The following is a 72,089-nucleotide window of genomic DNA, read 5'->3' as shown; positions in this document are numbered from 1 at the left end:
CTTGAGTAATACCTCTGCGCATGAGTAAGTGGTGTTGATCAACTCTGCGTCTGTGTCAGAAGTGATATCACATTGGAAGTGATGTTGCGGTGCCCATATAAGTGACACCTCTGCATGCTGACATCAGTCACCGCTGATCCAGTGAACTATCTCAGTCATTGGTTGACCACCTTTTTCGCCCTTTTTGTCAACTATTCTTTTTAGCTATTGCTCCCAGTGTGCTATGGACATGTGCCCTGCAAAACCTACAGGGTTTAAACCTTGCGGGAAATGTCCCAGACAGATGTTTGTGTCTGATCCCTACTTGGTCTGACTGGTGTGGGCTCAAAGCACAGCTCCAGGGATTGTGACCAGTGCAAGTTGATGCACCGAACAATTAACGTGAAGGCATTGAAGATATAGGTGGCATGGCAGAAGAGGACTTAATGTTCCCGGGATAGATCTCGGGATTCTCCCAGAGCCTTTCCTGCAGATGATTATCCTTACATTCCAAGACCTCTTCCTCCAACTCAAGGCCAAGAAGAAGTTGAATCATGCTTCGACTTCACTATCCAAACGCCGTACTTGTAGGCCCCGCACGCCGCAGGCAAAGCCAGCATCCAGGCATGCTCCGCGTAACCCCAAGTTTTCTGGAGCCAGAACCTGGTTGTTCATTCTTCAACAGCCAAGGTCAACCCAAATGTGTTCACTTCCACTGTTCCGGTTAGGGAATTAAATAGGCTGGACATGTTTGGAAAGCACATTTTTTCTTTAGCCAGCATAGTCTGGTGGTCTGTGAACACAACATGTCTCTTGGGCCAATATCCCCATGTATTGCGGGACGGGGCTGCGCAGCTGCTTCCCATGCTTCCTGAGGCTTTGAGCTGTCCTCAACCAAGCCTTAGTGTATGGTTGGGATGCAGTGAAGTTTGCCATTAGGTGAGAGTTGGATACCACGACTCCTTAGGCAGAGCTATGACTTCTAAGGTGGCGTTGCGAACCACTCTGCTCTTGAGGGGGGTGGGGGGGGGGGGGGGGAGTTGTGCAAGTGTCCCTGATTGGCATGCCCGTCAATGGCTCCAGCATATTCTCACAAAGCTGACACAGTGCTAGACCACAAGTCACTTCCAGATCACGCAGGCTTTCCCTGTCTGCCTGGTCCCATAAACAATCCTTTCACCCCGACCACAGTAGTGGTTGAGGCATGTATTCACGTCTGCAATGCCAGCCATACCTGGTAGTCATGCAGCCTGTCCAATCCTTTCATTGATGACGTTGCAGATCCCAAAGAGAACACAGGACCCAGACCCAGTGTGGATTCCAGTCCTTCACCCATCACACTGCCATAGCCTCCAAGTCTCTATGTGCTCCCTCCATCCAGCACAGATATCTCATTGGCAGCAGGATCAGACGCCACCTGCCCCAATGGCCTGCTATTGCCTCAGACAATTGGGTGCTTCAAAATGGGCAGAAGGGGTATGCCCTTCTATTCATGGGAACCCCTCTGTCCTTGTCACCATTCCAAAAATGGCTGATGGAGGACCACCTCTCCTTGCTCTGTCAGGAAGTGCCTGGACAAAAGAGCCAGCAAGACACTGCCCACACGAGTAGTTGGACATGATTGCTATTCCTGCTATGTTTTGTTGCTGAAAACGAAACCTGGACAGAGTACTTCATCCTATTCTAAATTTCGGCCATCTCAGCACCTTTATTTCAGAAACAGAAATTCAGGATGTGAGCTTAATTCAGATCTTGTCTGCTCAGGAACCTGGAAACTAGAGTTGGACTTGCAGGCACTTATTTTCACATCCCTGCACTGCAAGCCCACAGGCTGCAGTTTACAGCAGGCCACAAGCACTTTCAGTTTGTAGTGCTCCCCTTTGGCCTTACCACTGCCCATTGGGTGTTCACGAAAATGATGACGGTGCTTAAAGCTCATTTTCGTAGGTCAAGGTTTCCAGTCTTCCCCTACTTCTATGGCTGGCAACTGAACGCAGGCTCCAAACTACAGTGATCCTTTTGCACTCACTGGGGTTTAGTATCAACATGCACTCACTGGGGTTTACTATCAACATGCCAAATTCTCACCTGACTCCTTCTCAGTCGTTTCCCTTCATCACAGCCATTATGGATACAGTGCTTTTCTGAATCTAGCCGCCGGAGTGTCCAGAATATCAGGCTATGATTCTGATGTTTCTGCCTAAGTCTTGGATTTCGGTGAGACTGACTCTAAGGCTACTGGGTCTGATGGCCTGCATCCCGCTGGTGAAGGACATCAAATGGCATAAACAGGCTGTACAGTGGGATCTTGAGTCCCAGTGGGCACAGCACTAGGAGAATCTCTCCTACCTTGTCCAGATTTCAAAGGAGAATGCAAAAGATCTCCAGTGGTGGCTGCTTGACCGCATCAAAGTTCTTAGCAGACCCCTCTCTCTTCCCTACTTCAAGCTGACAGTGGTTAATAATGCATCACTTTTCAGATCACTTTTGAGCTGATAGCAATCTGCTTGCTTGGCATCGAAAACCTTTTTTCCGGTCATTAAGGGCCAGCTGGTTTAGGTGTTCTCAGACAAAACCACCACCATGTGGTATTACAACAAACAAGGTGAGGTGGGGTTGTGGACCCTGTGCCAGGAAGCTCTGCACCTCTCGACCTGGCTTGAACATCGGGACATTTTCCTGGTCATGCAGCACCTGGCAGGCTCATTAAATGCCAGGGTGGACTAACTCTGCAGTCGAAGCCTTGCTGATCACGAATGGTGATTACATCTGGAGAGGGCACATGGTTTCTTCCAAGAAAGGAGAGAACCTTGGCTCAATCTTCTTACCCTCGCTAAGAACACTAAATATCAGCACTTCTGTGCGTTGGAGTTTCCAAAGCGGTTCTCGTTAGGAGATGCATTCTGCTTCGAGTGGAATTAAAAACTCTGGTAGCCTTTCTGCCGATAAAACTCCTTCCCTGAGTTCTCATGAAGATCAGGACTGACTGGGCCCAAGTCACCCTTGTGGCTCCAAATTGGGCACAGAGAGTATGGTATCCTGAGCTCCTGAATGGAAGCATGGGTGTTTTGATCAGGCTGCACCTTCGGGAAGATCTCTTGTTGCAGCAACAGGGCAGGTTCCTGCACCCAAACCTGTGCACTCTCCAACTTCATGCAAGGGAATTTAGTGCAGACAATTTAGGGTTTTCTATATTCCTACCGAGGTCATCTTTGCGGCTATGTGGCCCTCCACTAAAACTGTATACACCTGACGTTAGAATACATTTGTGGCTTGGTGTTTCTCTCGGCGTTAGACCCACTTTCTGCACCGTTGTCGGAGGTGTTGCTGTTTGTTCTCTTTAGCCCAGCAAGGCCTTTCAATGGGAATGTTAGAAAGTTACCCATCAACTATTTTGGCATACCTGCACTTGCCGGAACAACCACCCTGTTCAAGTATCCAGTTGTGACTAATTTTTTATTAAAGGTTTTAAACACTTCATACCTCCTACCCCTTTTGTGATGCCACAATGGGACCTAAATCTGGTCCTCAAGTTTCTCATGCGTTCCCTCTTCAAGCCCCTACCCAACTGTACTATGTGGCTCTTGACTGTTGAAATGGTCTTTTGTCCATTACATCGGCCACAAGGGTCAGTGAGCATTAAGCTCTCTCAGTTCACTGTCCGAATACCAGCTTTTGTTTTTCCTGACAAATGGGTTCTTCAGACGCATGCCACTATCCTGTCAAAAGTTTTCACCCTATTTCATGTTGATAAGAGCATCACTGCCTACTTTTTTTTTTTACTCCACATTATCTTCCAAAGATTAGGAGAGAATCCATCACTTGGACCCGAAGAGGGCTCTCTTTCTGTATCCAAAGACCATTGGGAGGGCGATCAGCTCTTCATCAGGTTTACTGGTGCGAAAAAGGGCAATGCTGTGCAGAAGTGGGACATTTCTCGATGGATTGTACTCTGAATTAAGATGTGCTACACTTTAGCTAAGAAGCAGCCTCCTGAGGGCTTGAGGGCCCATTCCACCACGCCGAAGGCCACTGCTACTGTATTGGCACGCAGGCTACCTGTCCTAGGCATCTGCCAAGTCACTATGTGGGTATCGCTGCACATTTTCACAAAGCACTACTGCTTTGACAGTTGGGTTCGAGGAGATGAGCATTTCAGTGTCACAATCCTCCAGGAATTTTTGGTTTGAGCCAGTTTGCAGACCCTCCTTCAGTGAAGTATTTCTTTGATATCTATGCTAAGGTAAGGAATCTGCTGTTAAAAATCTCTATCAGAAGAACAAGTTAATTACCTTTGGTAATGCCTTTTCTGGTAGAGACTCCGACCGCAGATTCCTCACTGCCCCTCTGATCTGCCCCACTCTGCAAATTTGGCTCCTGACCTTAAAGGTCCCAATAGGTTGTACACATTGTTTTTTACGTGGCTCCACATTTTTGGTATGGAAACATTCACAAAAGAAACATGTCAGCTCTCTGGTATGGCAGCTATATGGGCAGTGCAACATCACTTCTGACGCCAATGAAGCTAATGAAGTGCCACCTACCAGCGTGCAGAGGTTCTGTTCAAGATTTTCCAGATTAAGTCTGATGCCTGGGGAATATTCTAAGGTGAGGAATCTGCAGTAAGAGGTGTTACTGAAGGTAAGTAACTTGTTCATTAGAAGTATAGCTTACCCTACTGTTCTTGCAGCACAAACAGTTCTTATCTTCTGCCATTCCTTTGTATATGGAACATCTCATTAAATCCAAAAGCTCTTCATAGGGTGTGTGCATCTCATTTTACCTCTTCAGTAGTGCATTATACTGAAAATAAATCCCCAAGCCACCCCCAAAGTGCCTATCTTTGTTCATGCATCCTGTAAATCTATTAGAGGTAGGGTACAAGTATAGAAAACATGAATATATGGGGGGTAATAGGTGCTGTATGCAAGCCAACTTTTGAAATAAAGGAATTGGGTATGTGGGCAAAAAGGGGGTGGGAGCTGGGAGAGAGAGGAAAAAATGTCTTCTGCACTGCACTGCACTTTCTAATTTAACAGTGGAAAATGCATCTCATCCAATCAGAACACAGTGAAGCGGAAATGCTACTGGGGTGTGACAAACACAATAATATGGAGGAAAGTCATTGAATCCAGGGCAGTAAATGGAGATAGACAAGAATCATGAGGAAGGGGTGCACCCACAGCAAAATGTAAGTCTTTATTGAATACACCCGGTGTGTACCAACAGTGAACCTCCAAAGCTTTTTTTTTTTTTAGATACAGAAAATTAAGTTTGAGTCCTTTATTTGTACCTACTTTATTTACCTTTATTTGTACCATTTTACTGATGAATGATCGATTGCCTGATGTCACAAACAATGAAACCTCCGTTAAGTGAACAATAGTTTTATGAGGAAGCAGTGGGAAAGATGGCTCTACAGATAAAAACATTGGTAGACAGGTGTTATGACTGACGAGGAGGGGTGTTAAGGAAGAAGGGGATCTGAACGAAGTCCTGAAATTGCTAGATCACACCAATCTACTGTTAATATTTGATTCATTTATACTGTTATAGTTCATTATTTCTATCTTACATATGGCAGATGAGTGAGCACTAATTGGCCCCCACTTTTGAAATTATGTCGTCTTTTATGAGGCTGTCAGAGAGAGCCACTATAAACAAAGCCAGATTGGTAACTCAATTTTTTTTTCACTGCTCTTTCACAAGGCGCTACAAGGCAAAGACGCGACAATTTTAAATTAAATCACCACGAAAATACTAAGTTTGCTTTTCTGTCTTCCTCCCAACACTTCGTCGGCCCAGATAAAGCTTGTGTTTGGACTAATAAGCCAATCAATTGCGAGAAAAGGGACATACATCAAAGTATAGAAAAGAATAAAGTCCTTGTCAGCCCAAAAACTGTGCCAAGCCCTCTGTTATGCAGTACAAGCAAAAATGTGCCTTCTCGTTGGTATCTAAATTAGCCCATTGACGACTTAGGCTGTCTATCACTATGAGAAAGGGCCCTGCCTCTACAGTAATTTCAAAAGCCAATAAATGGCATGATGAAAAAAAATCTCTGCGGTTAAAGACAAAGAGGTACTACCAACTAGGTCTCACGTGGATGGTCCTAAATGACGACAAAACCTTACTTAGAGGCCAGTTATTCCAGGCATCTAAAAGAACACTTTAATCAGATATCGCTTTGGTCTCCTTCTAGGTCATGCTCATACTCTGGCTTGGCTCTGGGAAACTAAAATGGCTTACTGCAGACTGTAAAACTGGGGAGGAATAATTCATTCACATATCTGTAATAAAAGGAGGGTGTTGTTAAAAGCACTTTACAACCAACGTGGTATTCGTGTGTGTGTGCAGGCAGGCCGTGATTGCATGCTTTAACTGCTTGGGTTCCATGGACGTAATGGTTACGTTTGGTGGCACGGCGCTCGTGTGCCACAGACATAACCATTACGTCCTGCACCAGGCCCACGGGCGGAGGGCTAGCGCTCCCCCTGTGGGCCACCCACCCCCTTCCCCTGGGCAGGGATGGCAGGGGAAGCTTCCCCTGCCACCACGTCCCCCCCTCGCCCCCCACCCCTCCAGTATGTCTGATGACATAAACGTGCGATCGCACACTGACCTTTTCAGAGGTCGCCCCCATCTCCAGCGCAATCCGAGGAGAAACTGATTAGTTTCTCCTCTGGACTGAAGAAGGGGAGGTCGGAGAGGCATGAAAAGGAAAGCAAAGGCTTTTCTTTCCCTTTTCATGTCTCTGAGTATTCCTGCAGCACGGTCGCATAGCAATCGTGCTGCAGGAATGCCCACTAGACACCAGGAAATGTGTTTACTTTAGGTAAACAAAGAAGAGGAGCCGTCACTTGGGCAAGGGTCTCTCCACAAGAGGGGCATTTTTTTAGGCCATTTCTGCACCCCGTGGGGGCAGACCGGCCTATTTTAATTAGGCTGATCTGCCCCAAGGGGGCAGAAAGCACTAGATACCAGGGATAATTTATTTTTTTGTTTTTTACTCAGGGGGTGGGGGGTTAGCCCCTTCAGCAAGGGGGCCAAATTTATGTTAGGCCGTTTCTGTCCCCCTTGGGGGCAGATCAACCTATTTTTATTAGGCCAATCTGCCCCCAAGGAGGGCAGAAACCACTAGACACCAGGGATTTTTTTATTTTACATATGGGGAGCGACCCCTTAGACAAGGGTCGCTCCCCACGGGGGACATATTATATTAGGCCATTTCTGCCCCCCTTGGGGACAGATTGGCTTATTTCTATTAAGCTACTTGGGCACCAGGGATTGTTGTATGTGTGTGTATGTTTTGTTTGAGGGGAGGCAGCCCCTTGGGCAAGGGTCGCTCCCCATGGGGACACAATACTGTTGGCCATTTCTGGGCCCTGGAGCTGTCTATTTTTATTAGACAAAGCCCACTAGACACCAAGGAAGATTTTTTTTTAAAGGATGGTGGGGCTATAGCTATACCTCCACCCCAAATAAATGGGGACAAAGTTGTTCTGCCCACCAGTGGCCAGATGTGGAAATTACCCCTGATCCACTCCCTGGGGGGCAAAAAGCCAACTAGATGTCAGGAAATTTTTAAATAAATGGAGGGGTGGGAGCTGCCAACCAGTATGGGCATGGTTATAACAGTCTTTCAGCCCCCCTTGCAAATTAAAGGATCTTATTCCATGGGCAAGCAAGAGGACATTTGATTATTTTGGGTTTTGATTTTACATTTGGGCCAAGAGAGCATGGTTAACTCTCAATATCGTCCCACATGGAATGGTGAACAGCTGTACTTTTTGGACTTTCGGACGCTGCAACCTAGAAAAATTTACCAGATCTACACACATGTGAAAACTAAACACCTGGGTGAGTCCAGGGTGCTGTACTTCACATGCACCCCACAACATTTTCATTCCCACAATGCACTGCAAACCTCCAACTTTGCTCTAAATCACACGTTTTTCCTGCATTTTTGTGATAGACCCTTCCGAAATCTGCAGGAATCCACAAAATTCCTACTACCCAGCATAGTTGCATCTATACCGATCAAATTTCTGCCCCACTTGTCTATCTAAAAACTTTTTTTTTTTCAAACTGCCCTTTTGGACCCACTTTGGTTCCCTCTCAATTTCAACATGTTTTTGGCTCTTCCCTGTCACAGGCACTTAGCCTACCTACAAAGGTGAGATATCATTTTTATGACTGAGGGGTAATGTTGGGTGCTTGGAAATGTGTGCCAGTGCGGTGTCCCATACAGAAATGTGAGGAAAACATGGGGTTTTTTTTAAGCTAAATTTGAGGTTGGCTGAGGATTCTGGTTAGGAATACACTGAAGGATCAATTACACCTCTCTGGACTCCCGCAGGTGTCTAGTTTTCAGAAATGTCTGGGTTTGGTATGTTTCCCTAGATGGCTGCTGAGCCCAGGACCAAAAACACAAGTGCCCCCTTGCAAAAACAGGTAGTTTTGTAATATATAATTTTGATGTATCCATGTTGTGTTTTGGGGCATTTACTGTCGCTGGCACTAGGCCTACCCACACAAGATAGGTACCTTTTTTTATCAGGAGACTTCGGGGAATGCTGGGTGAAAGGAAATTTGTGGCTCCTCTCAGATTCCCGAACTTTTCATCACCAAAATATGAAGAAAGTTTTTGTTTTTGCCAAATTTTGAGGTTTGCAAATGATTCTGGGTAACAGAACCTGATGAGAGTGCCACAAGTTATCCCATCCTGGGTTCCCCTAGTTGTCTGTTTTTCAAAAATGCACAGGTTTGGTAGGTTTCCTAGGTGCCAGCTGTGCTAGAGGCCAAAATCCACAGCAAGCCACTTTCCAAAAAAACATGTCAGTTTTCAGTGTAAAACGTTGATGTGTCCATGTTGCGTTTTGGGGTGTTTCCTGTTGCGGGCACTAGGCCTACCAACACAAGTGAGGTACAATTTTTTTCAGGAGACTTGGGGGAAGGACGTTTGTGTCTCCCCTCAGATTCCAGACCTTTGCGGCACCTAAATGTGAGTAAAACGTTTTTTAGACATATTGTGAGGTTTGCAAAGGATTCTAGGGGCCAGAATCTGGTGCAAGCCCCATACATCACCCCATTCTAAATTCCCCTAGGTGTCTAGTTTTCAAAGTCTCCTGAAAAAAATTGTACCTCACTTGTGTTGGTAGGCCTAGTGCCCGCAACAGGAAACACCCCAAAACGCAACATGGACACATCAACATTTTACACTGAAAACTGACATGTTTTTTTGGAAAGTGGGTTGCTGTGGATTTTGGCCTCTAGCACAGCTGGCACCTAGGTTTGCTAGGTTTCCCTAGGTGCCAGCTTAGCTAGAGGCCAAAATCCACAGTTATGCAGTCTGCAAAAAACAGGTCAGTTTTCTTTGGGAAAGTGTGATGTGTCCACGTTGTGTTATGGAGCATTTCCTTCCGTGGGCACCAGTCCTATCCACACAAGTGAAGTTCCATTTTTATCATCAGACTTGGGGAATGCTGGGTGAAAGTAAGTTTGTGGCTCCCCTCAGATTTCAGAACTTTCCATCACCGAAATGTGAGGAAAACGTGTTTGTTTTTTGTTTTTTTTTGTGCCAGATTTTGAGGTTTGCAAAGGATTCTGGGTAACAGAACCAGGTGACAGCCCCCAAGGCACCCCATCCTGGATTCCCTTAGGTGTCTAGTTTTCGAAAATGCAGAAGTTTTCTAGGTTTCCCTAGATGCCTGCTGAGCTACAGGCTAAAATCCATAGCTAGGCACTTTCCAAACACGTCAGATTTCAATGTAAAAATGTGATGTGTCCATATTGCGTGCACTAGGCCTACCCACACAAGTGAGGTACCATTTTTATTGGGAGACTTGGAGGAGCACAGAATAGAAGAACAAGTGCTATTGGCCCTTGTCTTTCTCTACATTTTTTCCTTCCAAATGTAAGACCGTCTGTAAAAAAGAAGTCTATTTGAGCAATGCCCTGGAATTCACATGCTAGTATGGGGACCCCGGAATTCAGAGATGTGCAAATAACCACTGCTTCTCAACACCTTATCTTGTGCCTATTTTGGAAATACAAAGGTTTCCTTGATACCTATTTTTCATTCTTTATATTTCACCAAATGAATTGGTGTATACCCATTATACAATGAAAACCCATTGCAAGGTGCAGCTCATTTATTGGCTCTGGGTATCTAGGGTACTTGATGAACCTACAAGCCCTATAGATCCCCATCACCAGAAGAGTCCAGCAGGTGTAACATTATATTGCTTTAAAAAATCTGCCATAGCTGGAAAAAGTTATAGAAGAAAATGTGGGCAGAACTGGCTCTTTTTTCACCTCAATTTCAGTATTTGTTTATTTTAGCCTTTACTTTCTGTAGGTAAACCTTTGAAGGATCTACACAAATGACCCCTTGCTGAATTTAGAATTGTATCTTCTTTTCAGAAATGTTTAGCTGTCTGAGATCCACCATTGGTTTCACACCCATTTCTGTCACTAACTGGAAGGAGGCTGAAAGCACAAAAATAGTAAAAATGGGGTATGTCCCAGTAAAATGCCAACATTGTGTTGAAAAATGTGTTTTTCTGATTCAAGTCTGCCTGTTCCTGAAAGCTGGGAAGATGGTGATTTTAGCACCACAACCCATTTGTTGATGCCATTTTCAGGGAAAAAACACATGCTTTCTTCTGCAGGACTTTTTTCCAATTTTTCCCCAAAAAATGAAATTTTAGCTGCATTTTGACTAATTCCTTTTCTCCTCCAGGGGAACCCACAAACTCTGTATACCTTTAGAATCCCTAGGATGGTGGAAAAAGAAAAGACACAAATTTGGCTTGGGTGGCTTATGTGGGCAAAACATTATGAAGGCCCAAGCGTGAACTACCCCAAATAGCCAAAAAAAGGGTGCACTACCACAAATAGCCAAAAAAAGGCTTGCACAGGAGGTGGGGGGAGGAGGAGGGGAAGGTCTGGCAGTGAAGGGGTTAAAGCAAAGGGTATCACTTTGAACTGTTATTTCCCAAAATTGTTAACACTGTACCCAAAAACTGGAAAATTGTGAGTTTGTGTTTTAAGCTCATAAATATGTTACTGCATTCCCTTTTAATCTAAGCTACAGACAATTGCTATAATTGTAACATTTTTAATTTTACTATTTGTGTTTTGGAATGTTTTTGGGAATTCTTCTGTAGCGGTTTTAAAATGGGTTAATGTATGCTACCGTTTTTAATAACTATGCATAATATTTTAATATTACCTTCCACTGCTTTTTCACGAGATAAGTGAAAAACATGTTTTGTTTTCCACTGTCCCTTTGTTATGGAAGTGAAGGAAAACAAAAACAAAAAAAGAGTACCGAAGTGGTGCCACTGCAGATGATACTCTGCCGCCCCCCCCGGCTCGAGGGTTACCTGAAGTAGGCAATGGAATGGCATATGGGGTTCCTTTCCTGCATGCGCCCCTCATGCGTCTCTCGGGTCCCTGCATGGAGAGGCAGGCGAACGCGAGCATGCCCAGAGCATGGCAGAACACCAGGTATTTTATATTTTTAAAAGATACCTGTCGGAAAGCTTAGTGTGAGAAATACTTACCGCTGACTTTGTGTGAGCTGTACATGGATTTCATGAGTTGGAGTGCCGGTAAAGCCGATTGCATCCTTCCACCCTCCTTACAAGATTAAATTAAAATGAGATAAAAGTAGCACCCTGTTAATTACAGCTCTTGGAGAAGGCTTTTATTTTTTTTAAATTGAGAAGGGAAGGCCAGGCGGAAGTTGGAGAGGGAGGCAGGCGGTGATTGTTTTTCTCCTTCAAATGTATGTTCAGGAGAAGGGAGGTGGGGGAGGTGAACTGTAATTTGTGGGTACTTTCCCCATGATGAGCTCTTCGCAGCACAGCTGGACTCTCCCATCAGTTTCCAGGGTGGAGTGTTCATGTGGGGTCTGTGCACATCACACATTTTTAGCTCGGATAGCTATTGATTACCCGAAGTTGTCCACCTCTTGGTTTCTTTGCTTCAGTTTTCTGCCTTCCCGTAATGGAAAACAATCCTGTTATTAATAGCTACGCAGCTATAATTCTGTTTGAATTTGTTGACCAAGTACATTACCCGAAGGGGATCCATGCTGCATCCTGAGTTCTCTTAGCATCTATTTTGTCCGACAATTTGATTCCAAGAAGACGCCTCATCACTATTATTCCTTATTGCAAGGAGTATAGCAGAACATTAGTTTTTTCAGTTTTTCGTTGAATTGCTATGCTCTCTCTAGTAGTGAACCACCCCACAAGAAAGTCCACAGTGCTCTAACTGCCCAGGACAGTTGTTTCTATTAATTTATGTTTTTTTGTAGCACTTACGAAGCCCCAGGACTTGAAGGTTCTTAATGCCCTACATGCAAAGAACAAACCATAGAATATCTGTCATCTAATGGTCCTGCAAATGCCTCATAAAACATGTGGGTTAGATAATGGATGGAAGGGGGGATGAATTAAAGAGACAGGGCTGGAAATCAATATATATACATGGTTACATGTGTTGGAAAAGTAATTTTGTTAGCTTTTTGCAAAGTTGAGTAAGCACTGTTTTCCGTGATGGTTGTTGGAGAAGGAAGGATCCATAGTCCTGATGGTTAAGAGGGTACAAGTGTATTTTTCTCTAGATAAGGCTTTGACCTGTTATAATCACCTTGTTCAGGGCAGGACCTAAATCTGACTGGAATAGCGCCCTGGGCACAAAGAAAATTTGGTGTTTGGTGTCGGGCGGGAGGGGGAGGTTGTTGCGATGTGATGGCAGAAGGTGTGAGGAAGATGGGAGGAGGGCATGAGGGTTAATGGGGTGCTAAGAGTTATGCTGAGGTACATTAAGGGCTGATTACAAAGTCTTTAACGGGACCAGATTGAAACAAGTTGCTGTTTGTATGACACTGTCAATCAGTTCCATGCTGTGCCCCCTTAATATAGTGGCCACTTGGGCCCAGCTCGCCTATGCCCAAGGTAGGCCCTGACCTTGTTTCACCCCTAGTTCAGAGGTTGGTAGTGGCACCTTTATAAATTTGATAAAAGCCCTATACAGTCTGTCCAGTCTTGTTAAGCTTTGACTTTATGGCTCTATTTGGTCTTCCATTCATCAGAGCTTGGAATTTGAGAGGTTGTCTTTGTTTTATGAATTAGCAAGATTACTGTTATAACAAGCATATGCTCATGAAGCTTTCAAGCTTTATGGAATTTGCTCCAATAGCACCGATCAAGTTCCTGCTGTATAAAACTTGAAAGCGCCATGAGCGCGACTGAAAAACAAAACAAACAATGACAAGTAACTGCCAGATTGCTTAATGTAAATTGCTTCAATACTGGTGATCGAGTCCACGCTGTATAAAACTTGAAAGCACCATGAGCACGACTGAAAACCGAAAACAAACAATGACTAGTAACTGCATAAAGCGACCTCTTGATCGGCAGTATTGGAGAAATTTGCATAAAGTGCTTCATTACAGCCGATCGAGTTCCTGCTTTATAAAACGTGAAAGCACCATGAGCGCGACTGAAAAACAAAACAAACAATGACGAGTAACTGCATAAAGCGTTCCAATAGGTCGACCTTCTATTGATTGGCAGAATTGGAGCAATTTGCATAAAGCTCTCCAATACTGCCGATCAAGTTCTCTCTTTATAAAACGTGAAAGCGCCATGAGCGCAACTGAAAAACAAAACAAATGACAAATAACTACTAGTTACTTGCTAATGACAAATAACTACCAGTTACATGTCATTGTTTGTTTTGTTTTTCAGTCGCTTCAAAATTAAGGCAGCCGCAATCTCATTTTCCAAGGCCTGCAAGTGAGCCAGGAAATAGCTATTATTCCATCAACACTGTCGACGTTCGCTTGTTTCACTTATTTCCTTCACTGAGTACGAGAATGTACATGAATGACCATTGAGTGCCAGGTACTGGTGTGTACAGGCAAAAGGTCTGACTGGCTATAACTTTATATGTCTCCAGCTACACATCTCAATCTCGGCAGAAGTGACAACAGTGTATTAAATTGATCAATAGATCTCTAGATTAAGGTCTGTGGCAGATGCATGAACTTTGTCTCTATTACAACAGTAAAAGTGGTAACATTTTAACTACTGAAGTGCATCGGCTTGTGTAAGTTGTTCGTTCACCTTTGAAACATCACACCAGAGTCTTTGTTTCGTCCTGCTTTTGAAGATCGAAACACGACTTTATGAAAACGGAGAAAATAGTATTCTTCGTCTGTGTTTAATCATTCAGTCCTATTGGTATGGCACAAATTGTGTGCTTTTAAATTAAGTACAATCTGCTTGTAACTCTGTTTCACAAGGTAATTTGTTGACGCTGTCTATGAGATGTATTCACACACAGCAGTGGGCATTTGTTGCCTGAGTGACAACAGTGAATAAGAGCTGCACACTTGATGGGTGGAAATGATGTGGATCCGTGTAAAAGGATTACAGAAGCTGTCATTGCCATAATAATATTTGGCTGTAGGGCAAGGTGCTGTTTTTACCAAACTGGTGGTCAACAAGTTGCTGATGCTGTCTCATTCATTTTCAGGTCGAGCACAGCAGCGGGCAAGCACTGTTTTTTGACCTGTTGTAATCGATTCTGTGGGCTTTAACCACATCCACCTCATGCCCATCACTTACATTCGTTCCTGGGCTTGCCTTTCAAAAATCCCTTCATGCCATTGGAAAATGCTTTACGTTTGTCCTACCTTGAGGCTGTTTTGTTACACCTTGCAGACTGACCCTGTTACATGGATTATTGCACGATTGCCGATCTCCTCTAAAGGCCGGCTCATCCCTATCTACGAATGCCCCCCCTTTCACCGAAACCAACTGAGCCGCCCAATAGTATGCTTGTATGATAGGTATCGCTAGGCCCCCTTCAAATACCCCTTTCTGCAATTTACTTTGTGCTATTCGAGGACTGCCTCCATCCCACAGCAACGTGCGCAACTCTTTATTGACTTGGGCAAAGAAGGTCGGCGGTATTTTATAGGGCGTGTTCTAGAGCACGTATAGTAACCGTGGGAGGGACATCACTTTAAAAAGAGCAGCGCGACCCATCAGAGAGCGCGGTAGCCTCCGCCAGCACGACACATCTCCATGGAGACGGACAAGTTGTGGGTATAGGTTTCTTTTATAATTTTCCTCAGGGTGCCTTGTAACAAACTCCCAAGTAGGAGAATCCCTCCCTTTTCAGCGGGGCTACGCATTCCGCTGGGATGCTCAACTCTCCACCCTTTAATGGGTAAGCTTTCGACTTCTCCCAGTTCATTTGATAACCTGAATATGTTCCAAAAAGATAACAAATGTGCACCAATCTGGCTATGGACCGACGGGGTTTTGTTACATATAGAAGGACGTCATCAGCATACAGGGAGATCCTTGCTTCCCACTCCCCACCTTCTGGAATACCCCACACAAGAGGGTCCTGTCGCACCCAGGTGGCCAACGGCTCTAGTGCCAGAGCAAATAGCCACGGGGACAGTGGGCTGCCCTGTCTCGTGCCCCTGTGCAAGGCAAATGCGTGAGACATCACCCCGTTAACCCTCACTCATGCTAGTGGGTCGCTGTACAACAGTTGGATCCATGTGTATATTTGTGGGCCAAAGCCCAATCTTGCTAGGACTGCCCTAAGGTAGGCCTATTCTATGCTGTCAAAGGACATCCTCGCGTTTAGCGAAGCAATGACGCCTCCTCTGTCCCCGGGGCACCGGTCTCATGTAGGATCCCGTATAGGTGCCGCAGATTTAGTCCAGTGTTCCTGTGCTGCATAAAACCCATTTGGTCACAACTGATCAGGTGGACCCATTACTGGTCGAAGTCTATAATTTTAGCCAATACTTTAACTTCTAGGTTTAACAGCGATATAGGCCTGTATGGGCAACACTCCGCGGGTGGCTTACCCCCTCTTATTTATTGCGACAATAGTTGCTAACCTTTGATCCAGAGGTAAGGCTCCTTCTGACTTAGCTACTTGCAACATTGCCAACATATGTGGCGCTACAATATTTGCCATACCCTTGTAGAGCTCTACCGGTAGTCCATTGGGGCCCACCGCTTTCCCCGACCTAGTCTCCATGATTGCCCCTGTACCTCTTCTACCGTTATATCTTGGTCCAGTACCTCCCTATTGTCCGCTCGGAGCTCCACCAGTGGCAGGTACCCAAGGAGCTCCATGCCGTTCTCGTATGTCTGGTCTGTCTTCGCAGAATAGACGTTCTCATAATATGTGGCAAAAGCCTCGGCTATATCATCTCCTGCAGTGCATCGCTCGCCCATTTCATCTTTAATCCCCGTTACCCAACTCCTATTCCAGTCTTGCTTTTCAAGCCAAGCCAGTAGCTTATTTGCCTTGTCCCCTACATTGCTGCGTGGCCAGAGCATGTGTGCATGCCTTATTTTCCACAAAGTCCCTCAACTCCTGCTGTTTAAGTGAGAGACTATGACATTGGTGCGGCTGTATCGAGCCCCCAGCTAAAATTTCGGCCTCCAACTTAGTGACCTCGCTTTCTAGTGTCTCACATTTGAGACAACGCTCCTTCTTAAGACCCCCTAATAATGCCTGTGCTTGTCCTCTAATGACTGTCTTGAAGGCTTCCCAGAGTATTCCTTCTGAGGTCACACTTCCCAAGTTGTCCTCAAAATATCACGTAGCCCCTTTGCGTAGCTTGTCAGGGAAGTCTCCCTCCTTGAGATACCAGTGGTGTATTCTGGGCGGTAATCCTGCACCTCTAACAGTAGCAACGAGAGTGGCCACCACCGGGGAATGATCTGACACACCACATGCGAGCTGTGCCGCGTCCCTGAAGCATCCCACTCCCGTGTGTTGTGTAAACAGATAGTCGATACGTGAGAAACTTGTGTGCTACAGACAGAAATATATATTGCCTCTCATTCAGGTTGTGGGCTCTCCAGAGGTCTGTCAGGCCTAACGAGTTGGCAAAGGTCGTCAGGTTTCCAGTTTCACCCCCTGCCTTGCCCCCCCAGACAGACTATCTAGAGTTGGGTCCATAGTGTTGGTCATGTCTCCCCCCAGGATAAGGGCGCGGGGGGGCAGTTCCAGCAGTACGGCTCCCAGTGCTGGTAGGGATTCAGCATGTAATTTTGGTGGTATGTACACTGAACAGAAATTCACCGTTTGCCCATTCTAGATCCCACGAATCTCCCCAGTTTGTCAGTCTTCACTAGCCCTGGTTCTAAGGGTGTCGACCTTTTAAGTAAAGTACCCACTCCTCTGGAGCTAGAAGTGAATCCCATGTGTGCTCCCAAGTAGTAGCCCATGTGGTCTAATTCCTTGCAGTGGTTTCCTTGCAAATGCATTTCTTGTATGAGGGCCACGTCTAGTGCATGTCTACAGAGAAATTGTAGGACCAATGTCAGTTTAATTCTATTGCCCAGGCCACTGCTATTCCACGTCATGACCTTCAAGGGCTGGGGCCTGACTGTCGTCAGTATGTGCCTGGTTGAGTCTTTGGGTCTGCAACTGCACGATCCCCTGCAACCACCACCCCTTCCTCCCACCTCCTGGGGGTGGGGTCCCACGATCCATTCCTGTAATGTATGCAGTGAGCAAAATGCGTAAACATTTACATTGTGCACAGTGTGCCCTTGAACAACCCAACAATACCCCTCCCTCCCTGCTACCCTGCCCAGTAGGCCTAAAAGTGCCCACTCCCAAAACTTGCCGAGTGCCTGTTGCCCCAACTGTAACATAAATGCGATACGGGTGGACCGGCTCAACAGAGACGGCTCCTATAATGTATCGGATATTCTCATACCTTAAAGTCGGCTTTAATATGGAGAGCTTCCCACTCACCAATTGCAATACCAAAGTCTCTCATCTCTACTCCTTGAAAGAGGGGATGTGCATTTACCTAATGCATGGCCTCCTGTGCGCCCCCTTATCACTGATCTCTACACCAATGTGTATTTGCTCGATATAAGACTCATTGCTAGTAGGCAGAGAAGGTCACCTCCCCCCGATTTCAATCTGCGGTGTCACCTTAGTTCCTTCCCCTTTCCTAGCCCCAGTGTCAGAATGGGCCAATTCACTCTCTGGGGGCTTGTCTGGTTTCTGCGATTTTAGTTGTCCTCTTGGCTCTCCTCTCCTGTCTCGTAGGTCCACTGGGCACCATCCCTCCATCTAGTCCCACGCCTCATCTGGGGATCTGAAGAACCATGATCTGCCCTCTGCTAGAACACGCAGCTTCGCCGGGAAGAGCATCATATAGTTCAGTTCTTTCGTTCAGAGGGCTTTCTTTAATTTATCAAAACTGCATCTTTGTTTTTACACCTGGAGGGTAAAGTCTGGGAAAAAACGCACTGTGGCGTTATATAGGCGTACATCTCCGTACGTACGGGCAGCTTGTAGTATAGCATCACGATCTCTATGATTGAAAATTCTCACTATGATTGTTCTCGGAGGAGGGAAGCAGTTTCAGCGGAGGAATCCGCGCCCTATGCGCCCTTTCTACAGAAAATAATTTGGATAAGCACTTTGGACGAAGTGTGTTGACAATGTGTTCCTCCAGAAATAGATCCACACTAGGTCCTTCTGTCCCCTCCGGGACTCCAATGACCTTTATGTTGTTTCTTCGTGCTCACCCTTCTTGATCTTCCAGGCTGGCGGGCAGCACTCTAGTCTGGTTCGTGAGGTATTGCACTTGTTCTTCAAGCTTCTTGGACGCGGTTTGTAATACCTTAATGTCTGATTCTGCAGTTGATACTTTGTCTGACATTTTTGGGAAGTCCGCTCGCAAGAAGGAGACATCCGCTCTCACAGTATCTAGTTTAGGTTCCAGCATGCTTTTTAAGTGCGATATCGCCACCATGATGGCCTTCAGTGAGGGTTCTCCTTCCTCCGGCATGGTCGCCTCTGACCCAGTAGATGCGGGAGATTGCTTTTGCACTGCCTATTTGTCCATTTTGTTGGATTGTGTGGGGGATCTGGCCCTTTGGCTTCATCTTGATCTTAACAGGGGCGGGAAGCCCACCACACGGCACCTTTTTGTCCTCAGGGAGCCCTCTGTCTTCCGGGCAGGCTCTCAGTGGCAGATCTCCCTCCCCTATGTTCCTGTTGTAGTGGCCAGTCTCCACTAACACCACCCCGTGGCCAAGTGGCCGGGGCTCTAACCGACATCACTCCACTGGTCCGAACTACAGTCCCCGCTGGCCCTTTCTTTTCATCGGGCCCCACTGTCCAGCCCGCTCACCTCCGTATCTAGACCACAGCCGATGTCTTGCCTCCTCTTTTCCCTGTTAGTCTGCTGGTCTCCCTCCTGTGAGTCCACGCGAGCCCGTCAGTCCACAGTTTCATCAAGGGCCTGGACCTCCACCGCATTCTCAGCTTCAGCCCCGGGGAGCCCAGTCCTGGCGTGCTTACTCCTTGCCTTTCTCTCTGTTGCGGCCTCTATTGCCAGGGCCTTCACTGCACCGGCCTGACCGGAGTCACCCCTTGTCTCTGCTCTGCCACTGCAGCAGGCTGGGTACCGCAATGTGCCTTCAGTCTGTCCGTGCTTCTCCACTCTCCCAGGCCCGGCCTCTGGGGACCTCCGATCATAGCCGGCTGGCCGCACTCACCTCCTACGCCGTTCCTTGCCACACCTCCAGCCGGTCACTGCACCGGTTTATGCACGAGAGCCGTTGGCTCACTCACCGGTAGTCCTGCAGGGTCATGGCCCAGGATGCTCTTCTCCCGGATCCTGAACCAGGGCACAGGCCACGGGCCCCCGACTTGACCACAGGCTCAGATCCCGGGGTTCCTTAATATTCGATTGGGCGAGCCCTATGTCCGGCTCCCAGCCTGATCGGATTTTACACCCGGCCCACCACTGAATATGGTGGATAACCCTTCTAGGGTCCCCGGCACAATCCACTCAGGTTTCCGTGGTCCCGGTGGCTCTGCTCTCTTTTCCCCCTTGCTGGCTGTGTGGGAAGCTGCCGGATTATGCCGGAAGGCGGATTTAGGTGTTTAGGAGCTGCAGAGCTCCTTTAGATAGCGGCCATCTCTGCGCGAGCCTAGCCACGCCCCCTCCCAAAAGCAGTTTCACCAATATAATGATGTTTTTGGGCCTATTTCAATGGTAAGTTGGACTTGCTCTGAGGTAATGTCTCATGTGCTCTGGGGAAACTGCTTTTAAAAATTCAGGCACTGGTTTAGAAGAGGGAGACATGGACCATGTAGCTGAACTAAACCAGTAGTTAGAGTGAACTAAAGGGAAATCTACAGGTATACACCCTCCCCTGCAAAGTTGATAGTGCTAAGAAAGAGTCAATCACATGCTCAGCTAACTTTGGCCAGTGCTACCATCCTTTCAGAGGTACCACCTGTTCGGCAATGAGTGAAGTTTAGAGTGGACTGTGATGTTGCAGAGGGACTCACTGGGGATTGGAGGGTCATCGGCGAAACAGCATGCAAAAACCACACTCGCACATACATATTGAGGTGTAAAAGGCTGCTTTACTAAACTGCTCTGGTTATTGTACCATTAACCACGTGGGCAAAATGCCTTACAAAACTAAACCAGCCCCACTAATACATTGTAAATTCCTACAAATCCCACTCCCCCTAAAACTCTTACACTCTGAACTCACCCTTCCCACACCTACATTGTGACACAGTTCCTGGTCCCCTCTGACATGCTTGCAAGTTCCCTTTGTTACCATTGTCCCCTCCACACCTTTGGGCCTTGACCATTTGCCGGACCTCTCCGCTCCGTGCTCACACCCCTTTCTTGACCCCTCCCATCCAACAAATGTCTTCTCGCCACGCCAACCAGGAAAACCCACTGGTGTTTCCCTGCCCCACCCATCAGGAAACAGCAATCCTAAATGCCTCTAATCCCATAGTCTCTCTCCCAACAACTCTGCAATCTTCAAACAATGCTCCAATATGTAAAACTCATTATTACCCATTGTTCTACCCAAAAAGACACTTATTTTTCTGCACAGTCTCTGAATACTTCAAAATCAAAATCCCCCGAAGAGCACAAAACCCTCTCATTCCCCCATTAACGTTTTTCTGTTTCTCAATAGCTCCAGACTTCCGAGCCCCTCCCAAAATCTCCTTGGTACCAGCTCCTTCCAGAGGATGTAAGTACCCACCCATCAATGTTTATTCTTTCCAAGTCCAATTTCATGGCCTTCAGCAAAATAGTACCTGAAAGCAACACCAGGTAATTTTCTCCTAGATGAATAACTAAGAGATCTGGACAACATCTCTAAGACAGTCTGGCCGCAAGTGTACCCAAAACTTCTCCTCACTGGATACCGCTTTTTCTGCCCCACCACACCATCACTCGAGCTCCATCTAATCCTGGCTCTCTGCAAAAAAGTCAAGACTTTGCCTGTTTCGTTTCCCATTGCACCAAAGAATGTTCTACAATGTGCTACAATCCAAACAGTAGGAATGCCGGTCCTGGGCCTGCAACACAACCTACAAAAGAAAAATATTGTTAAGACTTCATGAAATATCATTTTAACTCAACCAAACCTGCCTGCACATAGCACTTATAACAAGTAGACTTCCATTTCCCCAAATTCCTTACCATATCCTTTGAGAGAGTCCTTGTTGCTATGCTTCAGTAGCTGCCCTAGTCCTAAAGGAGTGGGTGCCATAATCCTTTGGGCATCTACCTAGTTCCCCCAAAGCTAACCCTAAAACTGCCAAAACTTGGAAAGACGTCAGCCAAGAAACATCCTCCTGAACACTAAACCTTGAGCCTCCCTTAAAAAACATTCAAAACCAAGCTAGCATGCCACTGGGCAAGCTGGGGGACAACCCCTTGGTAAAATCACTTCCTGACCTAAACCCAACTGATCTGTCTTGCAACGCTGTAACCAAATCCTGGCTCCTCTGTTGACACAGTGACATCCAAATGTAAAAAACCAGGTCTACCCTTTATACCAAGCAATTCTGAAAATGCCCGTGAAAAAGCTATGCCATGAACAATGAAAACAAAGCTACCTCCCATGCTGAAGAACAAACCCTGTCTAAATGAAGTAAAATTTCACATAACTTACCATAACTTACCATGTATCGGTCTCCAGGAACTGCGGTGCACCCCACCTTCCCTAGCCCAATCCCCAGTATCCTACAAACTTCTCCCTCCATCTGATCATAGCCCCAAAAGCATTTACCTTAAAGGGAAATACCATCCATCGTACCGGATATTGTCACAGCTGAAAGACCCAAGTCAGTCTGACCCATAAAAAATGCACTGCATTGTCTCTACTCCACACTTCATCCAAATGACCTTCCTCCCTCCTATGTGCACCAGATTGCAAAAATGCCAACCAAGCTTGTTTGTAAGACCTGCTGGTTGATACTGCAACTGACTTCTCAATCATCTCCAAATTCTCATGCTTCCAGCGACCACAGATCCTTAGGTATTTTCGTCTTCACCTGGTCTGCTCCCGTTGCAATCCCACAAAACCTCTGCCACTGCAAACAAGATAGTGTAACACCTATATTAATGTATACACTTGGAACATTCTAGTTTTAAACAAGATATTGAACTTCAAGCAACCCAACATGAAAATCCTCAATAGTTTCAAAACTTTCTCATCTCAAGCATTTTGTGAAATCACCAGGTTCACTGCTGTCTGATTGTCAACATGGAAACCTACCCTCCTGTTCGCCAAAAGCTTTTCCTAAAATACCAAAGCCATCACACCTGAGAGAAAAACTCTAAGAAATCAATACTCCGTTATTTTGCCAACCAAGATACCAGCCATTTCTCAGCCACCCAATGTCCATCCAAGAAAGGACCAAAACCATGCGCTCCTGAAGGCATCAGAAAAAATGTGCACCTGCCACAGCCAATCCTCCTCCCTCGATCACATTGTGACATCATTGAAATCTTTAAGGAATTAAATCAATATCTTCAAATCTGCTATCGCACTTGTTTTCAACCGTACCCTATGGTGAGGCAGCACTGCACCTTTCCCAGAAAAAAACAAGTTGTCTACAGAATGCTCGACCTATCCTCACAGCTCGGCAAGCAAAATTGAAATGCCCCAGTAGGCACTGGAACTTCCTCAACTTCAGCCTATGACAGAGTACCACTGTAATAGAGATGAATCTTGAAGGTACAAAATGTAGGTTCTTTAATAGGAGTATCTTAGCCACATACAGATCTGGTAAAGCCAACAGTCAGCTCCAACAGCTTCCTCGGAATCCCTTCTCTCTCACACTCTACTCTGATGTCAGATATGACATCAGTTCCACATCAGTGCCAGAGAGAGATGAGATCCCTCACATTCTAATGCTGCATTCTATCATTACACTCTACCACACACCTTCCCCTTTTTTTTTAATAACAATTACAAAACCCATGAGAACAAAATAAACTGTATACAGGAAGAAAATATAATACCAAAACAACAAACTGTAAACTGGAATAAAATTGGGTTACTTTTTCTTTGAAACAACCACACGGTTGAGATTCCAGACTCTACCATCTTTAATTCTCACTGCATTCCTGAAGAGTTTGACCCCTTCAAACGGACCCATAAACTTACTTCCAGACTTGCTTAATCTGGGGTTTCTAATCAAAATCTTATCACCCACTTTCACCTCAACATTGCATGTGCTTTTCCTCCTATCATAGTTTTCCTTTCTTTTCACTAAGCACTTTTCCTCTTTCGCCCTTTCCTCGGTATTTCCGTCACACCATGTAACACACTTATTCTTACCCCAACGCACCCAACCTGGTGCCAAACGTGTGTTAGCTTTCCGTCCCCTGAAAATTTCAAACGGTACCTTCCCTGTAGTGACGTGAGGAGAAAATCTATATGCATGGAGAAAATTCTTAAGACCATCTTTCCAATTCCTGCCAGCTGCAACTTCCAACTGTATACATTCCTTTATGCACTTATTGAATCTTTCTACTGTCCCATTACCCTCAGGATGATACAAGGAACATCTTTTATGGACAATACCCCTGGATTTACAGTACTCTTCCATCTCATTTGAAACAAATTGGGGCACATTGTCCGTGAGAATGGTGTTCGGCAAACCTTCACGGCTGAAAATTTCATTAAAGAAATTAATCACTTTAGTAGTCTCCATGCTACTACCAATCGCTATTTCTGCCCACCTTGAAAATTGGTCCACTAAGACTAGAATATAGTTGCAACCACCTTTACCAAATATAGGTCCTACTACATCCACTGCCACAACATCCCACGGCTTAGAGGAACATTCACGAGTACACATCGGCGGAACTCTGGTTTTATAAACCTTATCACTGTTACAGCAATCATAACATTCCCTTACTCTCCTTTCGATCATAAGATCCATTCCTGGCCACCAATATTTAAGGCGAATTCTTGCTTTAGTTTTACGCATCCCTTGATGACCCTCATGTGCTAGTTCGATAATTTTTACTCTCAACAATACCGGGACAACCAATTTTATTCCCCGCAGCAAAATTCCATTCTCCATAGATAATTCCTCTCTCACCTTCCAAAATCCGCCTAACTCTTTATCCCCCTTGACAGATGAACTCCATCCCTCACTATGGGGGTCATTCTGACCCTGGCGGTCGGTGACCGCCAGGGTCACCGACCACGGGAGCACCGGCAACAGGCTGGCGGTTCTCCCTCGAGCATTCCGACCGCGGCGGTTCAGCCGCGGTCAGAAACGGAAAGTCGGCGGTCTCCCGCCGACTTTCCGCTGCTCGGGAGAATCCTCCATGGCGGCGGAGCGCGCTCCGCCGCTATGGGGATTCTGACACCCCCTACCGCCATCCTGTTCCTGGCGGGTCTCCTGCCAGGAACAGGATGGCGGTAGGGGGTGCCGCGGGGCCCCTGGGGGCCCCTGCAGTGCCCATGCCAATGGCATGGGCACTGCAGGGGCCCCCGTAAGAGGGCCCCACAAAGTATTTCAGTGTCTGCAAAGCAGACACTGAAATACGCGACGGGTGCAACTGCACCCGTCGCACCTTCCCACTACGCCGGCTCAATTCTGAGCCGGCGTCCTCGTGGGAAGGTAGATTTGCCCTGGGCTGGCGGGCGGCCTTTTGGCTGCCGCCCGCCAGCCCAGGGCAAATCTCAAAATACCCTCAGCGGTCTTGCGACCGCGGAGCGGTATTTTGTCGGGGGAAGACTGGCGGGCGGCCTCCGCCGCCCGCCAGTCTCAGAATCACCCCCTATGTTCCTTACACACGCGTTGTAGCACAGCATCTTCCATAACCGCTCTCAACCACTCATTTTGTTCAACAATACCTCTTGTCACATTACACACACTAATGACATCATCTTGACTTTCTTCTGAACTGCTCTCAACTTCAGTACTCAATCTTGATAGGCAATCAGCAATCCTATTGCTTGGACCTGGTACATAAAACACCTTAAAAGCAAAGTCTTGTAGGCCAACAATCCACTTACTGATTCTTCCAGAAATCATATCCAGACCTCTCTTCATGAACACTTCTACCAGGGGTTTGTGATCAGTAAAAATCTGAAACTCTTTTCCCCACAGGAAATTTTAAAATTTATGAATTGCCCAGAACACACTCAAAGCTTCCTTCTCTATTGTCGAATAATTCACTTCTGCTCCTCGCAGAGTTCTAGAGCAGTACACCACAGGTCTTAAATCTTGCTCCCCCAGGTCTTGTCAAAGTACCGCTCCTAACCCTTTCATACTCGCATCGGTCATGATCACACACATTTCCTTAGGATCAAATGAGCTTAAACTTCCAACTGATGTCAATTCTTTCTTTATACTCTCAAACTCCACTCTGCACTCATCATCTCACACAAACTCCTTCCCTTTCTTCAACAATTTCCTCATGTTTGTGGTTTTGGATGCTAGATTTGGCAAGAACTTTGCCTGAAATTCAACCATTCCCAAAAATTTTAACAGTTCCTCCTTTTTCTCAGGTTCCCGTAGGCCCAAAATGTTCTTAATAAGTTCTTCCTTAGGATACACCCCATTGGGAGTTATTCTATGACCTAAATATTCTACCTCCGGTCTACCAAATGAACACTTCTCAATTTTAAGAGTCAAACCATGTTCTCTTAAAATTCCCAAAACTTTCCTGATTATTCTTTAATGTTCCTCTTCAGTCTGAGCATGTATCAAGATATCATCCTGAAAACATTTAACGCCTGGTACTGAGCCAAACATATTATACATCAAACGCTGGAAAACAGCAGCAGCTGAAACCAGACCAAAAGGCATCCTTTTGAACCTAAAGGTCCCAAAAGGTGTGACAAAAGTGGCATAGTCCCTGGAGTCTTCATGTAACATGACCTGATGGTAGGCCGACGTGAGATCCAGCTTACGGAAATACTTGGACCCATGTAGCAAAGTCACCATTTCTGTTATATTAGGCAAAGGAAATTGGTCACTCACTACACATTTATTAAGATTCCTCAAATCGACACACAGTCTAATATCACCTGATTGTTTCCGTGCGACTACAATTGGTGATACCCATTCTGATGACTCCACAGGCTCAATGGTTCCATCTTTGCACAATCTTTGTATTTCTCTTTCTACATCATCTTTCATGGCAATTGGTACAGGACGCACTTTGGAAACTACAGGAACCGATCCTTCCTTTATTCTAATGTGGTGGACATATTTCTTAAGACATCCCAATTTGTCACTGAATACATCCTCATAGTCCTTAACAAACTTTGGCCAGACATTTCCTTTGATTTCCTGCACAGGAAATTCACCACCATCCTGCACTTTTTTGATGAATTCATCCCTCAACATTATCGGAGAAGTTGAGTTAGGATCTAAAATGACGTTCAAGTCTCGTTGGTGCGGCCAACTTAACACACTGTCCCCTTTAACTGGAACATAAATCTTCCCCAAAATAGTATTTCCTCTGAATGAAATTTCTGATTCAAAATAGCCCCTCAGTTGAATGGTTTGGCCACCATATCCTCCTGGGATAACATCCAGATCTTTTAAATGGATCTTGTGAGTCAAATTTTCATCAAAAAACTTATTTGAAATTAGAGTCAACCACGCTCCAGAATCAAACAATATTTCCACATCTTCATTTAAGATCGAAATTGTGTCTCTCGGATGATTTTTCCTTTGAGCATTTGCTGAAATCAACAAAATGCAATCTTCCACCACTTTCACCGATGTTGCACTTTTGCTTGACTTACAGCATTTAGCAAAATGTCCCTTTTTATTACACAACTTACATATGCTGTTGATCGCTGGACATTTCTTATATGAAGCAAAGTGACCTGCATTCCCACAACGGAAACATTTCAAATCCTTAGATTTTAACCATTGAGCATGAGTCACTTTATCTTCCCCTTTGTCACCAGATGCTTCTTTACTATGATCTTCTTTTTTTTCATATATCTTATTTACTGAATTATTCTTTCCTTTCTCTAATTCTTCTACACATGCCAAAGTGTGCTCGACACCCTTTGCTAATACAATGACCTCTTGCAAAGAAGGATCGTTCTTGCTCCACAATTCCTGACGAACTTTATCACTCGAGCATCTCAGCATAAGTTGATCCCTTATACGTTCCACGATGGTTACTCCAAACTTACAAGTAGATGCAAGTTTCCGCAAATCTGTAATATAATCCTCAACACTTTCTCCTGGTTGTTGCTCTCTCATGCCAATGTAATATCTTTCCAAAATTGTACTGACTTTTGGTAAATAGTGCAAATCTAACTTTTTTAAACAAATTTCAAATTCGTTCAGATCTGTTCCCTCATCACCAGTGTCAGGTAAGTTCTCAAAAAATTCTTGTCCTTTGCATCCTAGACAATGCATCAGGAGAGCTGTTTTTCTTTCATTAGAAAGATTAGTTCCACACACCCTGGAATAGTGTAGGAAAGTTTTTTTCCATTTAGACCATTTTTATAGGAGGTTCCCCTGGTGTAGTGAGGACAAATGGTGGGGGTGAGATGTTTTGCATACTTCCTTGTGGTTTATTTCCAAAACGATTTTAAAGTTGAAAAATTTGTGTTAAATCTGCTTTTAGTATAAAGTTTGAAAATGACCAAAAATGGGATTATATTCCTATTCACTTCGTTGTATGAATTTATAAACCAGCAGATTGTTTTCTAGAGGAGGTTGGAGTTAAGCACCTTCCTATTCACTTCGTTGTATGAATTTAGAAACCAACAGATTGTTTTCTAGAAGAGGTTGGAGTTAAGCACTTTCCACAACAAAACAAGTTAGAAACGGAGAAGATTTGGCTGAAAATCAGATTCTGCACGCTTCACTGTAAGGTAGGAAATCTTCAGTCTTCATGGGTGATTATAAAAACACACAAAGGCAGCTATTAAAGACACGCTACAGCGTTTCTTAGCGCACACTCATAAAAAGGAAATGCTTGTAAATCCAACATACACAAGGTATAAAGCGTTTCAAATTTCAAAATGAAAGCGTTTCAATCCAAAAAGGGAAAGATGTTTCTCACCGTCTTGAATTAAATATCCAGCTCCCTCGATGTAGAAATCCTAATGGTCTAATTGTCTGGAAATGAAGGCTGGATTAGAAGTGCTGGATAAAGTAAAGTCCCAAAAATATAGTGTTAAGATACTCCTGCACATCCTCATCGCCAAGTGTAATAAAGATGAATCTTGAAGATACAAAATGTAGGTTCTTTAATAGGAGTATCTTAGCCACATACAGATCTGGTAAAGCCAACAGTCAGCTCCAACAGCTTCCTCGGAATCCCTTCTCTCTCACACTCTACTCTGATGTCAGATATGACATCAGTGCCACATCAGTGCCAGAGAGAGATGAGATCCCTCACATTCTAATGCTGCATTCTATCATTACACTCTACCACAACCACCTCCTCCAAAATGGAAATCAATGTCTGCATCTTATCTCTGGGTAAACAAATCTCCAAGAACTGAGTATCTAACTCAATACAGAGGAACATGAGTGCAGGACAGGGACCTTCAGTTTTCTCAGGTGCTAATGTACCTCCCAATTCTTTCATGGCATCCTGAAAGGCTTGCAATGCTATTAAGCACTCACTGGAACCTCCCATCCCACAAATAGAAAATCATCCAAATCATGGGTAACATGTCTCACTCCACTCCTAGACTGAACAAACTACTGCAAGAAGGTATTGAACATCTTGAACAACAAACACAATACAGAGCACCCCATCTGTAACATTCTGTCCATGTAAATCTGATCCTCAAACTGTAAAGCCAACAATGAAAAATAATCTGGATGAACTGGCAACAGGTGAAATGCAGACCCAATATCTGACTTCGTCAACTCAGCCCCTCACCCACCAAGTCCTCACCAACACAATTGCTTCTCTTTCCAAAGCATAGTGCATCACTAAATCCTCAGCGAAGTCATTCACAGATTCTCCTGATGGGCAGATAAATGGTGAATCAAATGAAATTTTCCCTGTTGTTTTTAGGCACCACACCCAACGGGGAGATGGTCAAATCCTCCCAAGGACAATATGAAAAGGGGCCAACAATCCTCCCTTCCTCCACTTCCTTCTCCAGTTTTCAGCGCACCACGTCTGGATTTTCTAACAGAGTGGAAATTGTTGCCCCAGCGCCAAATCCTAGGACCCTGATAACAACCGAAAGCCTTAAAAAAAAAAAACACTTTGCTTCCTCCTTCCTTGGATACAACTGCAACCAATCACTACCCAAAAATAAATTGGTATAGGACACTTTTCCCACCACTGACTGTCCCTGACCTCTACCCCCATCTGCTCCCTGGAATTGGACCCCTGCTAGCACAGAGTCATTCCTCCGTGCCGTTGAAACACCGGATGCCACCTTCCTCAGTTGGCACAGTCATGCTGAAACATGCATTGAGGTTTTGTAGACGCCCCCTGTTAAATGACCAGCAAGCTCCTCTCTTTGGTATTTGCCCTTTCCTTGCGACTTCCACCCCAAACTGGGTGGGCTGCCCCTGAAAGAGCTTATATTGTAAAAGCAGTCCACTTGCAATGTGAAATTGTTCATCGTATCGAAATCAACCAAAACCCCCAAGGTCCATTTGTACTTCTCATACCACATCCATATATTTTAGTATTGCCACACATCTCTCTGGAAGTGCTCACAGAAACACTAGCGTACATTAAAAACTTTAACTCCAATTCTCAATTGTCAGTATCCGTTGCCTTCTGGCTAGCTCCCATTCCTCCTCTTTTGGGGCTTCTTTCAACTGGAACCTCCATATGTAGCAGTATAAAAACATCCACAAACTCTTGCTTCCAAATCCTTTCTTTCATAGACTGGGTCAGATGCACCCCCAACAGCTTTGAAACTCCCATGTAAAGTAGGTTTTGTTTTTAACACTACCCCCAGATTCATCTGCAACACTAGTGCTGCTAGCCACCTCACCTGCAGTAGTATCGGCCGGATCCCTCACCACTTATAAGTCTGTATCCTTTTTCTGCTTCCCCATGACAGTGTCCCTCCACAACTGTCTGCACAGCCCTATCCTTACCCCTGTCACCCCCCTGCAGTCAGATACTCCTTTGATTGGACTGTTCTCTGCTCCCACAGATACCAACTTCAGCACAGTTGGACCTGGAGTACCTTCCTTGCCCCCTTCCATCTTCTCTCTCACCTTACTTTTTTTTTTTTTTTTAACACTGAAGATCGCTCCGGGACCTTCTTGCTCCTCTGCTGCTTCTCAGCCCTTAAATCCCACTGTGACACAAACTTGGCAACCTGCAAAACACCAACACTCCTCCATTCCTTGGTACGTGCCCCCGCTCCGCACCATCTACCTGCTGAAGCAATACCGCTTCATCCTCAATCTTACCTTCTTCCAAATAACTTTTGTCATCGTGATCCAACAACTCCTCCTCCTCGCCCCAACCCAGAGACCCAGCACTCATACTTGGCCTCTCCCTGTCCCCAACTCCTCCATCCAAGATGTATGCAGTCTCTCGTTGCTCCCTCAACGTCAAGCAGCTCATTCTGGAGGTTGCTCTTTCTTCAGCTCAGTACCAAGAAGGCACACAGGCCCCAAGCAGGGTCAGCATACTGTTCGGGACCTGATGCGGTATCAGTCATTGGCCTGTCTCCGTAAGGCTACCGAGGCCCACAGTCATCACACCAAGTAGCCCCACCAGCATCCTCATGTCTTCCCCTTTTCACCTTGTTCATCTGCCAGTACCTGGGCTCTTTTGCTGAGACCCCAAGTTGTGCCACATCCAGTCCTTGGGCCCTTGAAAAGGGAAAGTGGTGAACCCAAGGTGGAAATCCATGCAAAAAAGCTGAGCGGCTGAAAAAGAAAAAAAGAAAACTCGATGCAGCTCCTGCACTGTGGCTGAAAAATCAACGCAGCGCCGGTGAAATCAACACAGTGCCAGCTCAGTGCTGATTCATCGTCCCTGCGCGTCAAAACCTGCAACAGCACCGCACTGACCTGAGGCTGTTTGTCTGGAAATCTACGCATCTCTTCCCTGCGAGGAAAGAATCAGTGCATCGCTAGAACGGCAGAGAAATAATCGACATACGGCCTCACTTGCGAGTAAGGAATTGATGCATCACTTGCTTTTCCTTGCGGCTTTATTATTGATGCATACCAGGTACTTTGTGCTAAAACAACACATCTATTAATTTCTACCGATTAAGATTCTTTTTTACTTTAAAAATTCATAGCTTTACTTGTGGTATACTGGATTTTTGTCGTTTTGGTCTTCATTTTATTTAGATAAATAATGGCTATTTTTCTGAATTGATGTGGAGTCCTTTTGTGGTGTTTTTGTTGTATTGCTGTGTGTGTTGGTACAAATACTTTGCACATTGCCACTGGGATAAGCCTGACTGCTTGTGCCAAGCTACCAAGGGGCTGTGCAGGGGTTATCCTAGGTGTGAATCTCCCTGCCCTGACTAGAGTGAGGGTCACTGCTTGGACAAAGTACAAACTGTCTGCCAACCAGAGACCCTATTTCTAACAATCATCTTCACCATTGCTGTTTTGCCCGTGGGGCCTAAGGGTAGAGATTGCCAGAAATGGGTTGGGTTTTGATTCCTGCTATGGCCTTACGGTGATTCCCCTCATAAATGTCCACAGTTGAGTGATCCAAATTGATCCCCAAGTAGCGGGCTGCTTGTGTATGCCAGTATAGTTGGGCATGTCTCAGATAGTTCAAGTGGTTGTTGAGCTGGACACAGCGGAAATGCGGCTGACTGAGCCCAGTTAACCTGAAGTCCTGCAACCAAGAGAAAGTCTACTAGAGTGGTTTGAAGGGGAATAAGATCTGCCATTACGTCTCTAAAGTACAAGAGCACATCATCTGCATATTAGGGGTATCGTGTGTGTCCTATCTGCCAGTCGGATACCCCACTCTTGGCCCTACCCACACAGACGTATGGCAAGGGAATCTATCACAAGAATGAGTAGGATTGGAGAGAGTGGATACCCATGTATTGTGCCGAGGTAGCTGAGATGATACGACCTAGCTAGATCCAAAAGATGGGGTTTGAGTACAGCAGTCAGGTGTAAGCCAATGATTTAGGCCCTTCCGCCATAGGGACGAGGACTATAAATAGATAGTGTCATGTCAGTGTGTTGAATGCCTTTTCTAAATCTAGGATGAGGCATGCGGCTCTCGGAAGGTGGCAAATTGGGATGAAAAAGTGCTGTAGTACTCCATGGGGAGGCCATCAAGGCCCAGTGACTTGTAAGGTCATAAATGGCCTGCTTGACAACTCTGGTGGTAATGGCCACTTCCAGAGAGTCTGTGATAGACCGAGAAATCGAAGGGAGGGAGATGCTTGCGAGGAAGGCCTCTGTTGGGTGGAACTCATAGAATACCTGTAGTATATCTTGCTTCTGATAAAGTGTGCTGCCATGGGGGTCTACTATTTCTGTGATATGGAAAGTTGTTGATTCCAGTCTTCCAGCTGTGTCGCCTTCCCTATGCACTTTGAAGGCGTGGGCAGTAAAGTTATAGCACCTCAGGGCCTCCAGTAGTGTTGCATAGTCAGTTTCACCCTGTGCAAGCTGCAGGGTAAGTGCTGGGCATTGAGGCCCTCTGATCAAGGCCAGCTCTAGGGGGGTGCGACCGGTGCCACCACACCAGGTGCTGTCTTCAGGTAGGGGCACCATATTTGCAGGTATATTGTTGTTTTGAAAGCACCAGCTGCAGCGTTCCTTGCCTCCAGAAATGTTCAGGCAATAATAAATATGTCATGATAACTCTGGTGATTAGTGTTCTGCCTAGAGAGAGATAGGAGGTTTCTCTAGTGGAAGTTTTAAGGTAGTGCAAAGAGTTAATATGCCTGCTGCAAAGAATGTGTACCATGCAGATCTCAAAGTACATATAATGCAAATAGGTTAGTGGGTAACTAGTTTTTGTCAAACAAGTCACTTTGTTACTTGCAGTTTGAGTTAAAAACTAATATAGATCAGTAAGATATTAACTGTCAAAGAACTGCAAGGTAAAGATTAGAGTGTTATGAATTTACCCCAGCCTTTCATTATCCTAATGTTGCAAGAAGGGTTTGTTTTGGTAAAAATCATTTTTTATTAAAGAGAAACTCCAACCATGGTGTGATATTTTAAATTCTGAGTTTGTGCTTCTCCAGGTCAACCACTCTTAACCTATACAGCCTACTAGTATGGATGACATGTGAGTGCTATACCTTGTAGTCCTCTGTCTTACGTAACATTTCCTGTACACTGATTTACACATCTGATTGATTGTCTCTGTGTAATGTGTGTGCAATGTAAAGTGTTCTGACACTCTACACTGGTATGAGTGGGGCTATAAAACGAATTAAATGCATCTGAGAGAGAGTGGTAATAAAGGGGGGACTGTTAAAGGGTGGTAGTGAGGAAATCTGTGGCAGAGGTGGTCACTGGGAGGGCATCAACAAACATTGTCACACAGGGCACCACCAGCGCTAAGGCTGGCCCTGCCTCTGATGATGCCGGACAAAAGCCTTGCTACCATGGAACAGAGAAAATATACCTGAGAATATATCCTAACATGATACAACACGGTTATGGTTATTGGCATAGTGAAAAATCACTTTAGGTGTCTGTATTAAGACATACAGAGAAGCCAGGATCACACTCTGAAAGAGCACCAGCTACAAGTCTGACCTATTTTGCATCATATGGTCCCCAACAGACAACTTGCAATCCTGGAACCACGTCTGTAATTCAGGGGGCAGTCAGGTGGTCATCATAGTAGACATGTCCCGAAAGTTCAACCTTAAAATGGTGCCCAGGACAAGAGATGTGTCCTTGATATACCAGTAAGACACTGGAATACCCCTAGGATTGCTTTTCTGAAAACCAGGACTATTGGGGTCTCTGAGAAGTCTCCTGGTTACTGCCACCAGATGCACGACCAAGCCCCCACATAGTCCATTGTTCACTCACAAAGGCTTTGACCATCTCTAGAATCTTACTAGACCCCATCAGACCTTGGCAAAATGAAGAGATGGAAGGGTTGGATGAGGTGTTCAGAAGATGTTTCATAAATCACTGTGGCCAAGGTCAATTGGATGTGGTGGGTGCTGTCTGTTTGTGGATCTTCAGTTGCGGAGGTGTGTATAACAGCCTCTAGAGGTGCACCAGAGGCTGTTGCTGGGGTGGGGTGATAAATATACGGGCAGACATGCTGTAGGGTGGCAGGCTTCATTGTGTTGTGTCCTCACCTGTGAGAAGAGCTGGTCTCGTCCTGTACAATATCCTGCCACACTAGCTTTTGATGATGATAACTCAATGCCTGCAGGCCAGTGATGCAAGGCATGGTGCACTTCCACCAACACAACTAGGCTTTCCCTATGTTTGTGTTTACACACTGCCTGGCGTGCAAGCTTCAACTTCCTCAGTGTGACTATGTGAGACCATTGAAATGCTGTTGATTTCTGTTATGTAGTGTTACCTACAGAGTCAAGACTATGGTTTCACATTTCTTCCTTAAATGGGTTTCTAAATCTAACACTACTTACTACGGTTGCTTGTATCTTGTTCCTGTTGCAGTCATTGTCTATGTGCCTATCAGTGATTTTGTCTCTCAGATGAGTCCCTCAACCATATGCTTTCATGCCCCCAGTTTGTGTGCACCTACGCTGTGACAAAAAATACGGTTCATATTCTCCACACCAGGTACTCTGTCATCGTCATGCAAATGACATGCTCCACTGACATCTAGAAACGCTTACCCGAATTCCCCTCATAAGGATCTATTTTATCTGAATTATCAGGGTGAATAACAGTCTATCCACCTCCATCATCTCTGGAAACTGATAGCTTTTCCACTTCTCTTCCAGATGTCTGTGCTATAACAAATTTGGTGACCATATTACTTTGTCTCCGCTTGGGGAGACAGAGGAACATGTTCATTCAGTCATCCTTCTGAATGACTTCATCTGTGCATTGTTGACTTGGCAACTTGCAACACCAGTTGCAAACGGACCTCTGAAGTAAGAGCAGTACTGTACTTTGTGGATGTAAGTACACTTCGTCTCATTGCATCCATGGATGCATGTTTGAAAATGAGATAACATGTGGTTCAAGGTACCTGGCTTTAATAGTGGTTCATGTTTAGCTCTACCCTGCTATGTCATCATTAAGAATGAAACCCATAAGAGTTGGTGGGTAGAGGTGCATGAATAGCCAAGTGTCATGAATAGGAGTAAGGTATGCCATGCTGTCTTGCAGGCTTTCCATCACTAGACTGGCCAATGTCCTGTCTGCTTTTTTGACCAGATGAATACATGCCTGCAGGCTGATGTGGACACAGTGTCAGATGTGTGCATATGCAGAGGAGGACACTGATATACATCTTGTGATTGTTATTGTAATTGTATTTATATAGCGCTTACTACCCCTGATGAGGCGCTGAAACGATGTCAGTACAGGTATGTTATTTTAGGGATGTACACACAATGCCACCTAAATAGTTTTAAATCTGTATATGCCACAGCCATTGCATTCTTGTTATGATTCCACGGCAAGCCAGCTCTTCCATGTGGCTGAATTAGTACTTCAATATAATCTAAGTAGGTTTGCCAAAGGATTTGATTGATAGACTCCATATAGTGCAAAACCATACCATAAAGATACGAAGGTAAGTTTGACCCTGCTGTTCTTGCTCTAAAAGCGCTTAACTTTCTTCCAGTGCGAAAATCAAATTCAAAGCGATTTAGAACATCTGATGAAGCAGAAAATGAAAGTTTTGATTTATTAACGCATAAACGTAGTATGAAATAATCATGTGTGACTTTAACCGAACTAATAAAGATTTGTACGGGGACAAAATGTGCCCTTAGAGTAGTTTGCCAATATTTATAAGCGTGCTTTATATAACGTGGTGTATTAGAATTGCACTAATCCGACATAATCATAAACGTGTGCTACGATTTGCTTGTTTGAAATGCGTTAGCTTAGCATTACTTTAGCGGAGGCTTTGGCCTAGTCTCACGGTTTAGATGCTCGTATTTTTCCACTGTGCTATTAAACGTGTATTTTTGCTTGAAGCTGTACTTTTCCACAGAAACCGTTCACATGCTTATCTTAAAGTTTCGTGCCAGCCTGGCATATTTTCTCTTTACTCCAAGGTCGATTTGCAGGTGCGGACAATGGAGGCTCTGAAAGTGAGCTAATTGGTAGACAATGTTGCAACTTGCGTACCCATCTCCAAGGATAATGTATGCTTAAGTAAAAGCTTGAGAACTGTCGTTTTTGATTGGACAATTTGAAGCTAACCTATGAACCCTCCAATGGAAGACCCTACTGGATTCGAACTGTTGTCTATAAAAACCAGGTGCACGAGAAGAAAGTAGCTATTACCAGCCATTACCAGCTATTGCCCGACATTGCGTCATTTCGTAGCTATTATGGCCCACTTTGCTGCGACGCCATTTTGAGAGACTTTGATGCTTTCTCTAATCGAGAGAAAGAGACTTTGATGATTCTTGCCCTAGAGACTTTAACTTTGATTTGTCCCTTTGCATGAAGTAGTAGTTTTACTTTGCCGCCGTGAGGCAATCGCCCCGTCCACCCCTGCCCCTTTACCCCGACCCATGCTGATCGAGAAACGGTACCTATGAGACGAAGACTTCCTTGTATGCTGATCGTAATTGGTAAATATGAAAGGAAATGGTAAAATTGCATTGTGTTTCTTTTAGGTAACCAACTGCTGATTTTTGATAAGAGCCCTAGCTAGGAGTTTTCTAAATTAATGCTGCTAAATTGTTTTTGCATGAAATCCCACATGCGATGTTAATTTGAGGTTAGACGAGGATTCCATATGTCGCACGATGCAATTTGAGATCTTGTTATGCTGACTAAATGTATGCAATTAGCTCATTACAGATTATCGTATTAGTGCTTTGCATTGCCATTATCGAATGCCTTGTGATTCAAATGCTACATAGATTACACTTGTTTCGCCGTTATGGACAGCTATTAATGTTCATTTACGTTTATCATTTAGTGTTGAGACACATTTATATTGTGCTAGCTTTGTTAATATAGGGAAATAAATTCACTAACTTTGCAATAAACTAGTGTGGTTATTCCTGACTGAAAGGTCAGGGTTCGCCGAAATGTATTCTGGACTAATTGTTAAGTGTTATGTCGATCAAGGTATTGCTTATGTTCGTTATTGATTATTGATTTGATGCGACTGATCGATATAAGAGTACGGAGAGTTCCCACTTAGTCAAAAGATTCATCGGCCTAAAGAGCGTCCGAACACAGGTAAATTATTACTACGGTTCGCTCTATCACATCCACAAAGCCTATTGGAACAATAGCCTGGTATACTTTCAAAAACTGACTGTTGCATCACTACAACCCCCCCCCCACCCCAAGAATTTTCTGATCAGCAACACCACTGATGATCCCTGGCCTGTACTTCATCCAGAAGAAAAAAAACACAGAGGACGATCCCTGGGAGTGTTGGATCCAAAACTCTGGCATTCCCTAGACCCCCAACGCAAAGCATAACTAGACCTCTTCTAATTTCAGAAAATTCAGAAAAACAAACTCTTTAAGAAAGCCTTTTCCTATGACATCAACTAGATCCGCGGTCACAGAATGACAAGGTGATATATGTCTTACCTCTTTTGTCCTGTATATTAATATTTTTTCCTCAATTATCTGTAATCTCAGTGCGATTAAGGATTTTAAAGATGACAACCGACTCTTTAAAAAAACACTAAAATAAATAAGTATTGTGCTAACCACACGGTGAGCACATTGCTGCCAGCTAATTCAGAGACTTTCTTCCTGCTACTTTGCTTTGTGTAATTGTGGAACCCCACTAATTAAAAGGACATGGCTGTGTTTCTGTGGGTATTTGTTTAGTGGGCACATATTCAGCAACTGATGAGTGACGCGATGTGAAAGCCCTCTGCTGTCAGACATCATAGGGGTGGGTGAAACTTGCCGAGTTTTACTCCACGGAATTCCACGGAGTTACATAAACATTCTGTGAGATTCCGTGGATGTCCGCTCACCTCTAATTTTGTTTGCATGAGATACACACAAGGGGCTGATAAACCCATCGAGTGGCACGAGTGGAAATAAAGAGTAATAGGATAGCATGCTGAGTAGGGACTGATGGATCGCACACCTGTGTGCAGCATGTGCATTAACCTTGAACAGAACCTTTATGAGTCCAATTTCAAATTAAGCTAAGGTCATGTCGGCTAAGGCTTTTTCAATTGCCTGAGCTCTATAATCTGAATTAAATTCGTAAAAGTGCATAATGCCAAATGAACGCGCCTAATCCGTTCGAAAGTGCTATGTGCTTCCTGCAATTTACAAAGTGCACAGGGTACCTACCTAAACCACTCAAGATCACTATATGCTACCTACAATATCGTGTATCCGCACATATATTTGATAGCAAGGTCAAGGGTCAAATAAAGTTGAGAAATGCAGAATGCCAAATATACCAGCCTAATCCGTTCAAAAGTGCTAAGTGCTTCCTATAGTTTGCAAAATACATAGTGCCTACCTGATCCATTCCAAACGTGCTAAGTGCTACCTGTGGCCGCATTTAAGATTGACACAACGACCATGGAAGGCCAAAGGTTAGTGCAAAAAACAACTGATCGATGAATTTACCATTTTAGGTCTCTAGGAAGCCCAGAGTGCGTTTAGCAGCGGCAGTCTGTATCTTGTCATCGGACAGCACATAGTTTAACACCCCCTACCTCCCAGAGCCCTCTGTAGGCCTGAGGTGACTGTCAGAAATATGGAGGCTGCCTGGCGTCAAACAAGTGTCGGGAGCCTTGCACTCTGATGGTCTCAGCCGCCCGTCACACAGATCTTGTTCCGTTCACCTTTGCACGGAGTGCCCCCTCAACCGAGAAATACCTAGGCAAAGTTGATAGGGAAAGGCCAGCGCACTTCATTCAGCAATTCGTGTTTTTCAATGATCTCAAATATAGAGCATGATTCACCATAATAATGTAATCCTTTCGGAACTGAGAATGCTGCCTATCGTTGATCGTCCACAAGCGAAACATGGGCCCCTGCAGGATCTGGCAGACACCCATGAAGTGATATTTCTCTGGCCCTGCGTCTCTGCCGCTTCCAGCACACGCAGGTGAAGTGGTAACCCACCAGCCTTGGGTCCCTGGAGCCTATGGCACACACCAGAGAAGTGATAAGTCACTGGGCTTGCGTCTTTGCAGGTTCGCCACACACCTGGGAAGTGATATGTCACTAGCCTCGGGTCGCTGCAGCATCCGGCACACACCTGTGAAAAGTCTCGAGCCCCTGCGGCGTCTGGCACACACTTTTAAAATTGTACCTTACAGGCCTTCGCAGTTTGTGGAAGTGATATCTCTCTGGCGCTACAGAGTGCGCTAAGGTGCACTTTTCTTCCATCAACGAAGCGTGACACAAATATCGAGATCCAAAATTTTAAAATGACTTCCTGGCTGTTCTGAGACAAGCCACTGAGCCGGCTGCAGCGCCCCGGTCCTGGGTGTAGAGGGAAGGTGGGCTCTGCGCCACCACCCGAGGAATATACCTGTCTCAGGTAATTATCGGAGAAACATACAGCCGGCTCACACATAGAAACCAAACCGAAAGGTCGAAAGTTGCTGTGGGAATACCCCTATCATCAACAAACAAGAGAAGTGTTGAGAAAATTAACTGCAAGGTTCCTCACACTACCGTAACACACCATTTATTGATTTACTTTTTATGCAAGGGCTGATCTTCCAAAGGCCAATAAGGGAGTTGGTGCGCTTCATTTAATGAACACCACAGAGGTCGTTTCTCTTAAGAGAAGAATGTACAAGAACCACATTCAAAGGAGGGGAAACAGTGAAAAGCGGGAAGATGTTTAATAACACGATACAACAGCTGGGCAGGCTGCATTCACATACAGAGAAAAGCTGCCGAACAAGACAATCTCAGCCCCGGTTGCGGTCTCCGACCCTCTTACCCACGTTAGATGTCATCTGCGGTTGTGCTCATCACTGCCGCTAGTCTGCTCATGTGGGGTCAGTTTAAACCCCAACAGGATCCTTTATTACCACGCCAGCCGGAAGTGCGGTCAGAGCAGCGTTCCCATAGGACATCACAGCTGCGTCACTGCCAAATAGCACCATTAATGTAGGGGTCTGCGGTAAAACCCGCCACATGGCAGCTGGCGGAGTTTTTGTAGAACTTCTTGCTCCAAGTGGAGCTCGCAAATGCCACCTGCAGAGCAGCGTTTACCACTCACCCCTTGTGCCTAGCTTGTTCATGCCTGCCTGTGCCACTAATCCTGTTGGTTCCCTTGTGACTTGAGGCTGACTATCAGAAGCTTATCCATTCTGTCATTATGCATTCTGCTTATTCAAATAGCTTGCTGCCCTTGCTGTTTTTGTACCAATGTCCACTTTACCATAAAATGCAGTGACAATATTTCGTTCTGCGTTGTCCATCACACTCTGCAACTTGTCTACACAATAATCTGTTCTGCTGCAGACGCAGGCTGTTTTGCTACACCTTGCCTGAATAATACAGGGGACTGATAAAGGGACTGTCTTCAGTATGCTGTGGATTAAAAATGTTTCATTCATAACTGTTGGAAGTGGGCCATTCTGCAGGGTTATCCCCAAACTTTTTGCCTTTCTCCTCCTTTTTCTTTGACCCACTTTTTGTTGCCTTTAGGACTCTAGGCACTTAACCACTGCAAATCAGTGCTAAAGTGCATGTGCTCTCTCCCTTGAAACTTGGTATGATTGGCTTACACCTGTTTGGCATATTTAACTGCTTCAGTGTGGGTGTCGGCCACTGGCCGACTCTCGCACTACCTCCCTGGTGCGGGTCACAACCAGTGGCCGACACCAGGGAGGTGGCTAAATATCCTCTGGTGCATTTTATTTAAAAAAAACCCTGGGAGACATAGAAGATCTTCCATGTCAATCCCTCCCACCCGCCCCTTTGTGACGTCAGCACGCCGCGAGGCGTGCTGACATCACTATCTGTTTTTCCCATCCAGAGCAGGAAGCGCAACAAGCCCAAACCAGCTTCCCCTACCTTAGGGAAGGCCTCATTTGAAAGGGGAGATTCTCCTCTTTCAAACGAGGCCTTCCTGAACCGGTTTCTGCAACCGAGGCCAGGAAACCCCACTGGACACCAGGGATTTCACTTGGGGGTAGGGGGGGGGGGTGTGGAGGGGGTCAGCCCCCTCAGAAAAGGGGACACCCCTCCCCAACGGGGTCATTTTTCTTTTTTTTTTTAAGGTAGGTTTACTCCTGGGGGGTGTCCAGAGGTTCAATTTTTTTTTTTAAATAACAAAATAAATATATTATTGACAGGGGGTTTTCCGTGAGCAGGACGACCCCCTGTGGGGACAATAATTTTTTTAATAGTTTTATGGTTTTCTTGAGGGCCACTATGGCCCCCAAGGAAACCATACAGCTATTAAAAACATATATAGATATATATATATATATATAGATCTATACATAGACATATCTATGTAGAAATATCTAACTATATATAGATAGGTGTGTGTGTTTATATATATATATATATATATAGAGAGAGAGAGAGAGAGAGAGATATCACTTTTTTCAATGCGTGTGATGTGGTTTCCCCGAGGGCTGCGATCGGACCCCAGGAAAACCACACTCACTTTTAAAAGTACTCTCTCTCTCTCTCTCTCTATATATATATATATATATATATATATATATATATATATATTCGCCTCCAGTTCTCTTGCAGTTGCAGCTTGCGTCTTCAAAGCAATGCACATACTTCAACTGACGTGTTTCAACAGTAGCTTTCAGGCTGCAATTAAAAAAAGTCAAGTTAGTCTTGTGATTATGTTTCTGCTACAAAAGGATCTGACTTTTGAATACTGGCAATTTTGATGCCTGTAAGTAGCACAGAAGGTTGATATGTCTACTGCAAAGATCAAATCTGTATTTTATATAAATAGCTGAGTAGATTAGTAAAGACTGCCATTACCTGCGCTATAATACAAATAAAATGTATTTGCGGAGTGGCTATGGAGATATGAATGGGTACTTTTGCTGGGTGGTAGTGAGGGAATCCGAGGACGAGGTCATGAGAGTGGGAGCACCAATAATGATTCTTGGACTGGGGCTAGAGGCGCTAAAGACTATGACGAATGGTATGTGACCAGGTGTAGTAACAGTGTGTCTTTTTTGAGTGTCTTGAAAGAACATGCTGATTGAGGGAAGAAGTGAAGGTAAGGTGACCTCTACTGTTGCACGTACAGTACAAAATCTTTATTCGACTTTCAACAAGTCATAAAAGACATAGCAGTCATAAAAAATCTCCAATTATAATACATACATTTCAATATATAATAAAAAGTCGAGTAAGTAAAATAATAGAAAATGGAAAAAAAAAAAAAAAAAAAGACAATAATAAGACAGTCTAGTGAAACTATGAAATAAAAAACCCTGTCACAATAAATTATAATTCGATCACCTCCCCCATAGATTTCCTTATCTTTAATACAGAACATAAAAAGTTAGCTAAAATTCCACACATCTCTAAAGAAGATAGTGCCTGGAGACAGGCATAGGCTGTGCAACACTGGGGGAGATTGATTGACCTTAAAAGCGGAACAGCTAGGCGCTTCCTCTGGTAGGCGTAAAAATTACAGAATAAAACCACATGAATTGTGGATTGAAGTGTTTTTGCATCACAAGGGCATGGTTTTAACAAGGTGGACCAGTCGTTCATAATTGGAAATGAAACTAGGCGATGAAATGTGTCTAGCCTAAATCTAGTAAGGACGTAACGGTGGCGAGGGAGTACCACGTTTACCAAGTACGGCTGCATGCCCTCAGCCGTCAAAATTATTTGGTTATGAATGACTGAGGTTTTTTTTTATTCCGCCCCCCAACGTATGTCTTCTAGATAGTTTAATGCCAAAGTACTCAGGTCCTTCCTGGATATCTTCCGCAACGAAACTGGGTTTGTATAGTAGACTTTATTGCCCATTTTTCCGAAGAAGGTCATAATATATTTTAACCATGGTACCCTTGATGTATATAACGACTTCGTACAGTCGGTCAGGATGGCCTTATTAAAACTGGTGTGTTCTGAGGTCCAGACTTTATGCCATAGTAGCAGTGGCTGGATTTTTATTAAGTCTGCAATGAAGGGAACCCCGAGTTCCATGTGTGTGACGTACGATGAAGTGCCATTTGGTACTCTCAACAAATGTTGTAGGAAATCATTTTCCACTGTCTGCACTAGATCACAGTTTGTATGTCCCCAAATTCCTGCCCCGTACGTAACAGCCGGAATACACTTGGCTTTGTAGATCTTTATCATGTTAGGTGGTGTAATCCCCCCAAGCCTTTTGGAGAAGAGTCGTAGTGCCATCGTTGTTTTGATCAGGTGCACTCTCTTCATCTTCCTGCAGTTGGCCCAGGAACCCAACTTATCAAATGTTATGCCCAAATATGAAAAGGTTTGCGCGATTTCGACCTTGCTATCTGCAATAGTGGTGTTATAAGTCTTGCCGCGCTTCCCTCCGCAGTTCATGATAAAGGTTTTGGAGCGGTTGACAGTGAGTCCCAGCTGTGTCATGTATGTAATGCAGGTTGTTAGAAGTTTCTGGAGAGCTATTGGGGTCCTGGCCATTAGTACTGCATTGTCTGCGTAAAGTAATGCCGGAACAGGTCGCTTATCTATTTGGGGTAGATCTTTACACCTAGTGGCCAATTCTTTGTCTAGGTTATTTATATACATTGAAAACAGGAACGGAGCAAGAACGCAGCCTTGGCGCACTCCTCTGTGAAGACCAAAGAGGCGAGTACATTCCCCTTTTAGGCCGTACCTCACTCTTGCTCTGCACCCTGTGTACATTTCGCGAATACATTGAATTAAGGCCGGTTCCACCCCCATGCTATTTAAAATGTCCCACAATTTATCATGGATTACGCAGTCGAAAGCTGATGACAAGTCAATAAAGGCCAGGTACAGATTGCCTGCTCTGATCTTAGTATACTTTCCAATAATGAGACTTAAATTTAAACTTTGTTCTACTGTTCCGATTCCTTTCTAGAATCCATACTGGACCGGGGATAAAACGTTCTTTTCCTCTGCCCATGTTTGCATCCTATTCAGAATTATTCTCCCTGCTAGTTTAGCTGTTGTGTCCAGCAGGGAGATAGGCCTGTAGTAGGCTGGATTAAGGCGGTCACCCTTTTTATATATTGGAATTATGTTAGAAACTCTCCAAGATGGTGGGGGGTCCACATGTGCAGATAGCCCTCAATGTCTGCGTCAATACAGGCCCCCACAGCTCAATATTGGCCTTGAATATATCGATCGGAACGCCATCAGGGCCTGGCGCTTTCCCTGATTTGCTTTCTATTATAGCTTCCTCTACCTCCTGAAGGCTAAATTGGGGGGTTATAACTAGGCGCGGACCTTCCTGTGAATCGTGGTCATGTGTATGATCTAATATGTCACTCGTCAGTGAATATATATTAGAGAAATATGCTACCCAGTCTTCTTCGGAGATGGCGATTTCCATCCTAGGAATGTCTCTGTCCCCTAACACGGGGGAATTTATTGTCTGCCAGAAGAGTATATTATCTTTCTTACGACTTGCTATGTGGATGGTTTCCCACAAGTTTGCTTTTATATTCAATTTCCTTTCCTTTATTGCTGTCTTATATTCCTGTCTGCGTTTACGTATGTCACTCAAGCACCTTTTTGGAGCTTTTAGGGCCTTTTTCAGTCTCTTATGTGCTTGAGTGCAGTTATGATCAAACCATCCGCACGACCTTTTTTTCCCTGCCTTACTGCTTCTAATAGTAAGGGCTTCTTTTATGGTTTGAGTAATCTTTGTAAACGCACTTAGACATTGCCCTGGATGTGGGTTCTCTCTTAAACAGTCTGCGAAAGCATGTTTACATTGGCATATTACTTGTTTCAGTAAAGACTTGGGGTCTGTCTGAGACCACTTCATAGTGTATCCATTGCGCGGCACCAGTTCAATATCATCTACTGTTGCACGTATCACATACACACCCACCAGCAATTTTGTGACTGTCTACTTAGGCTAGTGTTTCAGAGTGACAGTTTGGCCAGTAGTAGAGAGGACATCGTCAGCTTTGGTTTCACACCCATTTTGTCACTAACTGGAAGGAGGCTAAAAGCACAAAAAAAAGTAAAAATGGGGTATGTCCCAGTAAAATGCCAACATTTTGTTGAAAAATGTGGTTTTCTGATTCAAGTCTGCATGTTCCTGAAAGCTGGGAAAATGGTGATTTTAGCACAATAAACACTTTGTTGATGCCATTTTCAGGGGAAAAACATACGTTTTCTTCGGTAGCCCTTTTACCCATTTTTCTGAAAAAATAAACAAATGTTTAGCTCTATTTTGGCTAATTTCTTGGTCTCCTCCAGGGGAACCCACAAAGTCTGGGGACCTTTAGAATCCCTAGGATGTTGGAAAAAAAGGATGCAAATTTGGTGTGGATAGCTTATGTGCACAAAAAGTTATGAAAGCCTAAGCGCGAACTACTCACAATAGCCAAAAAGGGCGCAGCACTTGGGTTTTTTTTGGGGGGAGGAGGCCCAGCAGCTAAGGGGTTAATTTACATGTAAGTCTCTTATAAAGTGATATACCATATACCCAATGCCTGTAAATTAAATGCAAATAGTGGGCCTGCAGTGCTGATTGCGCAGCCCACAGAAGTAGCCTTTCAAACTTGTCTCAGGCCTGCCACTGCAGTGCCTGCGTGCTCAGTTTACTGCCACATTGACTTGACATTTCAAACTAATTGCCAAGGCCTAAACTCCCTTTTTTCTACACCTAAGCCAACATAGGCCCTGGATAGCCCTATCAGCACAGTGTTGGGTATGTAAAAGGCCCCCTACTGATGTCTGGAGTCAGGGCTGGCAAGACATGTATCTGTGTAGTTTACATGTCCTGGTAGTGTAAAACTCCTAAATTCGTTTTTACACTACTGTGAGGCCTGCTTCCTTCATAGGCTAACATTGGGGCTGCCCTCATACAGTATTGAAGTGGTAGCTGCTGATCTGAAGGGAGTAGGAAGGTCATATTTAGTATGGCCAGAATGGTAATACCAAATCCTGCTGACTGGTGAAGTTGGATTTAATATTACTATTCTAGAAATGCCACTTTTAGAAGTGAGCATTTCTTTGCACTTAAATCTTTCTGTGCCTTACAATCCACGACTGGCTGGACTTGGTTGACAGCTCCTTGTGCATTCACTCAGACACACCCCAAACACAGGGTACTCAGCCTCACTAGCATACATCTGCATTTTGAATGGGTCTTCCTGGGCTGGGAGGGTGAGGGGCCTGCTCTCACACAAAGGACTGCCACACCCCCTACTGGGACCCTGGCAGACAGGATTGAACTGAAAGGGGACCTGGTGCACTTCTTAGCCACTCTTTGAAGTCTCCCCCACTTCAAAGGCACATTTGGGTATAAAACAGGGCCTCTGCCCTACCTCAAAATACACTTGCTGGAGAAGAAACCTGAACCAGAACCTGCATCCTGCCAAGAAGAACTGCCTGGCTGCCTAAAGGACTCACCTGACTGCTTTCTACAAAGGACTGCTGCATTGCTGTTGCCCTGCTGCCTTGCTGAACTCTTGTCTGGCTGTCAAAGTGCTCTCCAAGGGCTTGGATAGAGCTTGCCTCCTGTTCCCTGAAGTCTCAGGACCAAAAAGACTTCTCTTTTTCATTTGGACTCTTTGTGTGCTGAAAATTTCGACGCACAGCTTGCTCCGCGGCGAGAAAAACGCTGCACACCGACGCTGATCGATGCAACGCCTTCGGGTGACCAGAACTTCGACGCACGGCCACGCAAGGACACTGCCGCCCGACTTCCAGAGGGGAAATCGACGCAACGCCTGCCGTGAGACCGAAACTTCGACGCACAGCCTCGCGGAACGACGCGCAGCCGGAAAACAAGCAGAAGAATCCATGCACAGACCCCGGGACATCTGGTAATCCCGCGACCCACAGAAAGAGACTGTCCGCGTGCCGGAAAGTGACGCACAAATTCCCCACGTGAAAAATAACGACGCCAGTCCGTGTGTGCTGGGGAGAAATCGACGCACACACCATTTTTCCACGTATCTCTTCTTCTGCGGAGATTTTCCACTCCAAACCAGGTACTTTGTGCTTGAAAGAGACTTTGTTTGCTTTTTAAAGACTTAAGACACTTTATATCACTTTTTAGTGATATCTTTACAAATTCATATTGCATCTTTGATCGTTTTGACCTGCAAATATCCAGATAAATATTATATATTTTTCTAAACACTGTGTGGTGTATTTTTGTGGTGCTATATTGTGTTATTGTATGATTTATTGCACAAATACTTTACACATTGCCTTTTAAGTTAAGCCTGACTGCTCTTGCCAAGCTACCAGATGGTGGGCACAGGATAATTTTGGATTGTGTGTGACTTACCCTGACTAGAGTGAGGGTTCTTGCTTGGACAGAGGGTAACCTGACTGCCAACCAAAAACCCAATTTCTAACAGCAACCATAAATTGCTTCAGTGTACACCTTTTGTTGATCCAATAAATGTTATTAAAACTCACCAAAGAAAGAGAATTTGAATTGGGATGTTTGTCCACTGTTCAAGATTGCAGTGCTGTTTTGTCTCTGAGCTATCAGATTAAAAGGCAGATTTATGAAAAGTGGTGGTGCACCTAGTGCACCTTCATCTTTCTTGCGCCCCTTAGCGCCTCCATGTGTGTGACATATTTAAAATATGGCACTCCATGGCGGTAGTCTGGTGGGCTAGCGTCCTAATTTTTTATGCTAGCCCTGCGCTTTGCAGGATTAACGTCAAAAATGTTGATGCTATTGCTGCAAAGCACCCAGAGGCCCATCGAAAACAATGGCAGCCTCTTTTTAACGCCTGCTCTTAGCAGACGTTAAAAATGATGATAAAAATGACGCAAAGAAATGTCTTAGGGTTCTTTGTGCCATTCCCCCCACCTCCCCAGCGACAGAACGCTCCCCTTGCATACATTATGCCTGCCGCAGGCATAATGTGGAGCAAGGGGTTATAAAGTGGCACATTGCAAGCATTGCGCTACTTTGTGAATATGGTGCGACGTTATTGGCCTTCCTCCACATTAGCGTAAAAACATGACGCTAATGTGGCATTGGAATGGCGCTAGGCCCACATAAATCTGAGCCTACATTTCTTATTTACTTTCTAGCCTACATTAATTATTTACTTTCTACATATAATCTGTAAATGAAATATTTGTTTAGGAATTTGGTATAATCTTTGCCATACTAACTTCCTGAGCTGTGTACAGGTTTCACTTGGCCCACAACAGCATATTGTCTACAGCAGACTTTACTCAGTACATGATGCACTTTAAGGAAGCTGTGCACTGTGTGTAATGCATTTCCACCTATTTACGAGAAAATCAACGCACTGATTAATGAAGGAGAGAAAGTTGGAATCCCAACGGTGTAACTGTTGTTCGGAGCTGGGTTCAGCTTAAATCAGATCCAATATTCTTCAGCCACAGCTATTGTTTAAGGGCTGAGTTCAGCTGAACAAGAACTTTTTAAGGAGGGTCTTGACTTGCTTGTGATTGGGTCCGGCGCTCAAGTTAGGAAGAGGGCATTCCATTGTACACCCAGAGATCCACCTCTCTGTTCATTCTCCTGAAGGATGATTGATTAATCAGCTAGTCAACAAGTGGATATTTCTGATTAGGGCATAGCGTGTTGCCACTTTCTGTGTTCTGGGCCTTTGCTTCAATGTGCATAATGAGTGGTGTACCCAACTTTACATCAGATCATAGTTTTGTGAGCTAAAGAAGTGCTTTAGCACTGGTATGATGTAGTTTAACTAATGTGCAAATTCTTGCTGCTTCGTTTTGAAGTCTGTACCTCCTGGGAATAGGTTTTTTAGGGAAACCTGAGTGGATGATATTGCAGTAGTCAAGGTGTGCCATGATGAGAGCTCTCATCATCTTGAGTCAGTCGTTGGATTGGAGAAGTGGGAGGATTTCTCAAATTAAAGAGTGCCGAAGATTCATAACCCTGGAGTTTACTTGGGGAGAAAAAGTGAATTTGGCGTTGAATAATCTATCTAGATTCTCTACTTTCAAGGCAGTTGAAATTGCGTTCTAACCTCGGTCCGGTCTAAAGGTATCAAATCTGGCTCAGAATCTCAAATTTAATAGCATTAGTAGAATATCACTCATAGCTTCATTCTGGCACAGGAAACCCTCATTCATACAGGGAAAAACATAATGTTGGTTGCAATCTCTGGTTAGTTTTCTAAGTGGAAGTAGATCTGTATGGTATTAAACTATACTCTAGGGTCCTCCTGGTAACTGCTCAAGAAATAATGCCAGGGAAATATATTGATGCTGAGCTCTAAACAGGGCAGTGATGATTCTTATGTAATGCTGCAAGACACTGTGGCCCTCATTCTGACCTTGGCGGGCGGCGGAGGCCGCCCGCCAAAGTCCCGCCGTCAGGTTACCGTTCCGCGGTCGAAAGACCGCGGCGGTAATTCTGACTTTCCCGCTGGGCTGGCGGGCGGTCGCCTTCAGACCGCCAGCCAGCCCAGCGGGAAAGAGGCTTCCACAATGAAGCCGGCTCGGAATCGAGCCGGCGGAGTGGAAGCTGTGCGACGGGTGCAGTTGCACCCGTCGCGTATTTCACTGTCTGCGCAGCAGACAGTGAAATACATGTAGGGGCCCTCTTACGGGGGCCCCTGCAATGCCCATGCCAGTGGCATGGGCACTGCAGGGGCCCCCAGGGGCCCCGCGACCCCCCCTACCGCCATCCGGATCTCGGCGGTCCGACCGCCGGGATCTGGATGGCGGTAGGGGGGGTCGGAATCCCCGCGACGGTGCAGCAAGCTGCGCCGCCGCGGAGGATTCAATGGGGCCGCGGTACACTGGCGGGACCCCGCCAGTGGTGCCGGTCCGACCGCGGCTTTACCGCCGCGGTCGGAATCCCCATTGGAGCACCGCCGGCCTGTCGGCGGTGCTCCCGCGGTCCTCCGCCCTGGCGGTCAAAGACCGCCAGGGTCAGAATGACCACCTGTGTGTGCAAGTCCTGCCTGATTGTGACATTTTGGCTGTAGTGGCTGAGAAATGATTGTAACTGATCCAGACAAGGTTTGGACTTTCCCTCCCAGTGTTCCAGTCTTTCCAACAGAACTGTATGATCAACAACATCTTAGACAGAAGCAAGGTCGAGGAGTAGAAGAGTTGTTAAGTCGAGCATAGTAGCGCGCAAACCCTGCTTTTCCGGCATGTTGGTATGTAGCTGGGCTTTTAACCATGTCCACTGCATGCCCATCACTATTACTCCTTCGTGGGCTTGCCTTTCAAAAATCCTTTCTTTTCGTTGGGAAATGCATTACGTTTGTCCTTCCTATTGGCGGTTTTGTTAGCGCCTTGGGGACTGACCCTTTTCTTTTGCAAGGATAATTGCATGTTTGCCGATAACTTTGACTGCGAGTAAACTTCTTTTTGGTTTTGTGTGTCTCCTTCACGCTCACGGAGGCGCTTTGAATTAGCTCGCTGATAACAACTGTTTTACTTTTTATTTTCAGTTTGTGTGGCGAGAAAATTCCAGTTAGTAACTTACAACGCTAATAGCGCTAACTCGAGCAAATGGGAGACCCATTACTTTGCAAATGCTTGTTTTTCTTGTCCTCGTCCATGGAGAGAAGGACCTCTTCCCCAATGTTCATTAAGATGGTTTTCGGTGCTCCTAGCATTTTGGAATCTAGACTGATGGTCGTTGATAAGGTGAAAGTTATCTTGCCAGTTTTTTATCCATTATTTATTTGAAAAAGGTTGCCTGGGGATAGTTTGGTAGTTCACAACCGTTTTCATCTTAAGACATTTTATTTAGAAAGGTGTTGCTCATAGTGGCTCGTGATTTGGACAGGTGTTGATCAAGTCATTGAAACAGTGTCAACAATGTCATCATCTTCATGAAGCATGTGATGAAAAGATCATTAGAGTGCTTCCATACATATTCAGCATTAAATGGTCCTCAATGTCTCCAGGAGTCAGAATTGCATCTCAGGGGAAAGAGCTAGTTTTCATTTTTCAATTTTTTTTGGAGGACACGTCCTCGTTTTCTAGGTGTTGCAGTTAAGGATTTAGATATATTTTCACTGTAACTCCAAAATGATAGGGTATTTTAATTAAATCATGTGAAGGACAAGTAGTAGAGTGGTTAAAGGCCTCATTTTAAACAAAAGATGCAAATACTTACAGGCCAAGCATATGCATATGGGCTGTCCAATTCACAAATCCCCTAAAATGCGCCTGATAAAACCGATTGACAGTTTCCTCTAGTACACACCCATTTTCCTAACCCTTACCATGGTGGATTGTCCCCTTTGAAGAATGTCTCCAGACAGGATTTTTCTTGTTTTCTTATTGCAAATAACACTAACATATAATTCCCTGTACAGTAGCCACTTTCTCCATACCCTTAAAATGTGAGTGTTACATGCGTACGCGTTCTCACTTTTACCACCCCACTTATACTTACTTTACTTAGGTTTACAATCCGAGGAGCGGATATATGTGGGGCGCGGCATTGCAAATATTTGTGAGCATCCAAAAATGTATGAGTTGGTGAATGTTCACACCATTTGCACTGCCCATCCCCAATCTTCTCCTGAAACAACTACTTCCAACTTACAATTGCAGAAAAGTTTTCATGGCTGGTGATGTTCTCCAGTATTAAGTGATATTACTGCACCGAAAATCGAGGCCCAGATTTATCCAGGGCTTGCATTGCCCTTGTGTCATGCAAGGTGATGTGAGGCAATACAAGCCCTTAAGTCAGATTTACTAAGCCATACAGAGCCACCTTGCGTGGCTTTGCTTGGTTTAGTAAATCTGGAGTAACGCAAGGCAGCGCAAGTCGCTGCCTTGCATTATTCTGCGTTGGTAAGGTGTGGGTGTTCCCACACATCCACCCATGCTTTTTCGTGCATTCCCATATTTACTAAGAGTGGTAAACCTGGGAATGCGACAAAATGCTAAACCTTTACAAACAGAGGTGTAACAGGGGGAAATATCTATTTCTTCTTGATATTTCATTTTTCTACATGTGCTGCATTCTGCAGCACACATAGAAAGAAGAAAATGTTTCTGAGGATTGTTTTTGTGCAATACAGTGCCCCTTCCTGCACAAAAACTATCCTTCCTATAACACAGACACCTTTGCGCCATGGGGCAGGGATGCTTCTGTAGGCGCTAGGCTGCACAGGGCACCAGCGCAGGGTGAGAGAAGAAATGAGTCATATTTCAGCAGATTTGGCACATTCCTGCTCTCTCCTGGTCACGCAGCGCGGCAAGTTGTCTTGCTGCATTGCATGTATGACTTTTTAGTAAATCTGGGCCCTAGTATATCTTGATATGTGAATTATGAGCTGCAATTTATGTGCAGAGATATGCAGTTTTTTCCATGTGTAAGGCTGTTTTATGTGGCAAAATATTTTGCAAATCTGATCCCAAGATTCTGACCTCAGTACTTGGGTTTGATTTCTGGCTAAAGCACGTTAGCACTTTGTTAGTTTAAAAAAAAGTTTATATGTCAATATCTCAACATTTAATTATGTGTTTTGTAAATGTGAAAAACTAACTGTAACATGTACTGTAGCAACTATATGTTACCAACTCCTACTCTTCATCGATGGTATGTCAGAGCAGGTGTAGAGTTTCTATTGTTAACTCCATTGGTGTGATATTTTTGTAAACTTTATGTAGGACATGCCATTTATCTCAGGCAATATTCTGACAACAATATTGTGTACCACAACTTCACCATCACATCCTGGCTTTCATAATGCAGTAAGAATGGGACTCTGCACGCCAGAATGTTCTGTACCCAGCACTTTGCACTTCACAAAGCTGGCAAAGCTAAAGACGAATGTTGTGAAGCTGCAAACCTTTTGACTTCAGAACTTCACACAATCCTAGCCGTGGCAATCACTCCACTGTTCACATTATAAATGGTTAGTCCAGAGATGTTAGACAACTATAATCTGATATAAGCCTTCCCCCCCATCCCAGGTAAATCCTACTTTAAGAAGTATTCATCTGCTCCATGACCATTAATAATGCTTCAGATCTTTGAGAGTTATGGGGGTCACAATAGTAAACATGGAAGCCAACAACTACATCACCCTAAAGCAGAGGTCTTCAAACTGGGGGACGGGCTCCCATGGGGGGCCTCAAGTGATCCCAGGGGGGGCACCAGGCTCTGGCCAAAAGAAGCATTACACAGATAACAGTGTTTTTTTTTAAGTTAAAACATGTTATTGCATTTAAAAAAGGTAACAGTACTTAACTGCAATGGTTAAATAATTCTAGACATATTTAAACATTGCCATCTTTATATAATATTTGTGAAAAATTCTGAGGGGGGCCCAATGATTTTTTTTTTTCAACTGGGGTGGCACAGCATCAAAAAGTTTGGAGACCACTGCCCTAAAGTAAGGACCTCCAGTTCTGCTCATGCGATCAATGGCATATGCTACTAGTCACTATACAACACTATTGAAAAGTGTAAAGAAGTTGTTTTAAATAGTGCATCTGATAGGTTCTCCTTACCAAAGTCTACTCATCATGATTGGGTCTGTCTAGTTTTTTTATGTGGTGCATGCCTCATGGCATTTCCTGTCAGTTCTGTATGTCAGTTGTACTATTCATCATCTACATATATATCCATTTGTGGATATCATTAAAGAGATCAAGTTGAAATTTATGGAACCAAGAAAAATGTCTGGATGACGTCTATCAGTTGGTACAGGCTAGCTTTGCCTTGAGAGTTCTAATAGAGTGATTCAGTTGCTGATCAGCTACGAAAACATGCCACTAATCAATTTTCATCATTCACTCTGATCAGAGCAATCCTAAAACTGTGAGATACCTTGGTGCTATCATTGCTGCAGATATTTTCTCCTTGGATGAAGTCCACTTTCGTGTAACAGGTACCTTCCTCCAGCTGCCCTATCTTAAAATACGTTTTAGCACTTCTCCAAACATAGTGTAGGTGGAGTTGACAGTGTCTTTCATTACAGAAACACAGAAAAACTAAACAATAGCAATGTGTCATATACAGATGTCAAAAAACACACTAGTAGACTTCTATCGGTGCAAAATCAGGCAGCCAGATGAGACAACAAGCTACAGACATAGATTCATATCAAGCTCATCCTTAACGCTGCCTGTAAATCCTGGATCACATTATTTGCACTATACATAATGCCTCCTGGAATGAGGGGTGTAAGTACTTAACAAAAGATGCATCTCTCTATGCACCAAACGGGAGCCTCCATTTAGTCACCTCAAATGGAGAAAGCACAGAGGCAGTTCCATTGGAGTACGTGGTCCTAGACGTACATCATGCTAAGATTTACCTGAGAGAAAAGCCACATTCTCTCCAGGAAGACAGAAATCTTGTAACTACAATTGGTCTAAGTGTAGAGCTTTTAATGCTATTGTGGTAAATTAGTATAACCTAGCTAACTGAACTCTTATTGTAAAAAGGCAAAACTTGCTGTTAGAGGAAATACCTCCCCATACAACCACTGATCTACAACTATTTTAACTAATAAATACTTTTTCACCTGTATTCAAACCGCAAAATGCACAGGCTTCCCTTTGACTTACACTACTACCCCATAAGACATTATACTCCTCATGAAAGGATAGGGAGTAATGATGTGCACCAGAGTATGGAGTTTCGTTTTGAAGTGGAAGCGAGGTGAATGGTTTGGTATTACATACACATCAAATCTAACTAAATGCACACACATTAAAGGGAACGGACCAACAATGGGCTCGGAGTGGATTTGCAGAATTCACCCCGTCTCATAATTCAGAATTGATCCTCCATGAAGCGATTTCACATCGGCTGATTATCGCCTTCTCTGAGCCGTTTGCTGTGCAACATGTTCACAAATATTATGTAAACAGAACCCGGTTCAGTTGCGACTCACGGGGCACTGAAGGGGTGGGGCAGCGCATAGAGAGGGGGTGGGGGGAAATAAACATTCATTTAATGTTTAAAAAAAACACTTACCTTCACTCGCCGCCGCTCTGCTTCTCCATCGCAGGCTGCAGGCACAGGCTCCCAGCCTGCCCTGCGGCCAATCCTGACGCTGCTCAGAGCAGCATCAGGATTGGCTGGGAGCCTGTGCTTGCTCTCTCCAGCCTGGCAACACAGTGCCGGGCTGGAGAGAGCACACTGCACATGTGTGTTTGGCTGGCCCAAGATGGCCAGCCAAACACACACGCGCTCTGAGGTCATCCCCATGGACCCGTCCCTTTACAAGAAAAGAATGATAAACACCGTTTATTATCCTTTTCTTGTAAAGGCTTTGCAGCTGCCACTGCTGGTGGTGGGGCGATGCTCCTCCGCCCTAATGGAGCAGGAGCTGCAAAACCTTTAACAAACTAAATGCTAATAAATCATGCTTTAAGCAACTTCAGTATTGGCCGCAGGGCAGGCAGGGAGCCTGTGCCTGCAGCCTGGAGCGACTAGGGAAAGAGGAGCGGCGGCAACAGAGGAGGTAAGTTTTCATTTATTGTATTTTATTTTTTAAAATTAAATTCCCTCCCCCCGTCTCCCCTATTCCACTGCGTGCTGCACCCGCCCCACCCCTTCAGAGGGCAGCCAGCCACGACTGGGAGCCGCCCTAGATCCCTTGTGGCTCATTTACAAGCGCAATCATGGACCATGTCCCAATTCTGGGCTGAAGTAACAGACAAGTTATGACCTACACATCTCTCTGAACTTACCTGGAGCTAATACGTATTGGGCACATAACCATGCTGGAGACAGCATGTCATGCCATATATAAAGGCTGATTTGCACACACAACATTTCCAGCCAGTGTTAGACCTGTCACCTTAGGCCTAGAGTGTTCTTCCCCCAAACCTTTTGCCTATCCTCCTCCATTTTGCTAAACTTATTTTTGTTGCCCTTAGGACTTTGTGCACTTTATCACTACTAACCAGTGCTAAAGTGCTTGCACTCACTCCCTTAAATCATGGTTAAATTGACTTACAGTCAATGTGCATATTTAAATTACTTATAAGTCCTTTGTAGAGTGGTATACCGTATACTCACGGCCTGTAAATTAAATGATACCAGTGGGCCGGCAGCACTTATTGTGCCACCCACTTAAGTCGCACCTTAACACATGTCCTAGGCCTGCCACTAAATACTGTTTTAAACTGCCATGTTGACTTGGAAATAAAATCCCCTCGCCAAGCCCCAAACTCCTTCTGTTACATAGAAGTCACCCCAGGAAGACTATAAGGCAGGTTGCCTTGTAATTGAAAGGTTGGACATGTATTTTTTAGTTTTACATGTCCTGGTAGTGAAAAACTCCTAAATTCATGTTTCCCTACCCTGAGGCCTACCCCTCCCATTGGGGATTACTTATTACAATTATTAAGCTGTAATTTCCAATTGTGAGTAGATAGCTGTGTCATGTATGGTGTCTTTGGAACACTAATGAAAACCCTATTTAATGGTAAAGTCATGTTTTTCATTACAATTTTGAAAATGCCACTTCTTTGAAAGTGGCTTTTTTGCTCTTAGCCCTTTTATGCCTGTAGCCTGTCTTGGGCCACTTGACTCAATGAAACTGACAGACTTTGTGATTTCCTCCCAGACAGTAACACAGTAGAGGGATTAGGTGTGCCTGAATGGGCCATCCGTTTCCAGGATGGTGAGGCAGAACTGAGCACAGCCCCACTTGCAACTGAATAGAGAGTGCTCTGTGTAAGGAAATGCCTCCTTGGCATGGTTACCCCCTGACCTTTTGCCTTTGCTGATGCCAAGTTATGATTTAAAAGCGTGCTGAGGCCTGCTATCCAGGCCCCAGGACCAGTGTTCTTTCCCTAACCTGTACCTTTATCTCCACAATTGGCAGACCCTGGCATCCAGGTAAGTCCCTTGTAACTGGTACCTCTGGTACCAAGGGCCCTGATGCCAGGGAAGGTCTCTAAGGGCTGCAGCATGTCTTATGCCACCCTGGGGACCCCTCACTCAGCACATGCACACTGCATGCCAGCTTGTGTGTGCTGGTGGGGAGAAAATTACTAAGTCGACATGGCACTCCCCTCAGGGTGCCATGCCAACCTCACACTGCCTATGGCATAGATAAGTCACCCCTCTAGCAGGCCTTACAGCCCTAAGGCAGGGTGCACTATACCACAGGTGAGGGCATAGGTGCATGAGCGCAATGCCCTTACAGTGTCTAAGCAAAACCTTAGACATTGTAAGTGCAGGGTAGCCATAAGGTATATGGTCTGGGAGTCTGTCATACACAAACTCCACAGCACCATGATGGCTACACTGAAAACTGGGAAGTTTGGTATCAAACGTCTCAGCACAATAAATGCACACTGATGCCAGTGTACATTTTTATTGTGAAATACACCCAGAGGGCATCTTAGAGATGCCCCCTGAAAACATACCCGACTTCCAGTGTGGGCTGACTAGTTTTACCAGCCTGCCACACACCAGACATGTTGCTGGCCACATGGGGAGAGTCCCTTTGTCACTCTGTGGCCAGTAACAAAGCCTGTACTGGGTATAGGTACTTCCCACCTCCCCCTGCAGGAATTGTAACACCTGGCGGTGAGCCTCAAAGGCTCACCCCCTTTGTTACACTGCCACAGGGCATCCCAGCTAGTGGAGATGCCCGCGCCTCCGGCCACAGCCCCCACTTTTGGCGGCAAGGCCGGAGGAGATAATGAGAAAAACAAGGAGGAGTCACTGGCCAGTGAGGACAACCCCTAAGGTGTCCTGAGCTGAGGTGACTCTGACTTTTAGGTGTCCCATTGAATCCTATTGCAAACCCGACGCCTGTTTGCACTCTGCACCCGGCCGCCCATGTGCCACTGAGAGTGTACTTTCTGTGCCTACTTGTATCCCCCCCAGTGCCCTACAAAACCCCCCTGGTCTGCCGTCCAAAGTCACGGGTACTTACCTACTGGCAGACTGGAACCAGGGCATCCCTATTTCCATTGAAGCCTATGCGTTTTCGGCACCACTTTTACCTCTGCACCTGACCGGCCCTGAGCTGCTGGTGTGGTAACTTTGGGGTTGCCCTGAACCTCCAACGGTGGGCTACCTTGGACCCAACTTTGAACCTTGTAAGTGCTTTACTTACCTGTGAACCTAACAAATACTTACCTCCCCCAGGAACTGTTGATTTTTGCACTGTGTCCATTTTTGAAATAGCTTATTGCCGTTTTTGCCAAAACTGTACATGCTATTGTGATGATTCAAAGTTCCGAAGATACCTGAGTGAAATACCTTTAATTTAAAGTATTGTTTGTAAATCTTGAACCTGTGGTTCTTAAAATAAACTAAGAAAATATATTTTTCTATATAAAAACCTATTGGCCTGGAATTGTCTTTGAGTGTGTGTTCCTCATTTATTGCCTGTGTGTGTACAACAAATGCTTAACACTACCCTCTGATAAGCCTACTGCTCGACCACAAAATAGAGCATTAGAATGATCTCTTTTTTGCCACTATCTTACCTCTAAGGGGAACCCTTGGACTCTGTGCACACTATTTCTTATTTTGAAATAGGACATACAGAGCCAACTTCCTACATTGGTGGATCAGCGGTGGGGTAAAAGACTTTGCATTTGCTGGACTACTCAGCCAATACCTGATCACATGACTAAATTCCAAAAATTGTCCTTAGAACTGATTTTTGAAATTTGAGCTATTTTTCTAAATTTAAAAAAAAGTCCTGCTAGGGCCTTGTGTTAGTCCCTGTTAGCATTTCTTTTACAGTTTGAAAACTTTGTAAAAGTTTGAATTCAGTTCTAGAGATAGTTTTAGATTCTTAAAAAGTATCCCAACTTTTAGAGAAATAATGTCTACTGCAGAAGAGATGGTGGTGGAGCTCAACCTCACCCCTTACCTGCATCTTAGGATGTCAGAGTTAAGGTCTCTGCAAAATCAAAAAGATAAAAACTGGCTCAAACCCTACCAAAGTACAGCTCCAGGAGCTTTTGGCAGAGTTTGCTAAAAACAACCCCTCTGATGATGGCCTCACAGAGGGGGATGCTAGTGATGTGGAGGAATTCCCACCTCCAGTCCTAGATAGGGAGCCCATGGTTTCTCCAACCCTGACTCCAGAAGTGATAGTCAGAGATGTTGCTTCTCTCACAGGAGAGGTCAACAGCTCTGGAAGCATTGAGGGGAGCCTCAATGAAGATGACCTCCAGTTAGCCAGGATGGCCAAATGATTGGCTTTAGAGAGACAGCTCCTAGCCATAGAAAGGGAAAGACAAGAGATGGGCTTAGCTCCCATCAATGGTGGCAGCAATTTAAATAGGGTCAGAGATACTCCTGACATGCTAAAGATCCCCAAAGGGATTGTAACTAAACATGAAGATGGTGATGACATCACCAAATGGTTCACAGCTTTTGAGAGGGCTTGTGCAACCAGAAAAGTAAACAGATCTCACTGGGGTGCTCTCCTTTGGGAAATGTTCACTGGAAAGTGTAGGGATAGACTCCTCACACTCTCTGGGAAAGATGCAGAATCCTATGACCTCGTGAAGGCTACCCTGATTGAGGGCTTTGGATTCTCAACTGAGGAGTACAGGATTAGGTTCAGGGGGGCTCAAAAATCCTCGAGCCAGACCTGGGTTGAATTTGTTGACTTTCTCAGTCAAAACACTGGATGGTTAGATTAATGGCAGTGGTGTAAATGATTATGATGGGCTGTACAATCTGTTTATGAAAGAACACCTTTTAAGTAATTGTTTCAATGATAAACTGCATCAGCATCTGGTAGACCTAGGACCAATTTCTCCCCAAGAATTGGGAAAAAAGGCGGACCATTGGGTCAAGACTAGGGTGACCAAGACTTCTACAGGGGGTGACCAAAAGAAAGGGGTCACAAAGACTCCCCAGGGGAAGAGTGTTGAGACATCCAAAGAAAAAAGTAAAGAGTTTTCTACAGGGCCCCAAAAACCTGCTCAGGACGGAGGGTCCAAAGCCTCTTCACAATCCAATTTTGGGTACAAGGATAAAAACTTTGATCCCAAAAAGTCCTGGTGTCGTAGCTGTAATCAGCAGGGACACCAAACTGGAGACAAGGCCTGTCCCAAGAAAGGTTCCACTTCAAACTCTACTCCAGTTAGCACTGGAATAGCCAGTCTCCAGGTGGGATCAACAGTGTGCCCAGAGCAAATCAGGGTTCACACTGAAGCTACATTAGTTTCTGAGGGTGGGGTGGACTTAGCCACACTGGCTGCCTGGCCCCATAATATGCAAAAATACAGGCAGCAACTCTTAATTAATGGGACTAGTGTAGAAGGCCTGAGGAATACAGGTGCCAGTGTCACAATGGTGAAAGACAAACTGGTTTCCCCAGGACAATACCTGACTGGACAAACTTATCCTGTCACCAACGCTGACAATCAGACTAAAGTGCATCCCATGGCTATGGTAACTTTAGAATGGGGAGGGGTCACTGGCCTGAAACAGGTGGTAGTCTCCTCAAATATCCCTGTAGACTGTTTGCTTGGAAATGACCTGGAGTCCTCAGCATGGGCTGAGGTAGAACTCAAAACCCTGCAGCCATGCTGGGTATCCCTGAACTGGTGTGTGTCAAGACAAGGGCACAGTGCAGAGCTCAGGGTGAAAAAGAGGTGTGGGAGCCTGGAATAATGGCCCAACCCTCCAAGAGAAAAGGAAAGAAGACTGGGGGACCAGCTTCAACACAACAAATGAAAAAGAACCTCTCTTCCCAGGAAGAAGTTCTGCCCTCTGAGGGAACTGAGCCCATGGAGTTGGAACCTTAACAGGTTGAACTCTTAGGCCCAGGGGGACCCACAAGGGAACAGTTGTGTAAGGGGCAAGATACCCGTCCCTCTCTTGAAGACCTCAGGCAGCAAGCTGCTGAGGAAACAAAAGGCAAAATCACTGTAACACATAGGGTCTATTGGGAAGATGGACTTCTCTACACTGAGGCAAGGGATCCAAAACCTGGTGCCACTGGGAGAGTGGTAGTGCCTCAGGAGTTAAGGGAGTTCATTCTGACCTTAGCCCATGATATTCCACTTGCTGGGCATTTGGGACAAACGAAGACTTGGGAGAGGTTAGTCAACCATTTCTATTGGCCCAGCATGTCACAGAAAGTAAAGGAGTTTTGTGTCTCCTGTGCCACCTGTCAAGCCAGTGGTAAGACAGGTGGCCACCCAAAGGCCCCCCTCATTCCACTTCCACTGGTGGGGGTCCCCTTTGATAGAGTGGGTGTGGACATAGTGGGTCCACTTGAACCTCCCACAGCCTCAGGGAACCAATACATACTAGTGGTAGTGGATCATGCCACTAGGTACCCTGAAGCAATTCCCCTTAGGTCCACTACTGCCCCTGCAGTAGCTAAAGCACTCATTAGTATCTTTACCAGAGTGGGATTTCCTGAGGAGGTGGTGTCTGACAGGGGTACCAACTTCATGTCAGCATACCTGAAACACATGTGGAATGAGTGTGGGGTGACTTACACATTCACCACACCATACCATCCACAAACCAATGGTCTTGTGGAAAGATTCAACAAGACATTGAAGGTCATGATCATGGGGCTCCCTGAAAAACTCAAAAGGAGATGGGATGTCCTCTTGCCATGTCTGCTTTTCGCCTACAGAGAGGTGCCTCAGAAGGGAGTAGGGTTTTCCCCCTTTGAACTTCTGTTTGGCCATCCTGTCAGGGGCCCACTAGCTCTTGTAAAAGAAGGCTGGGAGAGACCTCTTCATGAGCCTAAACAAGATATAGTGGACTATGTACTAGGCCTACGTTCCAGGATGGCCGAGTACATGGAAAAGGCAAGTAAAAACCATGAGGCCAGCCAACAACTCCAGAAGACCAAAAGGCTGCTATGGTTGAGTTTCAGCCAGGGCAGAAAGTCTGGGTTCCGGAGCCTGTGTCTCCCAGGGCACTCCAGGACAGATGGAGTGGCCCTTACCCAGTGCTAGAGAACAAGGGTCAGGTCAGGTCACCTACCTGGTAGACCTAGGCACTAGCAGGACCCCCAAAAGGGTGATCTATGTGAACTGCCTCAAACTCTTTCATGACAGGGCAGATGTAAACATGTTAATGGTTACAGATGAGGACCAGGAAGCTGAGAGTGAACCTCTCCCTGATCTCCTCTCCACTGACCCTAAAGATGGCTCAGTAGATGGAGTGATCTATTCAGACACCCTCTCTGGCCAACAGCAAGCTGACTGTAGGAAAGTCTTACAACAGTTTGCTGAGCTCTTTTCCCTAACCCCTGGTCAGACACACCTGTGTACCCATGATGTGGACACAGGAGACAGCATGCCTGTCAAAAACAAAATTTTCAGACAGTCTGACTAAGTTAAGGAAAGTATCAAAGTGGAAGTCCACAAGATGCTGGAATTGGGAGTCATTGAGCACTCTGACAGCCCCTGGGCTAGCCCAGTGATCTTAGTCCCCAAACCTCACACCAAGGATGGCAAGCGAGAGATGAGGTTTTGTGTGGACTACAGAGGACTTAATTCTGTCACCAAGACAGATGCCCATCCCATTCCAAGGGCAGATGAGTTAATTGACAAACTAGGTGCTGCCAGATAATTAAGTACCTTTGACTTGACAGAAGGGTACTGGCAAATCAAAATGGCACCAGGAGCAAAAGAAAAGACAGCATTCTCCACACCTGATGGGCATTATCAGTTTACTGTAATGCCCTTTGGCTTAAAGAATGCCCCTGCCACCTTCCAAAGGTTGATGAATCAAGTCCTTGCTGGCTTGGAGTCCTTTAGTGCAGCTTATCTTGACGCTATTGCTGTCTTTAGCTCCAGCGGGCAGGATCACCTGGTCCACCTGAAGAAGGGTTTGAAGGCCCTGCAAGCAGTAGGCCTCTCTATCAAGGCATCCAAATGTCAGATAGACCAGGGAACTGTGGTTTACTTGGGACACCTTGTAGGTGGAGGCCACGTTCAGCCACTCCAACCCAAGATCCAGACTATTCTGGACTGGGTAGCTCCAAAAACCCAGACTAAAGTCAGGGCATTCCTTGGCTTGACTGGCTACTACAGGAGGTTTGTGAAGGGGTATGGATCAATAGTGACACCCCTCACAGAACTTACCTCCAAGGAAATGCCTAAGAATGTAAACTGGAATATAGAATGCCAACAGGCCTTTGACACCCTGAAACAAGCTATGTGCATAGCACCAGTTCTAAAAGCTCCAGATTATTCCAAGCAGTTCATTGTGCAGACTGATGCCTCTGAACATGGGATAGGGGCAGGTTTGTCCCAAACAAATGATGATGGCCTTGACCAGCCTGTCGCTTTCATTGCTTTCATTAGCAGGAGGTTACTCCCCTGGGAGCAGCGTTGGAGTGCCATTGAGAGGGAGGGCTTTGCTGTGGTTTGGTCACTGAAGAAGCTGAGACCATACCTCTTTGGTACCCACTTTGTAGTTCAAACTGACCACAGACCTCTCAGATGACTAATGCAAATGAAAGGTGAAAATCCAAAACTGTTGAGGTGGTCCATCTCCCTACAGGGAATGGACTTTATAGTGGAACACAGACCTGGGACTGCCCATGCCAATGCAGATGGCCTTTCCAGGTTCTTCCACTTAGAAAATGAAGACTCTCTTGGGAAAGGTTAGTCTCATCCTCTTTCGTTTGGGGGGGTTTGTGTAAGGAAATGCGTCCTTGGCATGGTTACCTCTTGACTTTTCGCCTTTGCTGATGCCAAATTATGATTTGAAAGTGTGCTGAGGCCTGCTAACCAGGCCCCAGCACCAGTTTTCTTTCCCTAACCTGTACCTTTATCTCCACAATTGGCACACCCTGGCATCCAGGTAAGTCCCTTGTAACTGGTACCCCTAGTACCAAGGGCCCTGATGCCAGGGACGTTCTCTAAGGGCTGCAGCATGTCTTATGCCACCCTGGGGAACCCTCACTCAGCACATGCACACTGCATGCCAGCTTGTGTGTGCTGGTGGGGATTGAATGATTAAGTCGACATGGCACTCCCCTCAGGGTGCCATGCCAACCTCACACTGCCTATTGCATAGATAAGGCACCCCTCTAGCAGGCCTTACAGCCCTAAGGCAGGGTGCACTATACCACAGGTGAGGGCATAGGTGCATGAGCACTATGCCCCTACAGTGTCTAAGCAAAACCTTAGACATTGTAAGTGCAGGGTAGCCATAAGAGTATAGGGTCTGGGAGTCTGTCATACACGAACTCCACAGCACCATAATGGCTACACTGAAAACTGGGAAGTTTGGTATCAAACTTCTCAGCACAATAAATGCACACTGATGCCAGTGTACATTTTATTGTGAAATACACCCAGAGGGCATCTTAGAGATGCCCCCTGAAAACATACCCGACTTCCAGTGTGGGCTGACTAGTTTTACAAGCCTGTCACACACCAGACACGTTGCTGGCCACATGGGGAGAATGCCTTTGTCACTCTGTGGCCAGGAACAAAGCATGTACTGGGTGGAGGTGCTTCTCACCTCCCCCTGCAGGAACTGTAACACTTGGCCGTGAGCCTCAAAGGCTCACCCCCTTTGTTACAGCGCCACAGGGCATCCCAGCTTGTGGAAATGCCCGCCCCTCTGGCCACAGCCCCCACTTTTAGAGGCAAGGTCGGAGGAGATAATGAGAAAAACAAGGAGGAGTCACTGGCTAGTCAGGACAACCCCTAAGGTGTCCTGAGCTGAGGTGACTCTGACTTTTAGAAATCCTCCATCTTGCAGATGGAGGATTCCCCCAATAGGATTGGGGATGTGACCCCCTCCCCACTGGGAGGAGGCACAAAGAGGGTGTAGCCACCCTCAGGGCTAGTAGCCATTGGCTACTATCCTCCCAGACCTAAATACACCTCTAAATTGAGTATTTAGGGGCTCCCAGAACCGAGGAAGATAGATTCCTGCAACCTGAAGATGAACAAGGACTGCTGACCTGAAGCCCTGCAGAGAAGACGGAGACACCAACTGCTTTGGCCCCAGCCCTACCGGCCTGTCCCCCCACTTCAAGAAAAACTGCAACAACGACGTGTCCCCCAGGGTCCAGCGACCACTGAAGCCTCAGAGGACTACCCTGCATCTAAAAGGACCAAGAAACTCCTGAGTACAGCAGCCCTGTTCCACAAAGACTGGAACTTTGCAACAAAGAAACAACTTTTAAAGACCACACGTTTCCTGCTGGAAGCGTGAGACTTTCCACTCTGCACCCGAACGCCCCGGCTCGACCTGCGGAAAACTAATTCTACAGGGAGGACTCCCCGGCGACTGCGAGCCCGTGAGTGGTCAGAGTTGACCCCCCTGAGCCCCCCCAGCGACACCTGCAGAGGGAATCCAGAGGCTCCCCCTGACCGTGACTGCCTGCTTCAAAGAACCCGACGCCTGGGAAACACACTGCACCCGCAGCCCTCAGGACCTGAAGGATTCGAACTCCAGTGCAGGAGTGACCCCCAGGTGGCCCTCTTCCTAGCCCAGGTGGTGGCTACCCCGAGGAGCCCCCACCCCTTGCCTGCCTGCATCGCTGCAGAGACCCATGGTTCTCCCTTTGAATCCTATTGCAAACCCGACGCCTGCTTGCACTCTGCACCCGGCCACCCCTGTGCCTCTGAGGGTGTACTTTCTGTGCCTACTTGTGTCCTCCCCGGTGCCCTACAAACCCCCCCTGGTCTGCCCTCCGAAGTCGCGGGTACTTACCTGCTGGCAGACTGGAACCGGGGCACCCCTATTTCCATTGAAGTGTATGCGTTGTCGGCACCACTTTGACCTCTGCACCTGACCGGCCATGAGCTGCTGGTGTGGTAACTTTGGGGTTGCCCTGAACCTCCAACGGTGGGCTACCTTGGACCCAACTATGAACCTTGTAAGTGCTTTACTTACTTGTGAACCTAACAAATACTTACCTCCCCCAGGAACTGTTGATTTTTGCACTGTGCCCATTTTTAAAATAGCTTATTGCCATTTTTGCCAAAACTGTACATGCTATTGTGATGATTCAAAGTTCCTAAGATACCTGAGTGAAATACCCTTAATTTAAAGTATTGTTTGTAAATCTTGAACCTGTGGTTCTTAAAATAAACTAAGAAAATATATTTTTCTATATAAAAACCTATTGGCCTGGAATTGTCTTTGAGTGTGTGTTCCCCATTTATTGCCTGTGTGTGTACAACAAATGCTTAACACTACCCTCTGATAAGCCTACTGCTCGACCACACTACCACAAAATAGAGTATTAGAATTATCTCTTTTTTGCCACTATCTTACTTCTATGGGGAACCCTTGGACTCTGTGCACACTATTTCTTACGCTGAAATAGTACATACAGAGCCAACTTCCTACACTCTGCCTTCACACAAAAAACCTATCACCTCCACATTGTCATTGCAGCCATCTTGGTGCCAGGGCACTGGAGTCTTGAAATTCTATGCACTTCAAGCCACTGGCTAGAAAATTCTGCCACCTTCCAGAAGGAGGGCACCAGGGTATAAAAACAGGACCTCCTACACCAACTCTTCAGTTCACTCCTGGACCTGCAGAAGAACTCTCCAAGGACTGCCTGCTGCTGTGAGCTGTGGTGCACTCTGCAAGACTGCTTTGTTTTACCTGGGAGGACTGCTTTGCTGACTGGAGCCTTCCTTGAGCCCAGCCTGAGGGAGTCCTGAACCCCTAATTGTTGTCCGTCCCACCGGTCCTGGACACTCGGTTGTGGTGCTAAAGGTGACCAGATGGCCAAATACCAAAAGTAAGAATTTAAAAAAATGTTGGCCAAACACAGGTTTGAGAACCAGGAGGAGACTGGAACCAACCTGCTCACCTATATGCCTGAGGTGCATCACCGGTCGGATTGACTTTGTGGCTTTCACTATGCTCTTTTCCTCAGCAGCAAATCCTGTTCAGCAGTCTTCCACCAAAGGGATATCCGGCCTCGTGTGTTTGGCTGCAGCCATCTGCCTTGTGCTGCTGGAGGATTTGACTCCTAAAAAAGGAACTAAAGCTGAATATGGAAATCTTCACTACAGATTTGACACTGGACTCCCCGATGTTGATGCCCCCGCCTCAGACACCACCTGCTGCCTTGCCCTGAAGAACTTTACTTTCTCAGAACATTTCTCAAAGAAATTCTTCTAAGTCTGAAGGTAAGCACTGATCAGGCCGAATCCAATTCTTGTATCTGAACCAATCTCCATCACAGTTGGGCATATTTTTTGCTTTGACCTGATCTTGCGCTAGTAGATGTCCGCGGTTGGTGCTTTGATCTTTTAGCGATTAATGTTCACACAAAAATGTAAAAATTCATAACTTTGGTTCTACTGTTTGGATTTTTGTAATGTTAGTGTCAAATCATTTATTCAAATTTACTCTGCTCATCTAAACTGGTATAGGCTTTTTCTTGTGTTCTGTTTTCACTTTCTTACTGCATGTGTGATGCATAAATACTTTACCCATTGCCTCTAAGGTAAGCCTGACTGCTTTTTGAGCCAAGCTACCCTGGGTTAAGCACAGATAATTTTGTGACTTTTGTGGTTAACCTTGCAAGATAGAGTATCTGTTGCTTCACCAGGGCTCACACCCCAGTCAACCAACAACCCATGTTCTCACAGCCGGCTGTGAAGACTGAATTATTAATAGGGGAAGAACAATGCATGATTTCCCCCATACATAAGTAACCAGGAACCCAAGAAACTAAAAACATGTTTCATTGAAGAATCTGGATTCTCCTTTGTTAACTGTGGCTCTAAGCGAAATGCCTTCATCAGAGAAAATATGTGTAATGTGTAAAAGACAAAAAAGTTACTATTAAACCACCAAGTCTCACTTAGGATGGTTCGGCGGGGTTAGAGACAGGAACTGGTGCATCAATTACTCCCATACTTTAAAGAGTGTGCCTCTGGGTTCAAGGATCTGAGCTCAAAGAGGAGGCAGGCTTTTCTCCCTCCTTTTTCATGGCAAGAGCTGCAAGTCTAGTGATCAGAGACCTGGCTAGGCTGGCCATCAAGGAAGGTTAATTCCTATGTCCTCCACCAAGGAATTAATTCAATATTTTGTCTTCATCCAATGGGGGCTTTCATTCCAAGGGAATGTCAATAGATGAGATCCAGAAGAGGAACACACACCAGTGCCCATTTCCTGCTCTGAACTGAGACTAAGGGCCTGTTTTATATTTTGGCAGACAGGATATTCCAACACAAACATGATGGATATCGCACCTGCCGTATTACAAGTGCATTATATCCTATGTTACTTGTAATACAGCGGATGGGATATCCATCTTGTTTGTGGCGGATTATCCTCTCTGCCGAAATTTTAATTTGGCTGTAAGTCCAGAAGTATTTGGAACCAGTATTGCTGTCAAGTAATGACCATAGCAATACCTGGTTGAGCAAGTTGCTGGACTGCCTTTGCAAGGAAGGGTGATCGACCCCTAGTGAGGAACACATCCCAGCTGTACAGAAGGACTAATGTGAGAGATCCCAATGGACACAAGGTCCGGCCCAGCTGGCTGACTGGGACCTAAGAATAATCCACACAATTACAATCTAGTTTCACCAGAAGTTCTCTGCCCTCAAGAGTCACCTAGGGTGGGCCTACTTTGTGCCGTAGTAGGACTGCATCATTCTTTTTAGTTTCCACTTAGGTCTTAAGTTCCTTAATTTCAGACCTGGCCTGAGAATGACTTGAGGTAGCCTGAGGAAATTGTCCTTATTCCAGAGCCACTGGAATTGTGTATCTATTTCATCCGGTTCAAGAGATGTCATTAGTTGAACATCAAGTCAGGACCCAATTGTTGACCTAATCTCCAGCTTGGCACCATCAGTGGGCATTTTTTGTTTTTGTTTTTGTAGTTTTGATAAAATTGCCCCAAGGGCTTTAAAGCATTTATTTATGAGCACTAGACTATAGTACACAAGTTCAGATTTTTAAAAATTATTTTTTAGGCATGTGAAGATTAAGGGGGATGTAATGATCCCAGGGGTGAGTGTTAATGTGACGGTAGTACCGCCACATTATGAGACTGGTGGGTTGGCTGCAGCCAACCCGCCACTTCTCCACTCATACCGCCATGGTGGTATGAGCCGCCGGGCTGGAGATATGTATCTCCTGCCCGGCGGCCGGCATAGTACCGGCAGCGGCATTATTAGGCGGCCTACCACCATGGCTTTTGTGGTGTTGCTGACGATACAAAAACCATGACGGTAAGCCCTACCGGTGACAGGGGATTCCTTCCCTGTCACCGGTGGGGGGCTCTCCCACCCCCCAACACACACCTGAGACCCCCCCATTCAAAGCCCCCTCCCCCCATACATGCGCACACCCGCAGACACGCACCACGCATACAACCAATCACTCACACTGGCATACACGCATTCATACATGAATACATACAGATATACTCACACACGTTCTTACAACGATCACACTGACATGCAGACACGCACTCACTTCACCATTCTTACACTCCTTCACTCACACGCATTCAACCATGCAAACAATACAACGCACACAAACGCATTCACACACTCACTCATATATTCATGCATACACACACACAACACCCCCCACCCTCTCACCCCCCCTCCCCTGTCAGAAGCCCGACCTATCTTGGGCGAGGAGGTCTTCCGGCAGGGAAGGGGCACTGCTACTGCCAGCAACACCCTGCCAGCAGATCACCGTCAGGCTGTATCACTGGTCATAATACGGCTGGCAGCCTTCTACTGGCGTGGCAGTGCTGGTGGTAGCAGCATCAGCTTGCCACTATCCACCACCATGGACACTGCCGGATTTCCACACTTATTGTGGTGGAAGTCAGGCAGTGCTCATGATATGGCAGACAGATGGTATCCGCGGTGGCAGTATTTTGGCAACCGTCACTGCGGCCGTAGGTTTTTTTTTATCACCGATGTCATAATGACTACCTAAGTGATTTACCCAGAATCACAGGATAGTGAGCCGAAGCCAGGACCTCAACCAGGGTTTTGAGATGCGCCCCCTGAACTGACCATCACCTGAAAAGGGGTATTCAAAATGGACTGTCCCCTGATCAACTATTGCACCAAAGGGGACTGGACTGTTGTGTTCCACTGGTCTGTGCAATCATGTGACTTTCACTCAATATCCTATTTTTATGTGAATTATTTTGTTTTTGTTTATTAAAGCCTTTTTCATATTTAAAGTAATGAATTGGCTAGACAGTAACCTGAGTAACTGTTGCTTCCGTGTGAACTGCATTCTAAGCGTGTAACTTCACACCACATAATACACCTAATTGAGTAAGCTTTGGATTGTTCCACCCTGTTACCCTGAGAATCAACTGGTATAGGGAAGTACTTGGTCAATCAATGGGAGTACAACAGTATTGTGGCTCGAGACACCAATGGTAAGGAACCTCAATTGTTATAGGGGAGACCCAGTAACCCCTGGCTACAGTTGGATTCTAAAATAGGGTCTCACAATGCGCCTTCCCATTACTCCTCAATCCTCCCTACACTCCTCACTATACTTTAGAAGCTAGAATGGCCCTCATTCCTACAACAACTAGTTTGAAGACATCTGGCATTTCTTACACACAAGGCACGCTTACATATTTGCGTTAAAGAGAAAGTGAAGTTTGTTGTATGGCTGTATTAATGAGACCGGAGTGAAGTACACAACCTTTACCCTGCACTACACAACTTTTGTGTTAGACATTTCGTGCCATATGTACGAACACATTTTCCCATAAGGATAGAATGGGTCAAAACACTTTGATATATCTGGCCCTTAGTCCCTTATTATGAAGTCCTCTGGAAAACCAATGATGTAATAATACCGCACCTGAATTTTTCAATACAACAGAGTACCATAATCAGCGGGTGAAGTATTACCACACTATTGTGGAGTTTTGACTGTAGAATGGGAAATACAACAAATCTTATTGTTTGCACAGTAGTTTCTGCATAATTTCCCCACATTCGGGGCACTTGTCCCTGGATATTTCCCCTCTATCTTCATTGGTATCTTCGGTCAGAGGGAGTGGGGGTGCTGGGGGTCGTATGGAGTGTTACGCCATCCTAATAAATGTATTTTTTGAGGAGTCAGTCGGATTTCACAAATTTTTACAAACACACAGACAAAAAAGAACACACTATCTCCCCCTCTCTGGCTTCATAAATGTTGGTATTATACAAAATATTGGCCCAGATTTAGGCTGAAGTGGCTCAGCGGAGTGCTGTGCCAGAAATAGCAGCACTGCGTCACTTTTAAAACGCAGGGGTGCGCTGTAATTAGAGGAATACGGCATACTCCTGCATTTCCCCCTGCGCTTTTGCTGAATTAAGCTGCCTAGCGCCAGCACAGGCATTGTTGCACCATAGTGCAGAGGTGTCTGTGTTTAGAGGATAGATTGTTTATGAGCAGGAAGTTGTCCCTTCCTGCGTGTCAACAATCGTTCATGGCATTTTGCTTCTTCTATGTGTGCTGCAGAATACAGCACACATAGAAAAAGCAGACGAGGAGGAATAAAAGCATTCCTCCTTGTTTTGCCATGCTAACGCCACCCATAGGGTGTCGTTAGTTTTTGGCGCTGCCTCAGGTTTATGACAACTCATAAATCTGAGGCAGCATCAAGAGCAATGGGTGTTGCTGT

General features: G+C 45.4%; 1 long non-coding RNA gene across 2 annotated transcripts; it reads right to left on the bottom strand.

Annotated features, from left to right (window-relative positions):
* Positions 1-20,396: 20,396 nt before the first annotated feature.
* Positions 20,397-55,552, bottom strand: LOC138249200 (uncharacterized). Of its 2 annotated transcripts, none has more exons than XR_011194776.1 (3): positions 55,496-55,552; positions 22,303-22,431; positions 20,397-21,423 (listed from the first exon to the last, which is right to left on the bottom strand). It is a non-coding gene; the product is annotated as an uncharacterized lncRNA (long non-coding RNA). The 2 variants fall into 2 exon arrangements; XR_011194775.1 differs by lacking the exon at positions 55,496-55,552 and adding an exon at positions 40,361-40,469.
* Positions 55,553-72,089: the final 16,537 nt, after the last annotated feature.

Source organism: Pleurodeles waltl, chromosome 8 (assembly GCF_031143425.1).
Source record: "Pleurodeles waltl isolate 20211129_DDA chromosome 8, aPleWal1.hap1.20221129, whole genome shotgun sequence".
Taxonomy (NCBI): Eukaryota; Metazoa; Chordata; class Amphibia; order Caudata; family Salamandridae; genus Pleurodeles; species Pleurodeles waltl.
The sequence above is the reverse complement of the archived record's forward strand: the minus strand, read 5'-3'. Positions and strand labels throughout refer to the sequence as shown.